The sequence below is a fragment of the Rhinolophus sinicus genome, chromosome 1 (genome assembly GCF_057876585.1).
Source record: "Rhinolophus sinicus isolate RSI-liver-muscle chromosome 1, RSI-T2T, whole genome shotgun sequence".
NCBI lineage: Eukaryota > Metazoa > Chordata > Mammalia > Chiroptera > Rhinolophidae > Rhinolophus > Rhinolophus sinicus.
Window position 1 is genome coordinate 28,470,865 of NC_142501.1, and position 72,089 is coordinate 28,542,953.

Below are 72,089 nucleotides of genomic sequence, written 5' to 3' on the forward strand. Positions count from 1 at the left end.
TAAACCAAACAGTTCTGTTAAGAGACACAAAGTTTCACGAATACCTATCGTATTATATACAGTAGCTACTACATAATTTCCAGAGTAATGATATCCACTTATCCTGGAACCAGCTGCAAATTTCCATTTGTGCCACTGACAGGATGAAGTCAAATACGCAAACATGCAAATATAAGAGAGATTATTTTCCACTAATTTGTACTTTCATCTTCCTGATCCATACATTTAAATGTAACTATTTTAAATTTTGAATAGAAACGGTTAGAGAAAATCTTTGTTATTCAGTCATTATTTGTTACTCATCAATAAGATCCTTTTACCTATCAAGTATTTTTGTTGATAAAATTTTATTTATAGAAATAATTTATTACAGTTATTTCTGGTTCAAAGAGCACAGCCATGTCCTACAACAAATTACTAAAGATAATTAGTATGTGATATTGTGGAAACTAACACAGAAGTTATAAGTGGAGTATACTGGGAATATACATGAGGCTACAAATGCTGCAATGCAGAATCAATTAAACTTGAATTATTTAGAACTTATGAGGAAATAGAGAAACAAATTGATGTAAAGGTGTGTCAAATTACCAAAGTGATAAGAACAAGCTATGGCATTCTTCTAAACAGAGGAACTTCTTTTGTTTTGCAATAACTTATTGGCTATTCCAATTGAAATGCTACTAAGTGCCCTCCAACATATGTTTTCATCTTCTTTTGGGGCGATAGAGTGACTATATTTTCAGCCTCCTTTAATAGCTGTTTGTGGCAATGTGACTGAATCTGAACAATGTGTTGTGAGTGAAAATTATGGGCATCATTTACAGGTCCTTCCCCCCAAAAAATGTCCCTGGGCATATTCTTCATTTATTTTATTCTTTTTATTATTTTTTCTTAAAGTTTTAAAGTACAATTAGAAGGTTTATGATACAAAGTCCCCTCCTACTTTTTCATTAGTTTTTGTTATATTTATGTTTTAAAAAATATTTTTATTAAAATACAGCTAACATAATATTAGTTTGAGGTGTACACCATAGTTAGTCAACATTTACATACCTAAAGAAATGATCACCAGAATAAGTCCAGCAAACATCTGACACTGTACCACACTATCACAATATTAATGACTATATTCCCTATGCTGTATATTACATCCTCATGACTTATTTGTTTTACACCTGAAAATTTGGACCTATAATTAATTCACTTTACCTTTTCCCCCATTTTTTAATTTTTCAAGTAGAGTTAACATTAAATATTATTTTATATTAATTTCATGTGTACAACATAGTGGTTAGACGTTTGTATAATTTAAGAAATGATCCCCCGACTAGTCTACCATATTTCCCCGAAAATAAGACCTTACCAGAAAATAAGCCCTAGCATGATTTTTCAGGATGACATCCCCTGAACATAAGCCCTAATGCGTCTTTTGGAGCAAAAATTAATATACGACCCGGTCTTAGTTTCCACCTGATAGTATCCACCTGACACTATCCATAGTTCTTACCATATTGTTGACTATATTCCCTATGCTTTACTTTACATCCCCATGACTATTTTGTAACTACCAGAGTGTACTTCTTAATCCCTTTTTCAGGCTGCCCCCAACCCCCTCCCATCTGTCACATCAACAAATCTAGCAACCATCTGACACCAGACATAGTTATTACAATATTACTGACTATAATCCTTATGCTATACCCTACGTCCCCATGATTACTGTGCAACAACAAATTTGTACTGCTTTATCCCTTCCCCTTTTTGCACTCACCCTCAACCCCCCTCCCATCTGGTAACTATTAATATATTCTCTGTATCTATGAGTTTGTTTCTGTTTTATTTATTTTGTTCTTTAGATTCCATATGTAAGGAAAAGTACATTGTGTCTGTCTTTCTCTCTTACACTACACTCAGCACAGTATCCTCCAAGTCCATCCATGCCACCAGAGAGGGCAAGAATCTGTTCCCTTTCATGGCCGAACAATATTCCATTGTATATATGTACTATCTCCTTTTTATCCATTCTTCTATTGACAGACACCCAGGCTGCCTCCACATCTTGGCCGTTGTAAACAATGCTGCAGTGAAACATATGGATACACATGTCCCCTCAAAGTAGCATTTGCGTTTCTTCAGATAAATACCCTAAAATGGGATTACTGGGTCCTTCTCTTTTTCCCTTGTTATAGCCTTTGTTTTAAAATCTATTTTGGCTGGTATAACCATGGCTACCCCAAGTTTTTTTGTTTTTTTCATTTCCTTTTTCATGAAATGTCTTTTTCCATCCCTTTACTTTCCATCTGCATTTTTCTTTCAATCTGAAGTGATTCTCTTGTAGGCAGAATATGTAAGTGTTTTGTTGTCTTCTTCATCCAGCCCTCCTGTGTCTTTTCAGTGGAGCATTTAATACATTTATATTTAAGGTAATTGTTGATAGATATGTAGTTATTGCCATTTTATTCAGAATTTCGATTTTCTTTTCCATCTTAAAGAAATCCCTCTAACATTACTCGTAAGCTGGTTTGGTGGAGATGAACTCCTTTAGCTTTTTCTTGTCTGAAAAGCTCTTTTTCTGTCCTTCATTCTAAATGACAGCTTTGCTGGGTAGAATAAGCTTGGCTGTAGGTCCTTGCTTTTCATCACATTGAATATTTTGTGCCAATCCCTTCTGGCCTGCAAAGTTTCTAGTGAGAAGTCAGCTGACAACCTAATAGGAGCTCTCTTGTAAGTTACTAGTTGACTTTCTCTTGCTGCATTTAGAATTTTCTCTGTCTTTAACCTTTGCCATTCTAATTATAATGTGTCTTGGTGTAGGCCTGTTTGGGTTCATCCTGTTTGAGAATCTCCATGCTTCCTGGACTTGTATGTCTGTTTCCTTCACCAGGTTAGGAAAGTTTTCAGTCATTATTTCTTCAAATGGATTCTCAAACCCTTGCTTTCTCTCTTCTCCTTCTGGTACACTATGATGAAGATGTTACACTTGATGTTGTCCCAGAGTCTCTTAAACTATCCTCATTTTTTGGAGTTCTTTTTTCTTTTTGCTATTCCGATTTGGTGTCTTCTGCTACCTTGTCTTCCAAATCGCTGATTCAATCCTCTGCTTGATTTAGTCAGCTGGTGATTCCTTCTAGAGCTTTCTTCATTTCAGTTATTGTATTCTTCACTTCATACTGGTTCTTTTTTATGGTTTCTATGTCCTTTTTTATGTTTGCTATCTCTCTATTGAAATTCTGACTAAGTTCCTTGCGCATCCTGATAACCATTGTTTTGAACTCTGTCTCTGGTAGACGGTTTGCCTCCATTTCGTTTAGTTCTTTTTCTGAAGTTTTCTCCTGTTCTTTCATTTGGGAAGCATTTCTTTGTTTCCTCATTTTGGCTGCCTCTCTGTGTTTGTTACTATGTGTTAGGTAGATCTGCTATGTCTCCCAGTCTTGGCTGGGTGGCCTTATGTCTCCCTCATTGTGGCCAGTGGGGACCTGGCAGTCTCCCTGATCACCTGCTCTGGGTCCTCCACGAGTGTCCCTTATGTGGGTTGTGTGTGTTCTCCTGTTATACTTGAGCCTTGATTACTATTGGCACATCAGTGGGTGGTACTGACCCTCAGGCTGATTATCTGTAGGATTTGGCCACTTCCACAGCTTATAGGCTGCTGTGCGGGGGAGGGGCTTACCCCACTGAGTGAGATTTGCTACAGCTGACTCTGGTGCCTGTTGAGACTGTTCTTTGTGTATGCCATTTATGGGGCTAATTGAGTGGTGCTCTGCTCTGGTCTGATGCCAAACTCAAGTATGTTGGTTCTGGGGCCTCTTGGGGTAGTGGGGCTTTGGTGTAGCCCCAGGTCACCCATTGCCTGTGACTGGCTGAAGAGTACCTGGTAGGAACTACAAAGTGATCCATGGTTGGTCGCTGCCTATTCTGTACCTGGAGGCATATGGGAGAGGCCACACTGTGAACTGAGGACTGCTGCCACCCATACGTTGTCTGGGGTCACTCCACAAATAGTCAGGACACTCCAAGGTCTGCTGCCAGCTTCAGGCTCCCGTCAGCTTCAGTCACTGATAAAACCTCCAGTGATATGCCAGTTAAGCGAGGCAGGGTCTTGGTGAGTCAGCAGAGTGGAGCCTCAGAGCTCATCAGGCCAATCAGATTCAGCTTTGGCCTGTGGGCTTGGGCTCAACATAGGAAAGATGGTGCCTGCCCATTGCAGGAGAGAAGAACCCCACACTGGGAAAATGGGGACTGTCCCTCCAGTCCTTGCCCCAAAGTTACACAACTCAGTCTCTCCCTATATGTCTCCAATGCCCCCAGAGTCTCCATCCCTCCACCAGGGTGAGTGCCTGCATGGGCCCTTTAAGAGGATGTCTGGGTTTCCCACAGCCTTCCATCCTACCCAGACAGTCAGAATCCCCACTGTTTTTCACAGCCAGATGTTGTGAGTACTCCTCTTCCCAGCACCAGTACTCTGGGCTGGGGAGGTGGGTGTGGGGCTGGGGTCCCTTGTTCCTCCATGGGGAACCTCTGTGGCCAAGATATTTTTGCCCACCACACAGAGGTTTGGGGCTGAGCCATTTTGCGTCTCTGTCCCTCGTACCAGTCTTGATTTGGTTTCTTCTTTATATCCTTAGTTACAAAACTTCAGTTCAACTAGACTTCAGATGATTCTCCAGGTTGATTGTTCTATAATTTAGCTTTAATTTTAATGTGTTCATGGATGGAAGCCCACAGTTTATCTACTCTTCCACCTTGGATCTCCTCCCCTACCATAGATCTCCTCCCCAGGCATACTCTTCAGTAAGCCTTTCTTCCCCGCACCTGACCCCTCTGCTGTCTGGAATGAAGATGACTCCAAGGCAATCTTGGAAGCCATATATTCAAGATGGCAAACTTGTGTTCAGCCTGATTCCCTGGATAACTGCACAGAGAAGTCTCCTCAGATACATCAGTACTGTTAAAAAAAAAATACTAAATTTAGATTGTGTATGAGTCATTTTATGTATGGAGTCTATTTGTGACAGCAGTTCATTTATTCAGTCAAAGACAGTAATTGGAACTGAGTATGGTAGATTTGCTTAGAGGATTTGAATGATGAAGAAACAGGACCAGGAAATCTATGCCACCTGCAGATTTTATGTTGGGTTTTGTTTTCATTGGTTTTCCAGAACTAATGTAGTTTATTCATCCATGTATTTAGTCATTAGACTACCATTTTGACCCACTGTTGTATGGGCTGGCTTTTATGTCCTGAGGAGTCAGCAGGAAACAGGATCGACATGATCTGTGCATTACAGTGTTATATTCTACTGGGGTAGCACGTGATTGAAAAGATATAAATTAATCAGATGTGGGATAGATTTATCTTAAGGTTTAGATAATGTTGTTAAATTTTCATAATACTAAGAATTAATATAGATGTGTAAATTCAGTTGTTGAACAAGGTTATACATTTCATTCTTATAACAGAACTTGCTACCAAATTCATGTCAACACACTTTCTATTTCATCATTTTCCACAAGATTATAATAAAACATATCTTGAAGACATTTCTTATAATTACTACATAGACATCATAGATACCATGTTCATATATGCAGAAAGGTCATTGATTTAGGAACCATAATTTTTTACTATTCTTACTTTGAAGATAGGAGATTTGAGTATTCTTATCTGACGTTTAAAAGAAATTTTTAGGTAGCAAGACGAAGAGGACTGGCAATTCAGTGGCCCCGTGGTGGTTAAGGAAACTGAATAATTTGACATGAGTTTTTGATTTTAAAAAAGGTCTTCTTAATTAAAAAAAAATTTTTAAATGATTTTCTTAACTGCATATGGAAACATAATATTAAAAATGTCATTGTCATTTTTCTTTCCTCATTCCTATCATAGAACTTGATTTATTTCTAGCTTTCACCTACTTATATTAAATACAATAATATTTAGTACAACTTATTGTGCATATATATAATTCTAAATATGTCTGTCACTCTTTTTTTGTGTGCATCTTTTCTTAGCAACAATTCTGATTGCGCTCTATTATCCATGAAGAATTCATAATGGAATGTCTATCCAAACATCCATCCTCAGTGTGTGATTTAGAACTGAATATCCTTATCACCCAAAAGATTGGATTTCAAACAATAAAATCTAAGCACACTGTAGTATGTGTGTGATACTAAGTACAGTGGAAAATAGCAATGATTTCTAACATAATTTATCAGTCCCTAAAAAAGCATAAATATAGATCAAAAATTCTTCAATTGCAAGATATATGTGAAATACTCATGGCCTCATAATCCTGAAGAATTTCTTACAATGTTTTGTAAAATTAGATTGCTTACCTGAAAATAATAGTATAGTAACCTTATAGTCTTTCTTGTATTTTTCATAAACATACATACATACATATTTTTGTGATAAGCTTAGGTAAAAGATTTTCTAGGTAAATCTTACCCAATTATATACACATTAGGAAAAATAGTAGGAAGTACAAAATATTACAGACTCTGTCAGTTTGTTTTCTGCTAGAAGATACCTGATGCCCACCTTATTTCCTTTCTTTCAGCTGGCATTTCACCTGCCACAGAAATGACAGGAAGGCTTGTCTTAGTTTCTTGTTTCCCCAAATCAGGATAAATGAATGGCATGAAGGATACAAGATTCCAAGAGCCTCGCAAAGCATGAAAAATGGCTTGTTCTGCAGAGTATTAGAACTCCAAACTGAGACCATTAGAGTCACAAAGTAAATAGCAAAAAGCAAGAAAAAGGAGATCACAGTTTGCATGGCTTTGATGTGGACTTTGGTGCTGGGATCTTGGGATCCTTTGCCACTGAACTGCGTCTTCTTGAGATGTTTCCACAGGGAGAAGATTAACAACACAAAAGATGTCAGAGACATAGTAAAGGGTATGACATTTGTTAGTGTGACTTCAGTCATATTTGAAAGATGCACAATGTCCCTCAATTTGGTCTTCCAAGTGATGTTTCCTTCATATTCATTCCTCTGCATTGTTTCATCTGTGCTCATGACCACAATACGAAAAACCAGGAAGACCAAAGTTCCCAACAGTATCATGAGAATTACTCTTTTAACTTTCCACTTTAGGTGAAGAAAAAGAAGGCTAGAGAAATTGGCTATCTTGAGCAAATAAAATATGCTGAGGCTAGTAGCAAGCCAGATGCTAAAATGGTTGCTTACTGACCAGACAATACAAACAATATTTCTTACTTCTAAACTGTATAAAGCTGGATTAAACACAGTTGCATACCAATTTATCACTATTATCCAGAGCAAACCTATCCTGGAGACCGCCAGAGCAGTGAGAATTTGATGAGCTGAAGAGATCTTTTATTTCTTGACCCAGTCAATGCAGTTCACCAGTGCTATGAAGACATTGGCAAAATTTCTAAGAACAAACCCTGTCATTACTAGGATGGTAAAAATGTTTGGTAGTAAAGCCATCGTGTCTAAAAAGAAAAGAAAAAAGGCCCAATCTAATATCACTGGTTCAGATTCATTTAATATTCCGACCTTAAGTTCTATGTGCAGCTGATTTCTAAATTTGCAGTAAAGTTCTTTTTTCTTTTCAATTCTGTGACCAATGTCAATCAGGGAAGCATCAGGCCATGCTTAATAGATGAATTCAGTGCTGTCTTTATTAAAAAAAAAAATTCCCTTATAGCTCAAATTGACTCTTATTCATATAGTGTATGTACCTGCCATGAGCTTGATTTCAAAACTGATGTTGAAGTGAAAGCTGAATTCTTATTTGCTAGCATGCAAATAAAGACATATTGTTTTGCTATTTTTCCTTGTTTAACCTCTCCATAATTTGTGTTCACCAACATTAATTTTTTGTTAGTAAAATTTTAAAACCCAATACATAGAACATACAGTGAATGTCTAAACTATTACATAGAGCTTGGTCATAACTAGGATGATCATCACTATGGATTATTTTTCTTTTTATACCAGAATTATGTAGAAACTATTAAAATTTTTCCTATCAAAGGTATCTAAAATTTTCTTGGGACCTCCAGGAAGGCCAATACACACTAAAAGCTAATTGTTGATAACTAATACTTATGTATAACTTTATTGTCTACAAGCTTATAAACACACACACACACATCACATCACATATCACACAAATACACATACATCTGATGGATGGAACTATTGTCCTAAACTTTCCAAAATGTAAAATTAGTATCAGGAGTTCATATAGGTTTAAATGCTGCTTTTCTCCCATGCAGACTTTTCTACCAATTATTAACACTATCAAACATATCTTTCATGACAAAGTTTCCCTTTTGAGTCTATTTAATATTTAAATATTAATTAAAATATTCAGTATTTTGTAAATATTCTTTGGGCATGTCAAAAGAACCTGTATTTTCCATTGCAGATTCCAGATTTCCATATATGAATATTTGGTTTTATTTTTAATTCATTTTTTTTTACTATTTAATTTTTTTAGGATTAATAGATGTTAAAATCAGCTTCTACCCTTGGGTTTCAAAGTTTCAATTTTTATAGTATAATTGTTTTTAGAGAAGGATCTTAGAGCCGGACTGCCAGGATAGAAAACCCAGATTCTCTGCTTCATACATCTCTGACTTGGACTCTTTTAAAACTACTCTCTGCCTTACCAGTAAAAACTCAGACAATAATGATACCCTCTTTGGGTGATCTTTGAGAGGAGTAAGCATACTATTTGTGCAGAGGGCTTTTGATTGTGCCTATCTGGTACAGACCAAGAAGGTACCAAGGAATGTTACTCATTTGACCCATGTTTTTGATATTCAAAGTTGACCTGGGAGAACTTGCCCTTATGAGTACAATGCAGAGGTTGAAAAACGAAACATTTCCTCCTACAACTAAGATAAGGGGAATAAATTGCCAAAATTATATTTTAAATTAATCAGAGAGCATGCAAGGAAGGAGGACCAACTGAACTAAGACCTGGAATGAAGAGAGTCTTTTTAGGTAAAGAGATGATCTATGTACTCAGTGCAATTCCTGCCCAATCCCAGCAGGCTCTATTTGCAGTGAGTGAAAACCCAGTCTGAAAATGTAGATGGAAATATAAAGTACCCAAAATTGCCAAAATAAATTTTTTTTTAAAGAACAAAGTTGGATTAGTTCCTGATATCAAAGTTGACTCCTAGATTGCATTAATCAAGGTAGTGCGGTACTTTTGAAAATTTTTATTAAATTTATTCGGGTGACATTTGTTAGTAAAATTATATAGGCTTCAAGTGTACAATTCTATAATCATCCATATATTGTATTGTGTGTTCACCACCTGAAGTCAGATCTCCTTCCATCACCATATCCCCTTTACCCTCTTTTACCTCCCCTCCTCCCCCTACCCTCTGGTAACCACAGAAGTATTGTCTGTGCCTATGAGTTATTTCTTGTTTGTCTTGTTTGTTGCTTTCAATTTTATATCCCACATGAGGGAAATCATATGATACTTGCCTTTTTCTGACTTATTTTGCTTAGCATGATAATAATCTCAAGAACCATCCTGTCGCAAATGGCAGTATTTCATCTTTTCTTATGGCTGAGTAATATTCCATTGTACGTATGTGTCAGCAATCCCTCTTCTGGATATCTACCCCAAAAATTGGAAAACGTTTATGCATAAAGATTTATGTACCCCTATGTTTATTGCAGCATTATTCAAGGTGGCCAAGATGTGAAACCACCAAAGTGTCCTTTGATAAATAACTGGATAATGAAGATGTGGTACATACACACAATGGAATACTACTCTGCCATCAGAAAAGACGAAATACTGCCATTTGCAACAACATAAATGGATCTTAAGATTATCGTGCTAAACAAAATAAGTCAGAAAGGAAAAGTCGAACCATATGATTTCATTCATATGTGGGATAGAAAACTGAAAGCAACAAGACAAAAACTCATAGACACAGACAACAGTTTAGTAGTTGTCAGAGGAAAACGGGTAAAGGGGGTCAAATATATGGTGACGGATACCTGACTTTGGGTGGTGAACACACAATGCAATATAAATAATGTATTATAGAATTGTACACGTAAAACCTATGTAAGTTTATTAACCAATGTCACCCCAGTAAATTTAAAGAAATACAAAAGAAAAAAGCATATAAATCTATTCTTAAAAGTAAAATGTGTATTGTACATTTCAAAAAAATTCCACTTGGCATGGTTTTCTTTTTGGTTTTGTTCTATTTTGTTTTGAACTCTTACTTGTGTTTCATCTCTTAGTAAAAATATATTCCTTTTGCTTTTATTAGTTCAGCTTTATTTTTTGTAGGTACAACTGTGTTTGAAGTTATTTTAACCATCTATGCCTTTAAATTTTATAGCTATTAAACAGAGACAGATAATTACTTTGAGAAGGGAATTGTTTTGAGGCATAATTGGGATAATGCTTATCCTTAAATAAATGCCTTACATATAGTATAAGTTCAAAATGTTGCCAGCTACTATCATTAAAATCATAATTATTACCTAAGGAGCAGTAAGGATATTGTCTGTTTCTTCTAATGCTGCCTATTCATAATTGAGGGAAAATAATCTAACTTCTGCTTGCTATAAGGAGACCTAAAAAAAAACCAGACATCAGTTTCTGTAACCAATCAAGCTTTAATTTGGTTTAGTTCATTTTTTAAAAATTTGATATTTCTGACCATTTTATTAGGACAAGAAGTATGCTATACAAATATTCAATATTGTGTGAAAGAACGATGTGTGCATTTACAAAGCATAATAGAAATCAAAAGCTTAATTAAGTAAATATGGACAATATGTTATTTTTATTTTGCCATATACCCAGGGTAATTCACTAGAAAAACTGTGGCAAAAAGTTTTCTGAGAAGATAAGTTAAACTTATGGAAGAAAATATCTTTAAATACTACCTTTAAAATATTTCCTGATAGAATGGCCCACAGAGTGGCCTTGATTTGAATCTTTAAGCTACATCTTCCATTTTTTATTTTTCTCAGTAATATTACTATATCCATCCATATAACTTCAAAGAAAGTAGTCCTCCCCTTTTAACATTCTTTAGGTCAAAGTAAGGGAATGCTTCTTTATAACTGCAAATGCTGAAGTAAACAAAAATACTTCATTAATTCTCTGCAGGGGAAAACATGAAAAATAAAACAGAATAAAGCATAAGAACACAATTTACACGTTATAGGTTTCAGATCCTACTATGGAAGTTCACCTCTAGTGGAAGGGAGAGAGAGAGGGAACTGATATAGTTGTATTCTAAAAAACAGACAAAAACATCTTGCAGCTGGGAAATTTTGCCTTTTAGTCCTCAGTAAGTTCTCACCCTACCCCCAGGATTACCCTGCTTTTTTAAGTTTTCCTCACTTAGGAGCAAAGTTTTCTGTAAATAACAATAGGTGATAAGCAGAGCTGATGGACAGTTCTTGAAGAACAATACAGTTTGTCTACCTCCTCACGTGGCATTCAGCACATTAAAAATGCTTCCGATTTTATAAAATTTTAAAATCATACATTGTAAATTAACTGTAAATGAACGTCTTTATTTCTAGACATATAGAAAAGGGTCTACTCCAGGGATATATTTTAGAATACAAGTCCAATAGAAGGACATAGAAATAGATTTTCAAAACTTCCCGAACACTCTTAACATACTTATTTTCCTATACCTTCCTTTTGAAGCTTTCTTCATTTTAAAGTGAAAATTATATTTGCATGGCTGTCCGTGTATGTTATATGAAATATGTATGACACATACATAAATAGCCCGTTCCGCACGTACCACGTGTTAAACTCTAAAGGCTAAATACCGTCCTGAGCAGCAGACAGGAAGGGGCGGAGCGCCAGCGGCTGCAGGGCCCGAGCCCCGCCCCGGAGAAAGCGGCCGCAGCCGGAGACGCAGGCGTCGGCTCAGCGGAGGGCTTAGTGCCCCCGCCCTTCCCAGTCCCAGCCGTCGACCGGATGTCTGCGGGGCCTGCGGTGACCCCCGGCACCAGGCAGTGGGCGAGAGGCAACACCGGGTCCATGGCCAACGCGGCGGCGCCCTCTCCCTTGGCCCTCGGAGTTTCGAGCCCGGCCGCGGCCCCCAGCTCGTACGGGGTATTCTGCAAGGGGCTCTCCCGCACCCTGCTCGCCTTCTTCGAGCTGGCCTGGCAGCTGCGCATGAATTTTCCGTACTTCTACGTCGCGGGCTCGGTGATACTGAACATCCGCTTGCAGGTACACATTTAGAACCTCCCGGGCCAGCACAATGGCGCACGAACCCGAGGCCCGGCGGCCAAGTGGAGTTACCGCTACGAACCTCCGCAGTCTCGCGAGAGCGCCTGGGCGCCCTCCGGGGCTGGGCTCCCTGCTCTTAGCCGACCTCCCCCGCCAGTCGCGGAAAGGCTGCCCTAACAGGGGAAGGGAGAGGAGACACGCGATTTTCCGGGAAGAGCGAAGAATTTAATTCAGGCCCACGACAGTATTTAAGAAGCTGTTCATCCTTAAAACAAAAACAGACGAACAGTCTGCATTATGAAAAAAGAAAGTTGCTAAAATTTTCGGGAAAGAACTTTTTAATGTACAACAAGCCCATGGTCCCAATTAAAATAAGAAACCATAAATTTCGGGAATATTGGATTGGATTGTATACAAGACGTTGAATAAGAAGTTGAAGATCTTAAGGATATGATGTGGAAGGCATATGTTTATTTCATTCCACCAGAGAAAACAATGACAATCAGAAATATTCAGTGGAGAAAAAAAAACTGTGCAGAAAAAGCATCCTTCTAATACCAAACAATGTAAAATGCTGCAGGATTTTGAAGAGAGAATTGGAGTGTGAGAAAGCTTCCTCTTTCAGTGTCCCTGTGAGTAGTAGTCGTGCAAGACCTTGGAGCCAAAGAGAAGGAAATCCAGTTATAGCCCAAAGCTTGGCTTTTTAATGAATAATATTTAAATAATAACAATGAATGTAAATACTGCTTATGGTCTATTTCTTTTTAAGAGAACACTTAATTATGGTTACAAAGTGGAATGCAGATGTTATCACCCTTGATAATGTGGAAGTACAGTTTTCAAATGGGGATGATGAAAGGGAAGGGAAGATAAATGAAAAAGTAATGGTGTCCTTATAAAGTTGAAAGATACAGTCTGTTATAAGGAAAAAAGACTGAAGAGTAGCCATAAAGTTGCTAATGTTAAAAAGGGAGGAGAATAAAGGAGAACACAGGAAGAAGTCAACAAGAAATGCCTAGTAGATAAAGTTGACTTTATATCCTAAAAAAAAGAAAGAAAGAAAGAAATGTCTAAATCTGGAGTCAGTTGGAATATCTCAAAAAAGAAAAACAGACTACCCTGGTGTATTTGAATATAGAATCAAGAGATTTTTAGTTTTTCATAGAGTGTGGAGGTGTATTAGTGGCCTGCAGATTTTTTTTTAATTAAAATGAAATTGAGGCAATTATGAACCCCAGGAAAAATAATGAGTTGTTCAAGAACTATGTTGCATACGCAACTGTAGATAATATTAGTCATATAAAGTCGGTCATAATTATGTAAACACAATACAAATAAAATGAATGATTATGTAACATTGGGGATTGGAGAGGAGAGAGGGGTGTGTAATGGAGAGTGATTCACGATCTAGTATAGAAGTGTCAAAAAAATCAGTATTTAACATGTCATTAAGAAAAAAAACTACAATAAGAAATCAGCTAAGAGTTCAAAACGGTTGTCTGGAAAAAACAATCAGGGACGGGTAGAGAAAAGGTGGAGGAGTACTGTTTTCCACTACCAGTCTAACAGTATTATTTTGATTTTTCTTTATTTATTTATTTGATTAAAAATTAATTTAAATACATTTCGTTTTCAAAATTGCTCAGGTAGTTGAAATGTATACCACTGGTTAAGAGCCACCAGAATAAAAGGATTGAGTTTTTAAATCAGGCAGACCTCTGTTAAAATACAAACTGTAATTTTGTGGTCTTAACTAGTTGAGTCTGTTGATCTGCTTAAAGCCTGATTTCCTCAACTATTAAGTGAGGATAAAACACCCACCTTGAAATGTCAGTCTGAAAATTAAAAATAAGCCTGCTTTACAGCTTGATATATACACAATCAACAGTATCTGTTATAACAAAACAGCTCATTAACATATGAATAAAACTCACTCTTGTGGAATGCCTTCTTTCCCAGTGGAGATTTCAGGCCTAAAGGAGATAGGTATGGTACTGACCCTAGTGGTGTGGGAAAAAGCCTCCAAGAAGCTATTAAGTGAGACGTTTGAGCCCAAACAGGTCATTATTTGCCAAGGTAAAGATTTAAACTATTTGCAGTAGACTATAGTTCCATTAATTGTGTCCAACAAACAAGTGTATTCTAGGGATGTAAAATAAGTGTCCCCTCCAGCACCATGTCTGGCTTTTGGTAATTGTTCTTTCTACCCTTCATTCCTCCTCACAGACCAAACTACTGAGCACATCCTCTTCACTCTGCTTACACTTTCTTCTGCCTTTTCTACTCTGCTTTTTTTTTTCTTTTTCTTTTTTGCTTATAGTTGTTCTGCCTGTGTTTTAAAGCTACATTTAGATGTCACTTTTTCCATTAAGTTTTGCCCAGATTCCTCTGATCAGTTTGGAGTTCATTTCTTTTACTCCAGCTAAGGGCTGGGTTAAGATCAACCTGTGCCATTTTCATAGGCTGCTTTATTTTTGCCTAATTATGCATTAATTATCAGACTTTTTTAATATCCAAAAAGACAGGTTTCTATAATGTCTTTCCTTGATAATTATACATTGCTGTTATAGCGTGCAGGAACTAAAACATTTTAATCTAAAATATCAGAAATGTAATTTGATCAATGAAGTAATTCATTAATGCCAAGGTACTTACAAATGGTAGGCACCACTATTCCATAGAGGCAGTAATGTCTCAATGTGTAACATAAAAGAATGACTGCCATTAGCCCTGGAATGGTGAGATAACAGGGATGCTCCATTTGGGTGGCTATATGAACATGTGCCTTCAACGTTTTTCTTCAGATCAGTCCTTTGTTGTCACTGAAAAAACTAAGGCACTTTAGCTGACTTATTATTTATTATTTCCTGAATTAGATTGGAAGCTCTGTGAGGGAAGATGTTGTATCCTATCCAATTTTACAGCCTGTAGTACCAGCAGATATATAGTAGGAACTGAATGGAAAGCTCCATGATTTAGCATTTATTCTTCACAATTGCTCTTAAACCTAGATGTGTATTTTTCTTCCCACATAACACAACTCAGTGAAGTTTCCCAGGGGAGAAAACAATATTTTTGCCCTGACTAACGCACGTATTCTAATTTACAAGTAATTTTATTGTTCTTGGCATCCTTTCAGGTAACACATTAAGTCAACGATTTTGTTTGCTCATTGCTCTATCCCCAGTCTAGCATTGTCTACATACAAGGTAGAAAATACAGATTGTTGAGTGAAAGCCAAATTAGTTGTTTTTACAAGAAATCATTAGTCGATAAAGGAAATAGAGATATATTTGCCTCTGGTATTAAGGTGATCCACTTTCTTGCCCACAAATGAGCTTTTTCAGTCCATCGTGAATATTGATTGGTCCAGAGATCCCTCAAGTGAAAGAAGCAAAGAGGTACTAATCAATAAAGGAAAAAACTTGGTTATGAAGTTTAACTGATAAAATGATGGGAAGGTGGCTCTATTACAGTTTATAAAAGGGAAATATTGATCATAGTAATGTATAACTTAAGGGTTGGGAAACAAGACTTAATTGAGGGTAAGAACAGGTGTGATTACTTGGCTGAAAGCATACTATCACTATTAGCATCATTTTTAAATTTTTACTGAATTTTTAATACCAGGAATATGAGAAGCTATTTATATACATGATCTCCGTAATTCTTGTGTATCCTATAAGGAAGACATTTTCATCATTTTTTAGATAAGGAAATGGGTTTAAAGAAGTTAAATAGCTTTTCCACGGTGATAGTAACTGGCCAAACTACAATTGAATCTCAAATTTATCCCTAAAAATACATTTGATGGATTCAGTTTTTTACAATGTTTAGGTAATTTGAATAATACTGTTTCTTTTCTCAAATTTTCAAACAGAAGTATGGCCCGGATAATAGTTGATAATATCTTTTTTTAAAAATATAGAGGGCTTTATATGTTAGAATATAAATATTCAATATGATTTGATAAATCAAGTATTTTATACTCTCTGCTGCCTAAAGTGATTTGGCATATTTGTGGAATGGAATGAGATAGAGGAAAGGACATTGTCCCTAGGAAGGGAAGGAGTATAGATAAGGTAATTACAAATTTTGAATCTATGTCCATCACTGCTTGAGGAGGCCTAACTAAATTTTGTTACAAAATCTTGCAGACCTATTTTAATGGAGGCTAGTCTTGGTGGAGCATCAGTAGCATTTGATAGCGTCAAGAAGAAAATGGGACTTATACATGGAGACATAAAGGGATTGGGAAGTTTAGGAATATAGGGACAAGAGGAGAAGAAGAGAAAAATTCTAATGCCAGAACTTTGAACTTGGAAAGTAGTCTGAAAAGTACACTCAGAAGTTTCTAGGCAAGTGGATCAAGGAAAGAACCCCTGCAATACCAGAATTCCCAACGATTGAGTTGGATCAAGGCACATCGGTCTACTTGAATTACCACGAGTGTGGGAACTTTCTTGCAACTTTCACAAGAACACTTGATAGCCTATTGCCCAGCAGGAGTACCACCAGCCCAGGTTGTGAATCTTTTTACAGCTGAAGTCAACACCTCCTCACCCTCCAATCCCCACAAATACAAATCTCAACAGTGCTCTTCGCACAATTGAAAGGCCAAAGGACATTCCTGAGTGCCTACAACAAATAAAAAGAAGAAGCAATGGAATTCTTTGTAGTTTAATTGTACATCTGAGGGTACCCCGTTTCTGCCCTAACGGGATCTGCAGCAAACATTAGAAATTCTTGACCATTCTTATGGCTTTCAAGCACCAAGTGTGGATTTATTCACAGTAAGGTTATGGAGTGCATCAGTGAACAATAAAGAGGAGGGGAGATTATTCACAGAGTGAGGTAGATTGGGTATACCTTTTCATATGAACTAAAATGGGGGGGGGGGAATCACACAACCGAAAGGCAAAAATCACTAATGAAATACTATACCTAGAATGTCTTAGCTCTGAAACCATTGCTCGGCACAGTAATAGAGGTTGTGTTCAACAGATAAAGAAAAAGGTGTTTAATTTGCAAGTAGAGATGTTTTCCAAGAGACTATTTTAGGTTTTAATTGATAAAAAGAAAATTTTGAAAGCATGTCCAACTGAAGTGAAACAGGAATATAGTTAATAGAATCCTTAGAATTCAGAGGTCAGATTAGAGCTATGTGAAAGGGAAAAAGTTATTTTTAAAACTAACATTTAAACATGGGGCTAAGGAATAGAAATGCCAATATACAAACTTAAGGTAGTGTCTTTGTCTTCTGAAGCTGTATCTATGTTGGCATCCCCCCAAAATGCTAAAATTGAAAATAGCCCATCTGTCATTTGTTTTTTTAAACAAATAGCACCCCCTCAAAAAAAATTGTCTAGCTTTTTTATGAATTTATCAAATCAACCATCTCATAATTTTTTTTTAATGAAGGTTTATTCTGGGCAATCCAGCACAGGGCATAGATTTCTATAGACAGTATTAACCATTGTCACAGGTGAGCGGATGGTGGAAGTATGGGTTTTGCAGATGTCCACCTTGTTTCTGTACTTAAATAAAGGAAGTCCTGACTCAGGGAACATGAGGTTTAATCAACAGCGTCAGACAAAATACCTGAAGTATCAGAAATTCAACATTGTCACATTCTTTGAAATCTATACTAATCCACGCATGTTTCCACTGGGACCTTTTCTTTCAGTAAAGTTCAAGACAACATAGCTTGAACACTAAAATAGCTTCTTGGCGTTAGTTCTAGGCATAGGGCAGCGCTCAGGCATAAGCCTCTTTTGGCACTAGAAACAGGTCATTTGCAACTCTCCTGCTCTCAGGTGTAGGCACACTAAAAAAAATAAAACTCATTACATTAAAACTAAAACGTTTATTTTAGTGGGAAGTAATTGGCAAAAAAGCAATAATAATCATTTTATGTCTCCATTAATTTGGTTTCAGAATAGAATACACTTCTCTCCAGGTTGCATGGTACTAGGTATGGATGTAGTAGTAGCTTTTCTTGGATCATGGCTGCAGTCTCTAACACAGGCTCTTGTTACGGAAGAGGAAGTGCAGAGCTTAATCCCAAAATGCCATTTTAGTGAGGAGAATACAATACCTCTGTAGCCATTGCCCAGACTATAACCCAGGCTTCATTTTTAAAGGTCATTTTCTGTGCTTCTCTTATCAGGAACAGGCCTCTGCTTCTTAGAGCTCATGTCTCCAAGATGAGTACATGACAAGTGAGGACTGACCCCTACCGAGACATTTACTGCTAAATCCCCCTCCTAAGAAACGGGCTGTGAATACTTGCTTAAATCGTTTTGTTTTGTTTTTAAATCTTGGTCATTAAAGAAAAGTTTAGTAACACTGAAATGTAAACGTAAAAACTAAAAGTAAATATGTTTACTTCTAATATGTACGAAGTAATCTTTAACCTTTTCTTCTGAAAGGGATACATTCTAAGCCAAAGTGTCCTCAATAGCTGAACCTAAATATAGCCCATATGATTAGAATTCCACCTTTCCTAAAGCAAGACAACCCCAGGTACAATCATTAGGAAATTTCTTTTTATTTTTTCTTTCAGTTTTATGAGATGTACTTGACATACAACACTGCATAAATTTAAGGTGTACAGCATAATGACTTACATATATTATGAAATAATTACACCAGTAAGCTTAATAACCACCCGTCACCTCATGTAGATACCCAAAAAATGCCTTTTTCCTTGTGATAAGAACTTTTAGGACCTACTCTCTTTAACAATTTTAAAGTATACCATACAGCAATGCTATTTTTACTGATCATATTGTGCATTACATCCCCAGTACTTACAACTGGAAGTTCAATTACCTTCATCCAATTCCCCATCCCCGTTCAGGAAATTCCTAATATAGTGTCCAACATAATGAATGCAGTTTAAAACTCTAAATCTTTATGTAGGTCTGGAAATACATATAGCATCATCATGGACACATAAGAGCACCCTGTAGCACAGTTCCTGGAATACGCGCACACTTTACAAAGCCCTTATGGTTTTTATATTCTTCCCAGCATCAGGCTTGACCTACCGCTCCATCAAAACTAACTCATAACCCACATATACTCAACATATATTTTCTAGTTTTTGTTATTATTGATAGTTTTGTGATATGTTTACAACTATAACCTCTAAAATTACTATATTACAAACTATCATATTCAAAATTATGATTTCATTATCAAGCAAAATTTTACTACCTGCCGGCCTTAAGATTATATTCATTTTCAGCTACTTTGATTTTATTTCAATTATTTTATTATGAAAGTCAATTCAGTGCTATATATTCCCACAAACATTTCTAAAACTTTTACAAATATGTTATATTCTTTTGTACACTTTCTATTTTTATCCCTGGTAAGTTGGTCGTGTTTGTCTTCTCTGACGGGTCGGTGGTGTTCAAATAATCCCTACATGCACATACACCTCCCACACAAACTCGGTATCTAGGTATGATTTTGATCCCTATGGAGTAGACGTATAAGTATTACTATACAAGTAGGGATAATTACTCAGTTTCTTTTTATAAATTCAGTTGATTTTTCTCTTATTCTGCAAAGATAGTGTCTATTCTACCATGGATTCCTAATGATAGTCTGCGTCTTTGTTTTAAAATTTATGTCTGTTTTTATGAAATTATGTGTTTGTAGCATTTTTATTCCTTGATGTGTTTTTAACTTAATATTGTACAAATATTTTACCTACTCCAGTTTGGAAGGGACTTTTATTTCTAAATAATCATGTTTTTTTCCTCACACGTAAATGGAATAAATGTTTGCTGGGACATACAGCATTAATACATGTTGCATTGTATATTTTATATACATATTGCCTCAAGAATTTTCTTGTTACTAGTAAGTCTTATGTCACTGATGCTTGCTTTTTAAAAAACCTTGAGTAAATTGTTAGTTTGTAGGCCATCCAAGGGAAAGTTTGTGGTGCTCAATACTATCTGGAAGAAACCAGTGAGAAAAACAGAAGTTAAAATGGATCTTCAATGTCTCATCGCTGATTTAGTTCTCTTGGAATATAGGAAATTCTGTAAAAGTCTATGAAGCTAAAGGTTTTGCCCTCTTCAAGTGGCAACTAAGGCGCCACAATAATCCTAAACCAATTTGTCTCAGCTTGCTGTTTCCCCAAATGAGGATAAATGAGTGGGCTGAAGGAAAAACAGTCGATGCTAACATGACAAACAAACTGGCATTATATTTCTCCAGTGTAAGGAAAATCCAACCTGTTAATAGGATGAAAGAAACATGAAGCATGAAGAGGAGAAGGAAAGACATCACCATTTTCATGGCCCTTTTATGGACCTCTGTGCTGAAGTCCCTGGAGCTGGAGTTCAGCTGTACATTCCTGGTATGTCTCATCAAGGAGAGAAATAAGAGGAGCAGTGAAGTCAGGGACAGAAGAAAGGGAATGAAATACATAAAACTGTAAGCAATCAAGGTGTTAAGATACTGAGTTTTACTTACATCTGGAGACCACGTTGAGTTTCTTTCACACATTTTATAGACACTAGTCCAGAAATCACTTAATGTATCTGTAAATTCAACGTTGAAAGCCATTAAGAACAAAGACCCCAGTAGAAGCACAAGTAGCACTCTGCCAACTCTCCACCTCAACCAGGCAAAGCAGGGGTAGGAGAAATTAGCTATTTTAAAGAAGTAGAAAACACTCAGACAGGTGGCAAACCAGGTAGATAGGTGATTGGACAGTGTCCAAAACATAGCAATAAATTTTGATGTCTTATTAATGGCATATAGATGTGGCCATAACACAATTACAAATGAATCATATAGTGTTATCCAAAGAAGAGCGATTCTGGAGACAGCCAGGCAAGTAAGGATGCAGTCAGCTAATGAGAGTTTTTGACTCTTCACCCAGTCAATGCAGTTAACTAGTACAATGAAGACATTCCCCAACATTCCAGTTATGCATCCTCCTACTGCCGCTATCAGAAAAATATTTTCAGTTCCAGATGGCATTTCTGCATAAAGACTCCAGAAAGCTAATAACTGTTTTTCACTGATTTTTTTGCTGTCAAAATACTGTAGAATAATATCCAGTTTGATACTTTTCATTTTTATATTAAAAATGCTCCAGAAAAACTCAGATACCGACTCATTTATCTTCATGAAAGATCTTTCTCTCTTGTTTCAGCCATAGGTATGAAATATGTGCAAGGAGATCCAGTCTCACAGACCTTAATGAGAAACATTAACATTAATTTCAATCGGCTAACTGATTTCCACATTAAACAGTAAATGTGCCCACTCATCATTGGCACTGGCAGCAATTTTCCACTTGTGAGGACATCTGGAAGAATAAATTCAGATATGCAAACATGCAAATATAAGACATTTCTTTGCCCTGATCTGTACTTTCCCTTTCAATTGAAACAATACTATTTGGATTCAAGTTTCTTGATTTTAATAGATTTCTCAAAAAATAATCTCTATAATACAGGCATTATTCGTTAATTCCATTTAATAAAATCCATAATATTTTAGACACTATTATGGACAAAATAAGTGTAATAAAGAGAAGTAACATAAAGAACTAACAGAGTAGTGAAAAAAGCAACATTAAATAAACTGTTACTATTGAATGTGACAAAAGTTTGACCAAAATACAATTGCAACACGGAGGAGGATGCTATAAAATCTATGGTCAATAGTTAATTCTAGTTTCGTAAGAATAGTGACAACTTGCTTGGTCTGGAAGCTTTTTAGGGTTTCTTGAAGAAATAGACAAAAAGGAAAATGTTTTTCCAGAATGATGTAAAAGCATATGCAAGGGTACCGAAATAAGAGTTCTCTCGGAGGTAATTACTCTGAATTTTTGAACTTTGTTTCTAATAAACAACTGCTTATTTGATTCTGAATAAGCTATTATCAGTTGAGAGAAAACAGTAAGCAAAAATAAGGTAGAAAAGAAGCAAAAAATAAGGCGGGGTTTGGAGGAAGTTTCTCCTTTTTATTAATTATACTTTTGGTAAAATTTCTTTGTCTCAGAAAGTTCATTTAAAGCCAAATATATTTCAGCTTGGTTTTTGCTGTAACAAACTGGTAACTCTAAAATGATGATTTTCAGCCTTGACTGCAAGTTGGAATTGCCTAGGGAGCTTTATACTTGTATATACTGTATTAATGTCTGTGAGCCATGCATAGGGATTCTGACTTAATTGGTGGATACATTGTTGACGTGGACTGGGTGCTCCCTGATGTGTGCTGTACTGTGCCTCCTAAACAGAAGCAAAAATCTTTCTCCCCACAAGCTGCAAATCTATAAAGATGCTTCAGGAACAAGACAAGATTTTGCCCACTAATCCTTTTACAATGCATTCCCCATACAGCCAATTTTGACTCTAGTTGACAAATAACCCGTTTCGTGTGGGTCTCAGCCTATCGTAGTGATGCTGTCATGCCTGAGGCACTCACCTGGGCTCCTACTACTTGACGAAGCCCCCACATAACGAGAACATTTCCTCACCAGGGCCAATGTTGTAGCTGGGTCAGCCCTTGCAGTTCTTATTCTGATTGCGAGACCCACCTCAGCAACAACCACGGAACTTCAAAAAGCAAGCTGTGGGGCAGCCAGTTAGCTCAGTTGATTAGAGCATGGTGCTCTTAACAAGGTTGCTGGTTCGATCCCCACATGGGCCACTGTGAGCTGTGCCCTCTGCAACTAGGTTAAAACAACTACTTGACTTGGAGCTGATGGGTCCTGGAAAAACACACTTTAAAGAAAAAGTTTTTTTAAAAAACAAGATTTATTGCTCACAAGTCCTATAGGGTGCACAGGAGACCCAAGACCACATAAGGTTGAGAAAGAGAAAGTACAGACCTGGGGTTCTGCCTTTATTGAGGTTGAGGATGAGGTGCCTAGGTGTTCACAGGTTTTTGTTTTTGTTTTTGTTTTTCGGTGAATTTAAAACATAAGAGGGGGGATTAGGGCTCAGGAAGGGAAAAGTGGGGTCACTCAGCTGGTCAGTTATCTGGGTTACCCAGGACTTTCTGAATGGGGAACTTCATGGGTTGGAGCAGCCTGGCTTTTTATCTCGGTGTTTTACTAGTAATTGTGTCCTACAGCTGACAATGTTTGTTTTTGATGTCTTTGATGGATGTCTTTGAAATATATGCTGGGCAATCAAAAGCTGAATGTTAGGCACTTATACTAGGGCCTTATACCTTAGGCACCAATTACCTTAGGAACCACTTAAGCTCCCTGAGGGAAAGGTCTGTTTTATTGTTGACCACTGATATATTTCTAATTCCTAGAACAGGAAGGGCTTGGCAAATAGTAAGCCCTCAACAGCTATTTGTTAAATGAATGCGTGCTAACTTAGTTGGTAATCCTATTGGGAGCACAGAAAAAGAGAAAATGAATGAAACTTGACTGTGAAACTAGTATAAAAGCAAGAAAAGAAAGTAACTCCTTAAAACTAGAAGAAAGTTTGCAACGTATGTATGAACTCTTGAAAAATTTCTATACTAACACTGAAATAACCAACCCTGCTCCCTAGTCTTTGTGGTTCTAACCAGAAGTCATACAGAATCATAAAAACTTGCAGGTCTAGAACCCAGGATGTGGGGCCTTGCATACATTTCTTCATGAAAGAGAACTGCTTCCAGCCCCGGGAGTTGGCATAGGTAGAAAACTCTAGATTTTGTGGCAGGGAAGCAAGAAGGTCCTAGAGATCACTGAAATGGTAGAGAAGGCTATCTGAGAAGAGGGCTTCTTCGGTAGGCATGCTTTAGCAGTTGACAAAAGCCAGAAAGCAGTAAGTCAGCCAGCAGATACTTAGTCATTTAAGAGTACTTGAGTTCATAATTACACTAAAGAAAAAACTCGATCTAAAGGATGTCATGACAAGTATAAAAATCACAATTGCCATATGCTGTGAATTGAATTCAAAGTCCAAGTTAATAATCACACTTTTTAAAATTTACATAACTACCAATCTGTCTCAGTTCCTGGGTTGAACTGTCTCAACATGCTTCATTCTTAAAATAGTTGTGGTATACATTTGTTATGAAAAAGTGTTATTGTATACATAAATATAAGGGAGATTATTTAAAAATGTTTGGACAGATAACCATTAATTAAATTTATGTATATGCTATAGTGATAATACAAAATAATTAGTCTAAACTTATGATGACTATAATTAAAATCAGAACATTTATGAACATTGATTTTATAATTCGTAGTAGAAAGAATGACATTTCCTCCAAAAAAGAGTGCGAAAATACATTGGCCTAATTTAAATAAAAAAAATCCTGAACTTTGAAGTGATACTGATAAATACATAGTGATAAACGATTGCTTATGTGATGTAAAAAAAGGCAAATCAAGTGAAGAGCTTATGAACTTCTATCATTAATACTACCTTTTTTGGAATGAATTCTTCCTGTTTCCTCTCTGTGTCTGTGCTATCATCAGTGAAATAACATACATGAACTTTCTATATGACTCTTTCTATTGTCTTTGTCCTCCCCAAGCCCACATGTTTAGATTTCCCAATAGTCTCAGGGAAGCCAGCAACAAATGCTCCCCTAGCTCTGATGATCTCTCTGATCCTACCAACAGCAAACTTTTCCATTGATTTGCAAACCAAGAAATAGCCTCCTGATTCTTTTCTGAATCACAACTTGGAACTTTTATATATTGAACTTAGCAACGACTCCTTTGATGGTCACTAAATTAAAGTATTGGCCTTTGTGTTTATTTAGGTAAAAGAGACCTTCACTGTTTCTTTGGCTTTTCCCTAACCCCAGAAGCAATTAGCTGGGACCAGGGCCATAGCTCCAAGGGACAGAGATTTCATCTTTCACCAATGGAGGATATTTATTGGCCCAGCTTAATCACTGCTATCCATGAACATCCCTTTCATGTTTCATTGTAAGTTTTTTGTTTCACTTAGTATACTCCTTTAATATTCAAAATTGAGGGCTAGCTTTCTTTCCCCCCTCAACATACTTAGAGGGCAAACATATCCCACTAGCTCTTCCTCATGACAAACCTAAGATAGAACCAGTCTAACTTAATAACACCAAACCCCACACCGACATGTATTAGAGCTTCATGCTTAAAATGAAAATGGTTGAGCATTTCTTTAGTCTTCTGAGGCAGCATTTATATTGATGTGAAAAAAAGTAAAATTTGAAAAAGCTATAGTCTATGACACCGATTTGGTATACAAGGAGACAAAAATGTTTGCCTATATGTTTCTCAAATTCATCAGATTTTTTCAGATCAATTTGTTCTTGTGAAGATTGGTTTTAAAGTCCTCATAGATTACTAATCTAGACAACATATCCAGTATCTTGAACGGGAAAACTAAGAATGACTGTGACGATGCAAATGCCCATTACAGGATGTCCCTGGTTCAGAGGAGATGAAGTCTAATCAAGATCATGCAAGGAGAAGCCACCTACTGATGGAGAGCAGATAAACCACCTGATTGTGGGGAAAATTGGCATGCCTCTTTCTCAAAGATCGGTATAGGTATGGGTTTCAATCTGATATACGTACTCATTAGGGTTCAAGAAAGCATGCCTTGCTGTGCTTGGTTTATGTCTTACCTGATGCCGTCAGCACTAGTCTAGGGATCAGAGATATGATTATATCAGCAGTTGCAACAGGTCATTTGTTCCTCTCCTATAAATCACCTGGGTGGACAAATTGAAAGAAACAATGATTACACCCAGATTCTTAAAATGAACATTTATTTGGTGAGTGAGAGGGAGTAGTTAACAAGAAATCAGTGATAATCTCTGTCCCTCCCCAACACTTTAGTCCCAGAGTAGGATATAGTCATGTCAGTCATTCCTCTCCAGGTTGTGTGGGACTAACGATGCATGTGTTGGGAGTGGCTCTTGGATTGTGGCTTGGCTGCTGCTGAGTCCCCCACAAAGGCTTTTGTTATGGAGAAAGTAGAGGTGCAGAGGTTGATCTCATCTGCCATTCAAATATGCAGACTGCAATACATCAGTTGCAATAACCCCAACCTAAGTTTTGGTCTTGCTTTTTCTAGCCCATTGCTGTACTTCTTTGTCAAAAATAGGCCCTGTTTCTTATAGTCTCATCTCCTTAAGTTTGCTGCATAAGTATGGACTTACTCCTAGTTAGACATTTATTCATTTATCCCTAAAACACACTTACTAGAAGCAAGGGTTGCTCATAAGTCAGCTCAATTACTTCATCTTGCTTACCAAAGAAAAGTTTAGTGACACTAAAAACTAAATAATGCTTTTGGTTATCATCTTATAAGGAGTACAAGGTTACCTTTAAGTCATTCATATGAAAAAATATCCAACAAACTCAATATCTAAATCTAAACATATTCAACTTGCTTGCATATTGCCTTTTACCAAGGCAAGATAATTATAATGATAATCTTTGGTAAAATACTAAGTAAGTGTCCAAAATAATATATGTACATTTTATTTTGTAAAATGTAAATTACTTAGTAAAATACATACTATATTTCTTATCATTAAAACCATTATTAATATCATTATTGTTATTAATACAACAGAAGTACAGAAGTACTAAATGTGCTTGCAGTTTAGTTTTCTACATGTGGGATGGGAGGACATGGGGGGCAGGGGTGGATGTTAATTCAAACCTCAGTCCCAGCTCCAGGGAACAGCCCTAGAGCAGTGCTCTTGCCCATGGCTCCATCAAGATTAATTTACAACCTCCATATTTATCACCATTTAATTGCAGCTTTTTGTTTCTTTAACACAATCTAAAGAACACAGCAAAAGTAAACCCTAAAAAAAACAATTCTTCATTTTTAAAGAATTCCGTTTTCTATACATGTATAGCCTCTGTACAATATTATAATCCATACCATCATGTTTAAAAGTTTATAGCAAATTTTCTTTCCCTTAACCTTATTTACAATTGGTAGCTACCTTATCTAAATTTAGATTATTACAGTAAAAACACCACTACATATATTATCTGTGTCCAAAATTTACACTAAAGATGATATTCTGTTATAAATTTTGCTTTCAATGTAATTATGATCTTTTTATAGTAACAATATGAGAGTGATTTTGATTTAAGGAATAATTCTTCTATATATTTTTAATTCTATTACATAACATGGTAGAAATATCAATTTCTGCCACTCTAAAAATGCATATTGCCTGTCCTGGAATGTAACAAAATTAATAAATGCCTATATACATCAAAAGGTATATGATTGGGGGTTTCCAATTAATATTGACATTATAAGTATGTTTCCAATTTCTGGTTAAAGATAATTTATTATGTTTTGCACTGCAAATATTATGTTTATTCTCAAACATTTCATTCCCTTGTTATTAACAATGCCTTTAAGAACAACAATGCAATGCTTTTTCATTCAAGAAAATGTTAGGTCTTTAAGCCATGAGGTCATGTTTTTCCCCTCTAAGACTTTAGTTGTTCAATTAACTTTTCTATCAACATTTTATAGATCTTCTGCCTCGTCAGACTTGTAATTCATCCTGATTTCTAAAGAACTACATGCCTCTCCCCCCACATGAGTTTCAATTACATACATCTTTTGCAGATAAAATTAAATCATTCAGATTATCTTTGAAAGAATATTGGTAACCAATGTTTTAAACAAAAACAATTGCTTTTAAAATTATATTGGCCGACCATGTGCAAATTATCAACAAAAGCAACCTGTTAGAGAGCAAAATTCAGTTATGCTCAACAATACTTAAAGGAACCCAGTAAAAAAATAAAACTGTAGAAGTGAAAATCAATCCTCAAAATTTCCTCCTTCAGTTATTAGTATCTTTGAAAAGGCTCTGGAAAGTCTATCTGTAAAGCTGTAACAGATTTTCTCTTTTCAAGGCGCTTTTAAGATGCCACAGTAACTTCAAAGCTTTCTGTCTTAGCTTGCTGTTTCCCAGAATCAAGATAAAAGAGTGTCCTGAGGGAAAGACATATGCTGCTAACGTGACAAACTTTGCAAACTTGTTGTTCCAAAATATAAGAAATATCCAACTTGTCACCTGTGTGGAAAAACAATGAACTAGGAAGAGGAAGAGGAAAGACATCACCATTTTTATGGCCCTTTTATGGGCCTCTGTGCTGGAGTCCCTTGAACTCATGTTGTTGAGCTGCAAATTTCTGATGTGTCTTACCAAGGACAGAAATAAAAGGAGCAATGAGGTCAGAGACAAAACAACAGGTAGTAAATAGGTTAAGCTAAGAAGAGTCAGGGTTTCAACAAAGAGGGTTTTCCTCTCATCTATATATATCGTCATATTATACTCATCTATTATACAGACTTTTAAGAAGAGATCATTAAATGCTTCTAGCAATAGAAAGTCTAGAATCAGACAGAACAAAGAAAATACAAGAATCATGAGAAACACTCTGTTCATTCTCAACTTCAGCCAGAGGAAAAGGGAGTTGGAGAAATGAGCTATCTTAAGGAGGTAAAAAATGCTTAGGCAGGTAGCAAGCCAGGTAGTCAAGTGATTAGTTATTCTCCAAAGCAAAGTAATAGATTTCGCTAGTTTATAACTGAAATGTAAATATAGAGACAGTGCCATTGTAAAGGATTCAAACAACAATACAGACAGCTGACTGATTCTGGAGATAGCCAAGCAGGTGAAGAGGAAGTCAGCTAAAGAGATGTTTTGGTTCTTGACCCATTCAGAGCAGTTTACCAGTCCAATGAACATATTCCCCAACATTCCAATTATGAATTCTGCTGTTGACAGTATCAGAAAGATTATATCCAATTCAGTGAGCATTTCCACAAAAGAAAATCCAAATTTCTGATACTACAGCTCAGTGATAAATTTATCATCAAACTGTTGCAGAATGGCATCCATTTCTGATACTTATCTTCACTGCTTTTGTTCCAATTCCAGTCTTAAGTAGAATCTCTTGCTATTGGATACAGTCTCATATATACTTAAGGAAGTCTTTGTACTTTTATTGTAATTCCGATTTTAATCCAGAAAGATCTGCTAAGGTATGCCGTCTCACATACTTTCATGAAAGTGTTTTTATTTCTTCAAAAGAGCTACTAATTTCCAAACCAAACAGTTTGCATTTCCATTTATCTTTGGCACAGACTGAAATTTCCCACTCGTGGTAATGATTATAAGGTTAAAGGCAAATATGTTAGGATGCAAATATGGACCAGATTCTTTTTCACTGATTTGTACTTGCCTCCTCACCTGAATGAAATACTATAACATTTGGATCCAAATATTTTAGTTGTTTTCAAAGAAAGCTTTAGAGATCATCTAAATAATTTAGTTATTATTCAATAAATATATTTTGTGAGTGTGTGCTATGCATCAGAATTTTTTCCAAATGCAATATAAAAAAGAAAAAAAAGAAAAAAGAAAGTGTTAGGAAATGTATAAAAGTGAAAACACAGAAAGAAACAATGACATAAAATGTAATGTGAACACAGAAAAGGTAACTATAAAAATTACTGTCAGGGTGAGAAAGGGAGGTGATATTTGCCTGGATTTTGAAGGTACTTAGAATTTCATGAGGAAACTGGCAAGTCAGATTTTGGAGTAATCAAATAATATACAAAAACACACCAAAATCTAAACTACTTTTCTGAAATTAAATACTAACTGATAATTCACTATAATTACAATCTAAATGTTCCTCAAGTATGAGTAATATATTCACAATTATACAATTTCCTGGTTTTATTCTTCATCTTTGTACTTGTTGTATTTGTTTTGGCCAGAAACTTAATGCATCAATTTAACCTTAACAGACAGAAAATAGGTAGAAAATCATTTCAGATAAAATAAGGAAATAGTAAACAAAATTATCTGTTCTGTATTCTGGGAAGAATGATTTTAACAAAAGCTGTTAATGCATCAGAAATGAACTCAGAGTTACAGACTCTGTGTCTTGGTGTGTCAGCAAATATTCTATTGTCAGTATTGAGTTCAAATGTTACCAAACAACACAAAATAAATAAATGAAATCATCAAAACCCTTGGCCCTTTTCAATATTTCTGTCACATTTCTCGATTAAATTCTATTAATTTTTAAAAGTGTATATCTCAAGAATGATTATGTGTAATGAACTATTGGTAAATTATTTTGTGTAAACAAAAATATTTTAATTTAGGACAAATATTTAAAACTGTAGAAAGAAAATAAAAAGGGAAGGAAGGAAAGATGGATAAATGGAGGGAAGGAAGAAAAAGAAGGAAGGAAGGAAGGATGGAAAGGGTGAAGGAGGGAATTTTTTAGATAAACCAAGGCTGGATGAAGATAAAGAAATTTGAGAAGAGAATGATAGCTTTGACTAGATTAATGTCTAGAGATGAAAAGAAGTTCATGGCTATGAAAAGCATCAGTAAGGCTTGGTGATCGATGTGGGGGCTACAAAAAGGAAGAGAAGCCAGTCATGACATGAAGACTTCTTTTGCACCTGGATGCATGGTGTACTATAACCTGAGGGCATCACTAGGAGAGCAGGTGTACCAGCCAAGGGGTGGGAGAGAGAAGAACAGTTGGAATATGATGAGTTCTGTTTTGAATACTTTGATATATCTGTAAGTCATCCAAGGGAAAAGATGGATTAGGCACTTGGGTATTTGTTACTGTGCCTCAGAAAAGGAATTTGGACTACTAACAGGGATTTGGGAATCATCAGGACATATTTGATTTCATAAGAGATGACAAGCTCTAAGGGCCCTGAGGAACACCAGTGGATAAAACAACAACAACAAAAAAGACTAAAAAGCAGTCAGATGGAGGAGGGAAACCAAGAGACTAGAATTTCAAAGCAACCAAGAGCAAGAAGTTATACAAGGAAAGAATAACCAATACGTCCTGATATTAATGAAAGGTCATTTACAAGGAGATATCAAAGAGGCCCTTAGTTAACATAGCAAGAACAGTTTAACTGAATTGAAGCCAAACTACCATAGTTTACATAGTCAATGAGATCCCAATAATGAGGCATTAGAAAGCCAATTAATGTAATAAGACATTAACAGAAGAAACACCAGGAAAAAAAAGTTTGATACAGTTGTACCACTAGTCATAACAAATGCTCTTACCAAACTGAGAATGGAATGAAATATTCTTTTTCCTGATTAAAAAAAAAGGTGTCTACAAAAACCTAGAGACACCTATCTTTGATGCATTGAAATTATTCCGCTTGAGTTTGGGAAAAGTCAGTCATGAATATCTTGTTATGTCTGTTTTTCAGACATTTTCACCAATACAGTAAGGCAAGAAAATAACATCAACGATATAAGATTGTAAAGCATGAAACAAAAATGTCATTATTCACAGATTACGATTGAGATTACATAGAAAATCCAAAAGTATTCTTAAACATCTTGTTAAAATATGATCATTTATCAAGGTTTCTGGACCTAAAATAAATGTGTAAAAATCTGTTCCATTTCTTCATACCATCAACAAACAGTTAAAATAAAATATTCTTTTAAAAGCTGAAATTACTATAACCTCAACAAATATGAAGTATCTAAGAATAAATCACACAAAAAGTATGCAAAACCTTTATGGAGAATATTAAAATGTCTGAAATGGCCTTTGCATTTTTTTAGTCATTAATGAGCTTGTAATTAATACATGCTGGATATAATCAAAACTGCTAAGTATTTTAAAATTTTAAACCATTATGAAACACAGGTATGTTATCCAAGGACATTAAATTCTCTGATTGTATTGTTGAGTATACTGAATTTTCCTACTTGGTATCTAGATTGTGGATTTGTCTCAAGTCCAAAGGCAACCACTTCTAATATAATATTAGCCATTCCTATCTCCATGAATACCAGCCTCATTCCTTTCTCCTAGTCCAGTCACTTGATATTTTCTTTCCTTTTGCCATAGCTACAGACTCCAGTTTTCCATGTGAGGCCGTAAGTGACAAGATAACTTCTTATTTGCTAATATGCAAATACAGGCTGATATTCTATCACTCTTTTTGCATTTTCTTTGCCTAACAAATTTGAGTCTGTATCTTTAACTGTGGAAGATAATCAAAGCAAGAATTTGCAAATTTTAAATTTTAGAAGTCAACTTAAATGTGTCTTCATCCAAGTAGGTGAGAAAAATATTGATCAGAATTTGGCCCAGAAAAAGTGTTTGTGGTGCATCCTATAGCCTGCCAGTAAGCAGAGTTATTTGACTATTTACTAATATACCTAATTGCACTACTCTACAGTTCTTATTGTCTGTTTTGTCCACAAGTATCAGGGGAATCTATATCTGAAGCATTACTGGAGTCAAGGTGTAAAACATGGATACTATTCTCTTATCTGTAAATCTAAGAACTGAACCCCAAAGGAAACTTAGTTTGTCAGAACTTGCCACTCTTACGTTAGCATAAAGGATGTTTATACTGATTAGAGTGGTTCTTGTCAAGATTTACAGTTGTAACTGATATGTTATGTACGTCCACTTGTTCAGGTTTTTTTTTTTTTTTTAATATCAGAATGATTTTAGAAATGAGCCAAGAAATTAGTTGAAAAGAACTCAATATCTGGTGGGGAAATTATAAACCGTTTTAGTCATATATTTTATTAACTATAAAAATAATCCTAGCAGCAGTAATAATAATAGGTAGCATTTATAGAACTCTTACTATATGTTTGGGTAAAATGATTTATTTGCTTTGTGTACACATTCATCTAAGAACATAAGCAAGAATATTCACAGCAGTGTTCATACTATGAAAAAAACACTTCAGTTAAGTGAAATGTAGATGAATCTCATAAACACAAACATAGACGTTTACATATTCATTTTAATGAAGAGGCAAAACTAACTATGGTGTTGGAAATCAGGATAGTAATTATCTTTAAGATGGGTGACAACAGTGATTATGAAAGGACATGAAGAAGACTTTAGGTGCTGGTGTAGTTCTATTTCTCGTCTGTAAAACCACTATAACACTACTTTGAAAGTTTATTCTGATGACTAAATGAGATAATGGGTAAAAAGTGCCTAACACTGTGCCTTGCTCATACTGAGTGCTCAATAACCAGTCCCAACCTTGTTTCAAAGAGTCCTTGTTCTAAATGAATTTTCCAAATAAGTGCTGATAATTTTTCTAATCCCTATACCCAGGGTGGAATTTTATGCTCTTGATTTACTTGTAAAGATAATTTTCAAAATCCCAAATAAATAACCTCATGTGACACCTTAAAGAACTAGAAAAAGAAGAACAAATGAAACCCAAGGTCAGCAGAAGAAAGGAAATAACGAAAATCAGAGCAGAACTAAATGAAATAGAGAACAAAAAGACAATAGAAAAAATTAATGTGAGAAAGTGCTGGTTCTTTGAAAAGATTAACAAAGTTGACAAACCCTTGGCTAGATAAAAAGAGAGAAGACACTAACAAAATCAGAAATGAAAAGGGGGAAGTTATCACAGACACCACAGAAATACAACATGGTTAAAATGGCCATATTACCCAAAGCAATATACAGATTTAATGCAATCCCCATCAAAATCCCAATGGCATTTTTTTAAAGAAATAGAACAAAAAAAATCATCAGATTTGTCTGGAACCACAAAAGACCCCGAATAGCCAAAGCAATCTTAAGAAAAAAGAACAATACTGGAGGTATCACACTCCCTGACTTTAGCTTGTACTGCAAGGCTACAATAATCAAAACAGCATGGTATTGGCAGAAAAACAGACACATAGACCAATGGAATAGAACTGAGAACCCAGAAATAACATCACATAAATATGGACAGATAATTTTTGCCAAAGAAGCAAAAAACATACAATGGAGAAAAGACAGCCTCTTCAATAAATGGTGCTGGGAGAATTGGATAGCCAGGTGCAAAAGAATGAAACTGGACTGCTATCTGTCACCATGTACCAAAATTAATTCAAAATGGATCAAAGACTTAAGCATAAGACCTGACACAACAAACTGCATAGAAGAAAACATAGGTACTAAACTTTGGACCTTGGGTTCAAAGAGCATTTTATGAATTTGACTCCAAACGCAAGGGAACTAAAAGGTAAAATAAACGAATGGGACTATATGAAACTTAAAAGCTTCTGCACAGCAAAAGAAACCATTGATAAAATAAAGAGGCAACCAACTGAATGGGAGAAGATTTTTGCAAACAGTGCCTCCGATAAGGGGCTAACATCCAAAATATACAAGGAACTCATGAAACTCAACAACAAAAACACAAACAACCCAATTGAAAAATGGGCAGACGACCTGAAGAGACATTTCTCTAAAGAGGACATACAAATGGCAAACAGACATATGAAAAAATGCTCAACATTACTAATCATCAGAGAAATGCAAATCAAAACCACAATGAGATATCACCTCACCCCAGTCAGAATGGCTATCATCAACAAGACAAATAGTAACAAGTGTTGGAGAGGCTGTGGAGAAAAAGGAACCCTCATACACTGTTGGTGGGAATGCAGACTGGTGCAGCCATTATGGAAGGCAGTGTGGAGATTCCTCAAAAAATTACGAATAGAATTACCATATGACCCAGCAATCCCTCTCCTGGGTATCTACCCAAAATATCTGAAAACATTTATACATAAAGATACATGTGCTTCAATGTTCATTGCAGCTTTGTTTACGGTGGCCAAGACATGGAAACAACCAAAATGTCCTTTGATAAATGAATGGATAAAGAAGTTGAGGTATATATACACAATGGAATACTATTTGGCAGTAAGAAAAGATGATATAGGAACATTTGTGACAACATGGATGGATCCTAAGAGTATAATGCTAAGTGAAATAAGTCAGACAGAAAAAGCAGAGAACCATATGATTTCACTGATATGTGGTATATAAACCAAAAATAACAAAAGAACAAGACAAACACATGAGAAACAAAAACTCATAGACAGAGAACTGACTCTGGGTGGTGAACACACATGGGATTTATAGATGATGTAATACAGAATTGTACACCTGAAATCTATGTAATTTTACTAACAATTGTCACCCCAATAAATTTGAAAAAAGAAGATAATTTTCAAAACTCTATTTATGATGGTTAGGATGGTTAGGATGACAAAAAGTAAAGCAGATATTAACCTGTACAACTGGAAGTTTCTTCTACAGTACCTTGGTTTTCACTGAAAATAGTTGGACTTAAATAATAAGAGGGCTCATTTTTTTTAATTAATTAAAGTTAACTGTGTGCAGGGTGTATGACTCAGCCAGAAAAACAAATGTTTGATTTATTAAATATGACTCCTTGAGCCAAACAGTATTTAGACCTCCTTCCTTATGCCATAGAGAAAGGGGCAAAAGAAAAGTTGATTTGGTTCCTGTGAACAAAAGCAGATGGAGGTGGAAAGAGCCCTGTTCACTGAATGTAACACAGTTGGTGTTAAAACAATTTTTTTAAATTAAAGTTTATTGGGGTGACAATTGTTAGTAAAGTTACATTGGTTTCAAGTGTACAATTCTATAATACATCATCTATATCAGGGGTGTCCAAACTGCGTCCCATGGGCTAACTGCGGCCCGTGATCCATTTTTTATTGGCCCGCAGCAAATTCCAAAAATATATTTAGTTTACTTAAATAAACCAGGTGAGGCAATACGTACTTCACCTCGAGTGAGTGGCCCAGCTGTTTGTGTATTTTACCACATATGGCCCTTGGTGAAAAACGTTGAAAAAAGTTTGGACACCCCTGATCTATATATTACAGTGTGTGTTCACCACCCAGAGTCAGTTCTCCTTCCATCACCATATATTTGATCCCATTTACCCTCATCTACGATCCTGCTTCCCCCTTACCCTCTGGTAACCACAATACTATTGTCTATGTCTATAAGTTTTTGTTTCTTTATTTGTTTGTCTTCTTCCTTTGTTGCTTTCAGTTTTATATCCCACATATCAGTGAAATCATATGGTTCTTAGCTTTTTCTGTCTGACTTATTTCACTTAGCATCATAATCTCAAGATCCATCCATGTTGTCGCAAATGGCACTATTTCATCTTTTCTTCTGGCAGAAGAGTATTCCATTGTGTATATGCACCACATCTTCTTTATCCAATCATCTATCAAAAGACACGTTGGTTGTTTTCGTGTCTTAGCCACCGTAAATAAAGCTTCAATGAACATCGGAGCACGTATCTAGCCCTACTTTTGTGGTTCTCCCAGAGATTAAAAAGTTGTGGATCCAAAACACTTCAGACATGGTCCTCATGGAGCCATTTAAAATTATGTCACCTTTAAACTATGTCTATCTCATAGGTGACCCTCAGATCTTGGAGTCAGGCCAGAGATTGGAGATTGGATGATTGGGCCATTGGTGCCATTTTTATCTTTTCTATTTGCCCAATATATGTTTGTGGTGTTTTTTTTCCAATGTGTATGGTGTTTAGAATGCATATTATGAATGTAGGTTAGAATTATCAAAATAGACTGTAAATACCTGCAGTTAAGTCTATGGGATTTCAACATATATCCTTGCCTGCCCCATGATGTAAGGTATAGATCTGATATGTGGAGTTTGTCATTATTGTTATTGTTTGTTTTCTTTTTTTTCCCAATGATCTAAGTCTGTGGTCATAAAGAAGATAAACCTTCACCTCTAAAGTTAGACTTTGTCTTCATTTTCTAGTCTTGATATTTGACACACATTTTAATTCACAACTAGAGTCATGGACATAAGTTTGTCTCAGAAAATATTCATAATTATGCATCAATTCCTAATTTGCAAGTTAGTAAATGAGATGTTACCATATCACATATCATCACACATGCAAAAATTAATCCTATAACAATAGTTTTTTTTTAATTTTTATTAAAATATAGCTAATGTACAACATTATATTCGTTTCAGGTATACACCATTATTATTCAACATTTATATACCTAAAGAGGTGATCACCATGATAAGTCCAACAATCATCTAACACCATACCTTGCTATCACAATATTATTGACTATATTTCCTATGCTGTACATTACATCAGGTGTATAGCATGGTGGTTAGACATTTACATAATTTAAGAAGTGATCCATCTAACTTGTCTAGTACCCACCTGGCATTATACATAGTTATTGCCATATTATTGATTATATTCTCTATGCTTTATTTTATATCCCATTGACTATTTTGTAATTTACAATTTATATTTCATAATCCCTTCACCTTTCTCACCCTGCCCCCAACACCCCTCCAATCTATCACCCCGATAAATTTAGTACCCATCTGACACCACACATAGTTATCACAATATTATTGACTATATTCCTTTTGCTATACCCTACATCCCCATAACTACTGTGTAACAACAAATTTGTACTTCTTAATCCCTGTCCCTTTTCACCTATCCCCAACTCTCCTCTCATCTGGCAACCATCAAAATGTTCTCTGTATCAATTTCTTTCTGTTTTGTTTGTTTGTTTGTTTTGTTCATTATATTCCACTTATAAGTGAAATAATATGACATTTGTCTTTCTCTTACTACACTCAACATAATACCCTCTAGGTCTATCGATGTTGTCACAGATGGCAAGATTTCATGCTTTCAAATAATGGCTGAGTAATATTCCAATGTATATATGTACCACCTCTCTTTTATAAATTCGTCCTTCAGGGACAGCCAGGTTCCCTTTATAGCTTGGCTGTTGTAAATAATGCTGCAATGAACATATGTACGAGTATGAACACATCCTCTTAAAGCAGTGTTTTCGGTTTCTTCAGCTAAATACCCAGAAATGAGATTACTTGATCTTTCTTTGTCTCTTGTAGCCTTTATTTTAAAGTCTGTTTTGTCTGGTACAGTTGTGTTACCCCAGCTTTTTTTGTTTGTTTGTTTCCATTTTCATGAAATATCTTTTTCCATCCCTTTACTTTCAGTCTTTGTGTCTTTTGATCTGAACTGAGTCTCTTGTAGGCAGCATATGTATGGGTCTTGCTTTCTTATCTATTCAGCCACCCTATGTCTTTTGATTGGAGCATTTAATCTGTTTCTATCTAAAGTAATTGTTGATATATATGTAGCTATTGCCATTTTATTATTCATATTTTTTATTTTTAATCTTAAAGAAGTCCCTGTAAGATTCCTTGCAATACTGGTCTAGTGGTGATAAACTCCTTTAGCTTTCTCTTGTCTGGGAAGCTCTTTATCTGTCCTTTGATTCTAAATGATAGCTTTCCTGGGTAGAGAAATCTTGGTTGTAGGTCTTTGCTTTTTATCACTTTGAATATTTTGTGCCAATCCATTCTGGCCTGCAAAGTTTCTGTTGAGAAATGGGTTGACAGTCTTATGGGAGCTCTCTTGTAGGTGACTAACTGCTTTTCTCTTGCTGCTTTTAAGATTCTCCTTGTCTTCAACTTTTGACATTTTAATTATGATGTGTCTTAGTGTAGGCCTGTTTAGGTTCATCTTGTTTGGGACTCTCTGTACTTCCTGGACTTGTCTGTCTTTTTCCTTTACCAGGTTAGGAAAGTTTTCGGTCATTATTTCTTCAAATACATTTTCAATTCTTTGCTGTCTCTCTTCTCTGGCTGGTATGCCTATGATGTGAATGTTGGTATGCTTGTTATTGTCCCAGAGGCCCCTTAAACTATCCTCATTTTGGGGGGGAATTCTTTTTTCTTTTTTGCTGTTCTGATTGGGTGTTTTCTGCTACCTTATCTTGTAAATCACTGATTCGATCCTCTACTTCATCTAATCTACTGTTGATTCCTTGTAATGTGTTCTCTTCTTATTATTATATTCTTTATTTCTGACTGGTTCTTTTTTTATGTTTTCTATTTCCATTTTTATGCTTCATATCTCTTTGTTGAAGTTCTCCCTGAGATCATTGAGAATCCTTATAATCAGTGCTTTGAACTCTGCATCTGGTAGGTTGCTTGGCTCCATTTTGTTTATTTCTTTTTCTGAAGCTTTGTTTTGTTCTTTTATTTGGGACATATTTCTTTGTCTCCCCATATTGGTTGCCTCCCTGTGTTTTTAGTTTGTTTGTTTGTTTGTTTTATATATATATATATATATATATATATATATATATATATATATATAAAGACTACTATGTCTCCCAGTCTTAGCAGAGTGGCCTTATGTAGTAGGTGTGCTGTGGGGCCCAGTGATGCTGTCTCCCTAGTCACTAGAGTCAGGTGCTCCAGGTGTGTCCCTTGTGTGGTTTGTGTGTGCCCTCCTGTGTGTGCCCTCAGCTGATCCTCAATTGCTGTTTGCATGTTAATGGGAGGTGTTGATCCTTGGACTCAATGGTTGTGAGGACTGGCTTTTACTACAGTGAAGGAGCTATTGTGAAGGGGATTACCTTATGTAGCAGGATTTGATTTAGCTGGGCTCTGGTGCCTGCCCAGTGTGTCCTTTGGGTGTGTCATTCTTGGAAACAGCTGGGTGATGCTCCAGCTCAGTTCAAAGCTAGCCAGTGGACATGCCAGCCCCAGGGATTCCTGAAAGGGGAACCACTGCAGGCCAAGTTCAGCCACAGCTTGTGCCCTGCCTTGGACCACCTGACATGAGCCACCAAACAATCTGCAGACAGCTGCTACCCATACTGTGCTTGGAGGTGCCTAGAGAAGCCAAGCCGTGAACCAAGGCCGACTGCTGCTAGTGCCATGTTTAGGGCTGCTCAGCCAGAGGTACGGGACATGCTGAAGCCAGATGCTTCTTGTTTGGGTTTTGTGGACCTTTGAGAGATCCTGTGAAAGTCTGCAGACTGAGCCAAGACAGGCAGTTTATACAAAAAAGGCACTGGAAGCAGCTTGGGTGTACCCAAAAGTTAAATGGTTCATGATCTCTGAATCACTACAGTGGAACCAACAGTTCTAGCCAGGTTTATGGAGACTCTGATACGGCAACTGTCCTGCTTGTGCATACTGGGAAGTGGGAGGGCTCAACAAAGAAACAATGGCTTCCAAAAGCTTCTCCATCTGGGAGAAAGCTGTCCCTCCAGCCCTCACTCTGACACCAGACAGCTCAGTTCCTCCCCCATTAGTCTGTGTTACTTTTCAAGCTGCTACCCCAACGCAGCAGCTCAGAGCTAGTGAGTCTGTCAGCAAGTAAGTCTGTACTCTGGCCCTCCAAGATGATCTCCTGGGACTCCAGTCTCTCTCTGTCTCATTCTGTCACAATCTCCACTGGTTTGCACAATCAAAAATACTGGGGACTTCTTTCCCCAGCACTAGAACCCTGGGCTGGGGAGACTGATGCAGTGCTGGGACCCCTCACTCCTCCTTAGGAGACCTCTACAGCCAAGCTATCCCTCTCAATTTTTAATGGTCACACATGGATGTGGCACCAGCACATTCCATGTGTCTGCCCTTCCTACCAGTCTCAAGGTGGCTTCTTCTATATGTCCTTAGTTGTAGAGCTTAAGTTCAACAAGAATTCAGGCAATTCTCAATGAACCTTGTTCTGTAGTTTAGTTGTAATTTTGATGTGGTTGTGAGAGGAGGTCAGCACAGCATTTATCTACTCCACTATCTTAACCAGAATGATGACCGTTTTTAAAAGTCACCAAATATCTTCTACAATGATGAAAGGAGTTGAAAAGTTTTGTGAAAAATAAATATCCTATAACACAGTTGGAGTGGGTGGAAGGAGAGTCTGACTTGAAATATTGGTCACAAATAGAAGAAAAGCATTATAATTAAGAAATCATGATTTTTAAAAAACTATATATGTTATTCTACAGCTGTTAACTTGAAATCTGATCATGAATCATAAAACTATCTCTGCAGAGACCAAATGCAATGACAGGACTTGATGACTGATTGAATGACTATAACCATTTATACTCCTACCAACAATGAATGAAAATACTTTTACCCTATATCCTTGCTAATTTTATTTATGTTTTAATTTTTTTATCAATCATTAATGATAATTTGGAACTTTTCAAATATGTATTAGTCATACATATGAGTACTATAAACTGCATATTTATTTTGTCCATTTTAAATATGCTCATTCTTCATATTTATTTGTAAGTCTTTTTAGATATGAAGAATGTGAAAGCTTTGTCTCATCTGATTTAATATTTTTCTAGAAATTTTATGTTTTAATGGGTCTTTGCAGTCATATGCCATATAGAAATATTTCATTTTACCATATTCAAATTTGTCAGTTAGATTTTCTAATACAAAGGAGCCTGACCAATCCAAAGATTATTTTTTTAAATGAACTGTGTTTCTTCTAAGTTTCTAAAATTTATTACTTTTATTTTAGTTTTCATTTCCACTAGAATTGTGTTTTAAAAATTCTATGGTAAATATCTATTGTTTTAATAAATAGTGTTCAAATGACATTTATGTACAATCATTTCCTGATTTGAAATTCCACCTTTATCATATACTAAAGTCTATCCATACATAAGTTTTTCTGGACACCTTATTTTCTTCAGATGACTGATTAATCTTTCTTACTGCACGAGCCTTACATTATTTTAATTACTGCAACTTTATAATATAATGATTTCTGATAAGCCAAGTCTCATTCACTTTACTTTTCCAAAATTGTATATGCTTTTCTCTGTCATTTACCTTTTTTAGACAAGCAGTAGATTTATTTTAAACTTCCAAAAATCTCTTTTAAAATTTGATTGCAATTTCCTTAGATTTCTATATTAAAATTATTAATTTATCTTTCCAATTAATATTATCTTCTCAATTTATTCAAAATTGTTATGTCCTTTTGGACATATATGTCTCTTCACTTAGCTATTGCATATTTCTTATGACATTCATTAGTAGTTATTTTACAGTTTTTGTAAAGTGGTTTCTCTTAGGAATAAATATTTATTTTATTATTCTTTCCATTTATTGTTGTTTTGTATAAGGAGATAACTATTAATTTTTGAATATTCATCTGTGTCTGGCCATATTATATTTTTGGTTATAGAAATTTTTTTCTTCAAATTTCAATGTCTTAAAGGTAGACAATTATAACATTTGCAAGTAATGATATTCTTTCTCTTCTGTAATATTTAAACCTATTTTTTACATTCTATTTATTATTCAGTATTTCTTTAAAAATTCTGACTAATAGATTTGATATTTAAAATATCCCTCACCAATTTCTGAATATAATGATAATATCTAAATTGTTTTCATTTTAAGAATGATTTTAGGAACTGCATATATATATATATACATATATACATACATATATATGTATATATATTTTTTATATATATATATATTACATTCAATAGCCTGTATGTCTAATATAGTAATCTTTATTTCACAAAAGAAAAAGAACTCATTTAAAACATACAGATAATTAGAAAGTAATCTTTAATGCAAATAAAGTATAACATTGACATGGCATTCTTTTTTTTCTCCAGCATTATTGAGATATTATTGACATGTATGAAAGTTTAAGCTGTACAATGTGATGACTTAATAAATGTATATGTAGTAAAATAATTACCACAATAAAGTTAGTTAACACCTTCATCCCCTCACATAATTACCTTTTGTGTGTGTGATGACAACATTTAAGATCTATTCTCTTAACTTATAAGTGTGTAATACAGTATTGTTATAGTCACGATGCTGTAAATTCGATCCCGAGAACTTATTCATCTTTTAGCTGAAAGTTTGTACCCTTTGACCGACATCTGCCAATTTCCCCTACAGCCCAAGTCTCTGGAAACCACCATTCTACTCTTGATACTTTTGAGTTCAGTATTTTTAGATTCTATGTATAAGTGAGAACATACAGTATTTGTCTTTGTCTGTCTGACTTATTTCACTTCGTATAATGCCCTCAAGGTCCATCCATGTTGTAGCAAAAGGCAGGATTTACTTCTTTTTTATGACTGAATAATATTTCATTGTATATATACAACACATTTTCTTTACCCATTCATCTGTCGGTGGACACTTAGGTTGTTTCCATGTGTTGGCTATTGTGACTCATGCTGCAATAAACATGGGGGGCGGGTGGAGATACCTCTTTGAGATATTGATTTCATTTACTTTGGATACACACCCAGAAGTGGGATTGCTGGATCGTATCATAGTTCTGTTCTTAATTTTTTGAGGAACCTCAGTATGTTTCCTATTAGTCTGTTATAAGAGATCTTCAGAATGCTGGCATCTAACATAAACGTTTGCTGAATTATGTCAAATACATTTTTATCACACCCAAAGGTGATCAATATGGTTTTTATGTTTTATGCAATAATGAGAATTACACTAATACATGTCTTACATTAAAGCATCCTAAGTAGGAATAAACGTTAGTTATAACACTATTCTGTTAAGACTTTTGCAACAACACAGTGAAACTTATTATTTGAAGATTTTAAAGATTTTTGCATATTCAAAAGTGAAGTTGTTTATTGTTTTCTTTTAGAGAGGATACCTTTGATTTTATTTGTTTTATATTGCATTAGGAGTAATAAAGAACTACCGAGAGCTCAGCACGCCACCAGTGAGCACTGCCACTCGCTCAGCCTCTACATGTCCCTAAACAAAACCAAAAGGAGACCCTCCAGGTGCTCCCAGGAAGACACCCAGTTAAGTGTCCAGCACCGTGCTTACCACCGCAGTTGGTGACACCAGGACTTACCACACCTTGCCCTGTATCGCTGTTTATATCAGTTCCCATAAAAATCGCAAGACTCCCAGCATTTTTATTCCCTGTGACTCTGTAAACCCATTTGATCCCCATCTCTAGCATTAATTCTCAGGCATTTGAGTCTAATCAACATTCATAAACTCAAAGGTGTTTGAATACCATGGAACTGATAAAAATTAAAGGTGTGAAGAATGATACATTGGCAAGATGGAGAGTGCTATGGAACAGGGTATGTGACCCACTTAGAGGCATTTAGTTTTTAAAAAAATTGCAAAGACACTGTGCTGCAAAAAGTGCCAAATTCAGACTGGAAGCATCCATTTCAGTAAACCTATCCTGAGAAAGAAAAACATTTTACAGATGCTCTTTAACAAACACAACCCCACCATCCCCATTGAGATAAAAATTTACATCATGCCAAAAAATGTCAGTTTCTCTTTATTTTTCTTCTACTCTCAGATTATTCCAGTGAACATAGAAACAGATACAAAATTTCAAAGCTAACACTGATCCACTTACCTTTTATTTACCATTACCTAGCCCCCGAAAAACCACTGAAATCAAAAATCTATTCATTAAATCAGCAAATATTTATTGAATGTCTACCATGTGCTAGATGCTATGCTAGGTCTGAGGACACTATGGCGGGCATGGCAGGTTTGCTTTCTAGAAGCTCACAGTGTAGTGAGAAAGACAGACATTATAATAAAGTGCAGCTATAAATTGAGTAATTTGAAGAATAGGAACTCTGTACCTAACTTCCCTGCAGAGGTGATGCTTGAACTGAGATCTATGAAGAGCTAGGAGTTGAATAGGTAAAGATGAGAAAAACAGGCATTCTAGGTAGAGGGACTGGATCAAAAATTCAACAGCAGGAATAAGATGGATTCTTCTGTTGGCTGAAAGGAGGCTATTGTCATTACAATACAGATTAAGGAAGTAAGTGCTGTGTGAGACGGCAATGAAATTTCTTTTCAGTGGCCAGATTATACAAGCCTATATAAATAAATTTCTAATCTACTAGTAGTTTCCAATAAATGTTTACAAATAGAATTAAACTCATAATTCTCTATAAGCATAAAAAATTTAACAGGATCTGTTCTAATGCTCCCACTCCAAAAAATGATGAACCCTCTCATGGCAATTATTTTCTCTCAGAGTCCATCTTAGCTCTCAGATTTTGTTGAAAACATCTGGAATTCAGTTCTGGACTACTACTAACTATTCTTTACATTATGACCCATTTAATTGATTTGCTTATGAATTTAAATAAAATTCGAAATCACATGAAACCCCAATGTTTGCATAGCTGGTATTAGGTCCAAGATTACAGAATACAAAATTAGGAAGGTTGCCAAAACAAATTGCTTTGACTGAGTCTGCAGAGGGAGCAGCTGGTGTTAAACTCTGAGAACTGCCAGGAACAGAAATTAATATGCAAGACAGATACTGCATGGCATCCTTATATGTGTGTGTGGGAATATATATATATAGATATATTCATATCTATATATATATATATATAGATATATATACATATATGTATATGTATATATAGATATATAGATATAGATATATATGAAGTCAAATTCATAGAAATGGTAGAGAAGTGGTTGCCAAAGGCTGGGGGAAATAGGGAGAGGTTGGTAAAAGGGTACAAACTTTCAGCTATAAAATGAGTAAGGTCTGAGGCTCTAATGTAAAATTTGGTGACTATAGTTGACAACACTGTATTGTTTAATTTAAATTTGCTAACAGAGTAGAATTTAAGTGCTGTCACCAAATAAAATAAAAAGAGAAAAAGAAAAGAAAAGAAAAAAAGGATAACTACATGAAATGATGGTAACTAGGTGGGGTGGATCGTTTCAGAATGTAATATATATGTATATCAAATCACCACAATATACGCCTTAAATGTCTTATAATTTTATATGTCAATTATATCTCAACAAAGTTGAAATTTTAAAAAATATGTATGTAATAGCATCTTATTTCAATTCAGACTAATAGATTGTGGGTCAGGAGTGCCACCTATTGGCAACATTTTTAAAGTGAAGGATTGGCTTTCAGCGAATTGAATTGTTTAATTCCAAAGTTGAATCCATAAAACGAAATGAATGACAAGATAATCTATCTCGTGTTAAGACATCATAATTAGATTTCTGGTTTAAAAATATAGCTTCCAAACAACTCCTAATGTAGTTTTTTCCCAACCTTCAGCAAATTTGTTGATAAAGTCATAAGAAAATCACAAATTACAAATCTATTGGACATCAACAATAGCTTCAACCAACTGCAAAAATCTGGGAGTAAGTTTTATAACTATAAGCATAATTCATTGGTTTAATAATACAATATATTGTATACTCAGATCTCAGCTCATTAAATAAAAGATATTTGGAAAGAGGTAAAATACATTTTTTAAATTCAGACATTTATTAAACAACTGTTTACTGAGTACCTGTTAAGTGTCAGGAACTCTCTGGGTGCGGAAGTCATCGCAGTGAACAAGATGAGATCCCTGCTTTTCTGGGGTTCCTGTCCTATGTTTTGCATACATAAAATAACTAAAGAAATAAAAATAACTTTCAGAGTGAGATAAGGGCTTTGAAGAAGACAAAGCAGAATAACCGGGCACACTGATTATAAGAGCCAGAGAGAACTTTCATTTAGAGTGGTCAGAGAAGGTCTCTTTGGAGAGAGGATGTATTAATTAATAGTTACCGCATAACAAACCACACAATGTCCTAGGGACTTAAAACAGCAAACATGTACTATTTTTCATGATTCTTTGAGTTGGCTGGGCAATTTTCCTCATCCAGGCCAGCTCAGCTGTGGCTAAATGATTTTTGATAGCCCTACCCACAGCCCTGAGGCCTGAGCCAAGATAGATGGAAGAGCTAGGCTTCTCTCCCATGTGATAGCAGAGTTCTCAGCAGCAGGAGAGGAAGATAGGCTCATCATGAAGGGAGATGGGTAGAAAGTCACAGACATTCATAATGAATAACCTGTACTTTCCATCTTTAAGTGATCTTTTCAAATCAAGTAAACCACTAGACACATTGAATATGGATGCACTTATTTAGCCAGTATATTAGTCTCTCATGCTGCTAACACAAGTCACTATAAATTTAGTGTCTTAAAAGCACATAAATGTAATGGAAATACATCCCATGTTCATTCATTAGAGATTTAATATTGTTAAGGTCTCAATATTGCCCAAAGAGATTAACAGAGTCAATGCAATCTTTATCAAAATCCCAACACTGTTTTTTGCAGAAAAAGAAAACTTTATCCTAAAATTCGTAATCTTTAAAAAAAAAAAAAAAAGTAAAAGGTTGGAGGTCTCACACATCTTGATTTTAAAACTTAACTACAAAGCCAAGGTAATCAATGTGGCACTAGCCTAAAATGCAGATATATAGACCAATGCAGCTAAATAGTCCAGAAATAAACTCCATGTATATGGTCAAAAGATTTTTGAGAAGTGTGCAAAACCATTTCATGGGGAAAAGACAATATTTTTGACAAATGGTGCAATGAAATGCTTCAGAAAATATGTGTGTGCGTGTGTGTGTGTGTGTGTGTGTGTGTGTGTGTGTGACAGAGATAGAGAGACAGAGGAGAGAGAGAGAACTAAAATGAGAAAGCAAATGGGGCAAAATGTTAACAATTAGTAAACCTGGGTAAAGGATACGGATACACAGGAGTTATTCCTACTAGTCTTGCAAATTTGGAATTACATCAAAATTAAAAGTTACCCCAAAAGTTGCATTAAAGTGATTGGACTAAATGATTGCTATAATTCTTCCCAACTCAAAAATCTATATGGCTAAGATTGAAACACTCTTCCCAAGGAATTTTGGGCAAGAACGAGTTTTGTGGAGTGTTAGAAGAGGTAACTCAGAAAACAGGGTACGATTGGCTAGGAGGTCAGGGATTTCCTTAGAAGGCTAGCAGGTCCTATTTTCTAGTGTAAGGTAAACTAGCTAAAGCTGAGAGGAAGATTCTGACTGGTGTATGTTAGATTTCCTTGACAGATATTTCCTAAAAGTGTAGGCTGACTTAGGTTTAGATTTGTGGCATAGGCTGGGTCACTGGGGGGGCAGCCTCTGTTTTTTGGGTCCCAATATATGAATTAAATTTGAGTCAGTGCAACTCTAACCAGATAATGTACGTGTAACTCAGACAAAATGCATTCCTTTTGAATGACAGAAATCACTATTCCTGTTTTTTATTCCATGATTCAATGTGTTACAGGTTTTGTAATTTCTGCATTTATTTCTCTCACTATATTATCCTAATTAACAATGAAGTCTATAATGTCTAAATATAGTTCCTGTCTCTGTTTTAATCAGTTATAGAAAAGGAACCATTGGTACAAAGGACTATTTTTGGAAATATGGCTTCAATTTCAGAAACAGTAGTTTTTCAGCTTTCTGTGTTATAGTTTACCTGCCCCTCACTGTAATTTCCTAGGGTGATAATTAAATTATTTCTGAGTTCCCTCTCCACCCCAACCCTACAGACCAAACAGTTTAATACCAATGAAATTACACAATGTATGAATAGAAATGAGATAGTATTTTGTCAAGTTTAGTATGTAGCCCCTTTTTCATCCACAGACCCATAGAAGGGTAAGTTTTGCTTGGTTTTCTTTTTAAATCTCAAGTCAATTGTTTCCATTAACACAATCTTTCTCCTCAACCCCCATGGTAAAATAATAGTAAGAGTAACAACAACAAATAGCATGTGCCAGGCATTGTTGTAAATGTTTTACATGTGTTAATTAATTTAAATTATTAATTTAATGTATTAATATGTAATTGATTTATTAGTATATTAATATCCATATTTTTTAGAAAAGAAAAACCAAGATACAAAAAGATTAAGTAATCTGTCCAAGATCACTGTGATAATAGATTTATAATAAGAAATATATATTTGGTCTTCTGGCACAAATCTACTAAACCCCTTGGAATTTCCTAAGTAGTGAGACTGACAAGGTGTCTTTTGTTATGTTAATGAAGTGACTTTGAGACCCACATCTAAAGTAGAGGGCAGGGCCAGTTGACAGGAGAACCAACCATGTGATGACGGTTGGAATTTTCAGTCCCACCCTTCTGACCTGGGCTGAAGTTTGAATAGATCACTGAAGGCCAATGAGCTAACCAATTGTATCTATATAATGAAGCCTACACACACACACACACACACACACACACACACACACACACACCACACCACACCACATACACACCACACACACTCACAGACAAAATAGGAGGGTTCAGAGAGCTTCCAGTTGATTTCCAAACACTGCCATGTGCTACCATGCCGGGGGCCTCAACTCCACAAGAACAGAAGCTCCTTTGTTCGGAACCTCGCTTTATGTATCTCTTCATCTGGCTGTTGGTTCATATTCTTTTATATCTTTTGTATTAATAATAAACTAATAATCTAGTGAGTAAACTGGTTTCCTGGGTTCTGTGAGCCGCTCTAGTAAATAAATTGAACCCAAGGAGGGGGTCATGGGAACCTGTGATTTGTAGCCAAATCTGTCAGAACTGCAGGTAACAACTGGACTTGCAATCGCCATCTGAAGTGGGGGCAATCTTGTGGGTTTGAGCCTTTAACCTATGGAATCTGATCCTGTCTCTGGGTAGAAAGTGTCAGAACTGAGAACTGAGTTGAATTGTAGGACACCCAACTGGTATTGAAAATTTGCTGGGTGATATGGGGAAAAACCCTGATGCATCAGAATTGGTGATCAGAATAATCAGTCACAAAGCTAGTAATTATGGGCTGTAACCCAGACACTCTGGCTCCAGAATCTGGCGTACCTATGTTATGCCGCTTTTCATGGTCCAGCAGGACCGTTTGCATATTATTTTCTTCTTTATCTTCCACTGGGAACCAAAAGCTTGACTTAGGGCAGATATTTGAAACTGAATGTATTAATCTCTTTCCTCCTAGCTGGGGAATAGGCACAATTTCTGTCCTAAATGCCACCTTCCTATGTATTTTGTGATACATATGATAGACCATCCCAGCACCTTCAAGTGAGTAGGAGCCAGTGAAGAGCATCTTCCTCAGTGGCACCTGATCTTGATCTCTGCTGGCATTTCAATTTATTCACCCTTCCTTTGGGGACTCTGATGTCATTTCCCCATTCAAAAGCATAAAAGGGCAGGGCAGGATGTATGGTACCATGGAAAACACTGGGTAGCACGCAGAATTGAGACCAGCTTCCTCACTAACTGACCCATTTCTCTGAGTCTGTTTCTTCCCTTATGAAAAGTAAAGTGCTTTTAGTACTTAGCTTCCTAATAGGTTTTGTAGACATTCTCTCTTAAAATGGAGCAAATACTTCCTAAGTCACAGAATTAAAGATTAAAAAATTAAAAAAGGATGTAAAGTGATATAAAAATGCTTGTAAACTTATAAACTATATACAAGTATTAGTTACCATTAACAGTGATTACTACCTGGGTTCAGGACCAAGAATTATGTAATAATTATTTCTATCTATTATGAGATCATTAGAGCAGAACTGGATCCAAATTGGTACTCTGAGTTCAAAGATTAAGAACTAATCAGGTAAAGAAAAATTCTATGGGACTGTTTACCTTTCCATTGTCATAAACCAAAAACCATTACAGGAAGACTAGTAATCTCTGTTTGGCCTAATAGGTAAGGTATAAAGAGTGACATGAGATAATCCAGTGGTTTTCACTGTATTCAAATGATGAGAGCAAATTCCTAAGCAAACTCTACAATTTTTATATGTTGAAATTTGAAGAATCTGCTTGGGAGTCATATAAAACTTCCTGGGTTTCTAAGCCAAGAAGCACATAGGACCCTTGTAACACTTTAGTTCCAACAAAGCCCATAACAAGAACAGTACAATTTCAGTGTCTATCTTTGTGAGCATTGGATGGACAGAATGACTTTTACTTGCTATGATGTTTCTTAGGAGGACCACAGCCAAAATTTTAAAATGGAAACATAGCTAGATATGCAGAATACTATTAAATTCTGATGAAAAAAAATCAAAGAATATCTAAATAAATAGAGAGATACTCTATGTTCATGGATTGAAAGACTCAATATTGATAAGATTTCAATTCTTCTCAACTTGATATATAGATTCAAAGCAATGCGAATCAATTTCCCAGAAGGTATTCTATAGATATTAAACACATTCTAAATTTATATAGAGGGCAAAAGATCTAGACTAGCCACAGAGTACTAAAGAAGAACAAAGTTGGAAGATTTATGCTACCTGATTTCAAGACTTACTATAAAGCTACAGTAATCAAGACAGCATGGTATTGACAAAAGAATAAACACATAGATGATTGGAACAGAATAGAAAGCCCAGAAATAGATCCACACAAATATAGTCAATTGATCTTTGACAAAGGAACAAAGGCAACTCAATGAAAAAAGGATACTCTTTCCACAAAATGGTGCTGGGAAAACTGGACATTCAGATGAGAAAAAGAAAGAAAAAAAAAGCCTAAACACAAGCCATTCACAAAAATTAACTCAAAATGAATCATAAACTAAATGTAAAATGCAAATATATAAAACTTGTAAAAGAAAATATGAGAGAAAATCCAGGTGAGTTAGGTGATGAGTTTTTAGATACAATAATAAAAGCATGATCCATGAAAAAACATTGATAAGTTGGACTCATTAAAATTAAAAACTTCTGTTCCATAAAAAAATCCAAAGGCAAGCCATAGACCAAAAGAAACTATTTGCAAAACACATCTGATAAAGAACTTGTACTCAAAATATACAAAGAATTCTTAAAATTCAACAATAAGAAAACAAATAACACAATTAAAAAATGGGTGAAAGATCCACAAAGACACTTTACCATACAATATACACAGATGGCAAATAAGCATATGAAAAGATGCTAACATGACATGTTAATATGGAATTGCAATTTAAAGCAATAATGAGATATCACTGCACACATACTAGAATGACTAAAATAAAAAAAATAAAAAAATCACAACACCAAATGTTACCAAGGATGCAGAGCAATAAGAACTCTCATTCATTGCTGGTGGAAATACAAAATGGTGGAAGCACTTTGGAAGATAGTTTGGCAGTTTCTTACAAAACTTAATGGTTTTACCATACAACTCAGCAATTTCACTCCTAGGTATTTACCCAAGTGATTTAAAAATTTACGTCCATGCAAAAACCTGCATGCAAATATTTATAGCAAGTTTTCATAATTGTCAAAAACTGGAAGCAATCAAGATGTCCTTCCATAGGTGAATGGATTAATAAACAGCTGTACACACATACAATGGAATATTATTCAGTGATAAAATAAATAAGCTATTAAGTCATGAAAAGATATGGATAAATTAAAGTGCATATTGCTAAGTGAACGAAGCTAGTCTGCAAAGGCTACACACTCTATGATTCCAATTATGTGACAGTCCGCAAAAGGCAAAACTATAGAGATGGTAAAAGATCAGTGGTTGCCAGGAAGGAGGGGAGGAAGAGTTGAATAGGTGAAGCATAAGAAATTTTTTAGAATGACGAAACTACTCTGTATGATACTGTAATTGTGGTCATATGACTGTGCATTTGTCAAAACCAATTGAATTTTATAGCACAAAGAATGAAGCTTAATGAATGCGAATTTTTAAAAATCACTTAGGAGTTTAGGAAAAAAAATCCCACAAGGGAATGCAGAATGTGATAAAACAATTTAACTGTATTCAAATGTATGAAACAACTCACTTAAGAGAGTAGGGGAAATGGATGCTGACTTACATAACCAAAAATAAGTGGGGTTTGTAAAAACTAAAGGCAGAAGAAACTAACCATAAGTACAGCACTCTAGTTGATAAAGTTGAGGTACTGGTTAACAATTCTGATGCTTTTATACATGTACACTGGAGTTGAACAAAGGAGTAGATGGATGGCGGATGGTTGGAGCGAGGTTTCTCACTGTTGGAGTGGGAGTTTGAAGATAAGCAAAGGGAGGAGGCTAGAATTGTCCAAAAGATTTTCTTCTGAGGAAGATAGGGAATTTCTGATAGGCTAGTGAACAATGTAAGGAAAAGTGAGAGCAAAAAGATGTAACCGACAGAAAATGTACTCATGGCCTGCAACACTGAGAAACAAAGGGAAGATGGGGTCTTGAGGAGGAACTGGCAAAGGGTTTGGGCCTCACTAGGCCCTCTGAGTTAAAGACCAAAGCCAGCAACAGCAGGTTTGGTTCTGTTTAGTGCCAGGTTTAGAATCCCAGGGCCAGGGATTCTCCTGTCGATGGTGATGTCCTACTGGAACACATGTCCTGCCCAGCAGGGTTTTGTTTTGTTTTATTTTGTTTTGTTTTGTTTTGTTTTGAGGTCTAAGCAATTTCACAGCAAGAGACAATGGCAGCAGGGGAGTAAAAAGGCAGCTCACAAGTAGTTAGAAGACTAATCACGACATAGAGCCCAAGCCAATTCAGCACCAGGGTGTCAGAAATCTATTGAAAATAATATGAAAAGTTTTAGAATTTTATGAATCAGGGTCCTGGCAGGAAATAGATAACTTATTCAAATTGGATAATCAGAGGAAATTTTAATAAAATGGGCAGTATAGAAGGGAGGTTACACTAAGGTAGGGGTTAGAAACAGGATGCCATTATCACCTCTAGGTCTAAAAGAGCAAGGACAGAAGTTAACATAACACCAAGACTGAGAGAGCTGAATGGAGAGGTTCCTTCCACCCAGGAACATGGCCTGTCTGCTGTGACTCACTCTCCTGTGTTTCTCTGATTTCCTGTTGGCCAAACCACAATGAGGTATCACCTCACATCTGCTAGAATAGCTGTTATCAAAAAGACAAGACATAACAAATGCTTGTGAGAATGTGGAGAAAAGAGAATCCTTGTACACTGTTGGTTGGAATGTAAATTGGTGCAGCCACTATGGAAACCAGTATGGATGCCCCTCAAGAAATTAAAATAGAACTACCATGTGACCCAGCAATCCCACTATCTGATGAAATGAAATCACTATCTCAAAAAGATATCTGCACCTCATGTTCAATGTAGCATTGTTCATAATAGCCAAGACATGGAGAGATGTTGGTCAAAGGGTAAAAACTTCCAGTTATAAGAAAAATAAGTTCTGAGAATCTAGTGTATGGCACGACGATTATAGTTAATAATACTGTATTTTATACTTGAAAGTTGCTAAGAGATTAGCTCTTAAGTGTTCTCACAATAACGACAACAAAATAAATGGTAATTACTTGAGGTGAAAGGTGCATAAACTAACTTTATTGTGGTAATCATTTTGCAGCATACATGTATCAAATGTCTCATTGTATACCTTAAATTTACACAGTGTTATCTTAAGTATATCTCAATACAGTTGAAAAATATCAATTCCTTATTTCATTAAAAAAAGTTGTTATGAAATTTTGGAAAGATGGTGGCAACAGAGGTTTATTTTTTTAATCTTTTCAAATTCCAACATAAAAACTGCCTGAGCAACTAGGAAACAAAGCCAAAAACCCATGAACAACATTTACCATAAGTCTAGGTGGAAAGATTCTCTAAAAATCCAAAATGTAAGTGAGTGAGATCAAACCACTAAGAGCCTCAAGAACTACATGGTCCTGACTGAGTACAGGAAGCAGAGGAAAGCTGCCTCTGATCAGCCTAAGAACAAGAGCCAACTAGTAATCACCAGAACAAGCAGAGGACAAAAGTAGAAAAAGCAGCTTAGCCTGAGGGATTTTGCCTGCTCCAGTAACAGCTGAGTGTAAAGATCTTAAGTGAGGTGTAAAGGGGTGGGAGTAGTCTGTGCCATGTGAACACTCAAAACTGAACAGCTTCCTTACAGGCAAAGCCCCACAGTGAGGAAAAACTCCTGAGAAGGTAATCAAAATTGAGCAGAACAGGGACAAAAGAGATGAATGTTCCAGGTAACAATGAAGGACAGAAACACAGCAAAGACATTTCATGAAAGAAGCCCTTGCACTTTTAATACTATAAGAAAACAACAGAAGAGGAAGCTTTGTTATGTTAGAAAAGCTGTCCTGACCCATGCCTCCTTATAAAAGTTTAGGTGTATATGAAAGTGATTTCATATTAAAAAAATTTAAGATTAAAGAATATAAGTCAAATCTCTTACCAAAATTAGGAAAAGGAGACTAAAAAACAGAATATCACTCCTACAAACAATGAAAGCACTTCAAAAAGACATGCCCACAGAAAATATTTCAAAAACAGAAACATAACCTTCAAATAGAAATGAAATAACAAAACTCAGGGAAGAATTAGAATGTTATTTTAAAAATCACTTTATAAATAATGTCTGAACTACAAGGAATGTAAAAATGAATACACATGAAAGAATAGTGCCCTGAAAGAAATTGAAGATAAAAAGAAAAAAATAAATAAATCACAAAGGAATGAAGAAGCAAATAAGGATTTTAGAGAAACTATAAAATATTGAAAATTTTCCAAAGAAGAGGCAACTTACAGGACTAGGAGTTCTCTAAAGAAGAAAATAGCAGCAAGGTAATAGAACAAATTCTAAAAACACGAACTCAAAAAATTTTCCAAAATTTAGAGAAAATTTGAAACCAGAAATTAAAAAAAACACACAATTACCTATCTGACAATACTAACACAGAACAACCAATACAGAGGCATATCCTAATATGATAACTGGACTTAAAAAATATATGCCTCAGGCATCTCTCAAAAATAGCTAGTGACTTATAATAGGAATAAAAGTAGATATCCTAAGAGTTTGCAACAATATCACTGCCAAAAGACAAGGGAGTAACATATTAAAGATACAGAAAGAAAGAAAATGTAATTTTCTATCTGCAAAATTGATATTCCAGTAAAAGGCATAAATAAACTGATGTTAGCTAAGGAAATGTTCTCATGAGTCTCGGGAGAATGAGTCTCAGACACCAAAATGCCTAGAAAGAACCAATGTAAGTATTGGTAGAGCATTAAACATACAGTTACTTGTAGAACTAGGTGAAGGTTAAAAGAGAGAGAGTGATGGTTATATGATCTGACCATGCAGATAAGATATAGGAAAACCATTTAAAAATAGAAGGGGAAATGGGGAAAGCATATGCAAAAAATGATAATAAAATTTAACTGCTGTCAGAAATTGAACTGTTGGCAGTAGTATTAATATCGTTATTCTGAGGCCATTTATGTAATGTGAGACTATTCTATTATTCCTATGTCCCTCTAACTTTTCAATAAGTCAAGAATTTATATATTCTCAGACATATAAAAAAATCACTCACATGCAAGTCTCTGAAACTAATATGGTAATAGCTAATGCTGTATAATATTTATTTGATTAAAGAACAAGGAGGTGATGATAGGAGAAACCCATGACAAACCTGTAGAACTTTTGACGTCCTGAAATTTCTACCTCATTGCTTATTTTAAAAGGATGCATTTTGCTCTGTAGTTCTCAATAGGCCCCAAAGACACAATTATTACATTGTTTATTTTAAGGACATTAAGAGTCTCAAAGTCCAAGGTACATAAGACATGCCATCAGGCATTTACTTATCTTGGCATTGGATATTTACCAGTTCTGCAGCCTTTCAATCACAGGTCTGAACCCAGGGCCTAATGCCATCTTTTCCCAACGAGGAAATGCCATGCCTTGGAAATATCCTGTATCTCTTGGTTGACTGTAACCATCATTGGCAGAATACATTTCTGCTGGTCTGCTTCAACATTTCAACATTATCTCAACTGGCCCGTCCAAGCTTGAAGAATAAAGGATAGTTCTGTTTTCACTTCTACAGTAATAGTGGCTACCATGTGTCCTGTTTTATCTAAGAGATTCCATATTTTAGGGAATTTAGAATCTGAGCTAGAGTATTAAAAAAATGTATTGTCCATGGCCTTCTCCTTATTGATGCTTTCTTATAACTCATAAGAAAATGCATCTTTTCACTAAACTCTGTCAAGGCTTCAATTCCCTTCCTGAATCTTCTGAAAACACTCACTCTCTTCTTAGGAGTATTAAAAGATTTGGTGAGGAGTCCTTTCAGGTTGTCTTCTACCATCCACTGATGGTCACTAAAGTAGCAATGACCTTTGAGTTTCCACACTCATTTCTGTACACCAATTATGTATTAGTTCCAAACCATTTTCCAAAAGACTTATGATCATTGTCTGCAAAACAATTGCCTTCATCTCTAGACCTATAATTTTAGTTGCTTGGGCACTAGGCTATCTCTTAGGAGTTAGGACAGAAAATACACAGTCAGCGTTTTAACCTAGCGGTGAGTGTACTAGGGTCTTTTGCCCAGCACCAATGGGAAGACCCAGGTTCTCAAAAATGCAATTGACCTCTATTAATCATCCTGACATTTTCTACAGGGCCAACTTCCACTGCTGGTAGCCACTCAGCTCCGAGCTTGGAATACTCTGAACAACTCTCACCTTCTTAGCTGTCTTGTCTTGTATGTTCTTTCAAAATGCTTTTCCCTCCACCTTGTTCCTCTGTTAATCTATAGCCTATGCTTTCTACCTTTAGGAAATCTTCATACATTTCTAATCTACAGTCAATACTCTGTTATTTTTTAGAAATTCATTCTTTTAATAGTACTTTCTGTCATTTCAGAGAATTTGGGTCAAATGGCAATGTAAACACATGTGTTGTACTTCATCTCTTGATCAAATCTCATACACGGTTATGTGAAATGACTAAAGAACAGCAAGCTTGCTTTAAATTTTTCATTATTAAAAAAAAAACTCTAAGAGGAATTTATAAGCATATATATTCTTTTTTTGTTATATGTCTGTAACTTAAATACTTCTGCCTATACAGAATATTTTATTGTCAGAATAATGATAGCTTTATGAAAGTAAGTGGGAAAATTTTCTGTCTCTTTATGCTATAAAATAGTTTAAGTAGCATAATAATGGTCTATCCCTTGAAGATTTAGAAGAACTAACACAAAATCATGTGGAGCTGTCCATGTTTAAATAATTTTTTAAAAATTATTTTTCAATTACCATTGACATAGCATATTATATTAGTTTTAGGTGTACAAAACAACATAATGATTAGACATTTTTATACCTCACAAAGTGATAACCCCAATAAATCTATTACCCATCTGACACTATACATAGTTATCACAATATTATTGACTATATTCCTTACGCTATACCCTACATCCCCGTGACTACTGTGTAACAATCAATTTGTACTTCTTAATCCCTTCCCGTTGTCACCTACCCACAAGCCCCTCTGATCTGGCAACCATCAAAATGTTTTGTGTATCTGTGAGTCTGTTTCTGTTTTGTTTGTTCATTTATTTTGTTCTTTAGAGTCCACATTTGCTAAGCAAAATAAGTCAGAAGGGGAACTGTCTTTTTTAACGGGTAAAATTTTAACAACTTTTTCAATTTCATGGATATTGAGCCATTCATGTGAATCAAGTATTCTTAACTAAATTGTGTTAGTTTATTTTTTTATTAAGTATGTTTTACTCAGATTTTAAAATGAGTTGGCATAGAGTACTATATATATTTTAATTCACTTTATTTTGTCAATCATGGTTTCTTTCTTAATTAGGTTAGCTTATTGTTTTATTTATTTGTTAATTGCAAATAAGTTGGATTTATTTTAAATTTTGTTTTTATTTTTATTCTTATTTTTGCTTTATATTTTTGCCTGTTTTTATTGGATTTATTTCATGATTCTTTTCTAATTCCTTCAATTTAATATTTATTTCACTTATTTTCTTAATATCTTGTTTAGTAATAAGTGGATTTAATTTCATGAATTTTTATGAGTAAAATGTTGGTAGAATCCATAGATTTAAATATATAAATTCCTGAGTAGTCTGTGATTCCACATTTGATATTTTTTAGCCTAAGATTTTCATAGAAATGTTTGCTCTTTTATTTTAAAGTTATTAGAAGCATTTGCCAAAATTAATTATTAAATTCTAAGTTGTATCTCATGGTGGACAAGAAAGCAGTTTACTAATTTTCTTTTTTTAAATTTTTTGAGTTTTTTTTTTTATAGTAGTCTGATTGTATAATTGCTCTCTAATTTTAAAGTATATGAAAATCATCTGGCTATTTGTTTAAAATGAAGTTTCCAGAGATCTAATCCTACAGATACTGATTTAGTAAATCTCTAGTGGAACCTGGAAATTTGCATTTTTAATAAATATCCCAAGTGATTCTGCTGTAGGTGATCTACAAACAACAGTCTAAGGGATATTATAATAAACAGTCAATAGTGGTCATTATTCCGTAAGTACAGGAAAAAATGGTGAACTTTCTTCAGGGAATATTTGTGGACAGTAACAGAGTAGGGCAGTCTTTTTTGTTATTTACATTATCTATAGTCTTTCAGGTCTATGTGTATGAAAAAACAATAACTATATATAAAGCTATTGTATATATGTATAAATGTATATAAAGCTGCCCATTTCTTCTAACAATTTTTGCTTAAACACAGTATTTCTTTGATTCTGAGATATATTTTTTCCTTATTACCTTTTTGAAATCAGTTTGTATCATGAAAGTAATGACCTCTCACAATCTTTTTTGACCAGATGGGTCATCATTGCTTATGTGTGTACAAAAGTCAGGAATGCCAGTTTCAATATCAGTAGAGTGATTGTCATTGGCTTGAATGAAAGTACAAAGGACAGTTGTAAAGGACTCTTTTAAACCCTGAGAATCAAATAGGTGTGGGAAGTAGCAAATCCCATATATTTGTCAGTATCCCTGAAACAGGAGTCAAAGATAGGCTTACTCTACACAACTGTAGCACCAGTTTAAGACACCAATGACAACAGCTTTTTAAAAATATATAATCTTTTTTTTAATGTTGCATTACAAACACAGTTAAGAAAGATCATACTCCCAGGAAATGCATTCACTGACACAAACAGAATTTCTCGTTTGGGCTGAGGATGTATACTCCACCTATCAATGTGGTTCAGTCTAGACCACCTTTCATCAATGCACGTAATTCCCTAGTTTTACCAACAATATGAAGACACGTGCATCATTTAAAGAAGTTACTAAACACAAAACAAACCCACCTCCATGCCACTTCCAAAAACAGTCGAGAAAAGGGGCCAAAACTGTAAATAAAACTGTAATCTCAGGAGCACTAAATTTAGAAAAGCAGGTTGCTATAATGGAAGGAAAACAATTATATAAATTTAAAACATTGTTTTAAAGTAGATAGTATAAATAGCGGAGTGAACACAGATAAAGACTGAATTTGTGAAGTAATTCAATAGTGAGAATGTTAAAGTATTTTCCCAGAATACATTGGAAAAGAGCAAAGAGAAAATAGGTATAAAAGAAAATTTTAGAGAGATCGATTCAAAAGTTTTAACTTTAGAGAATCAGTTCAAAAGTTTTAATAACGGTTTAATAAGGGTTCCAAAATAAGAAAAATATAAGAATAAATAATCAATTAAATAAGACAAGAATATTTTTCTAAAGTTAAAATGACATCAGACTCACTAAGTCCTGAAAGAAAGTAATGTTAAAAACAAAAAGACCCTTGAGAAAATTTCAAATTAAAACGGAGTCAAAATTCTAAAAGCCTCCAAAATGTAAAATAGGAAACCAAAAAATAGCAATTGCCAACAAATAAATGAGCACCATATTGACCTTAGACTTCTCATCTGAAATTTTAGAAGCTAAAAGGTAGTACAGAAATTTTTAACTTTATTCTTTAAAAGGATAACTTCTTAAATTAAGAATTCTAACATTTAATTGTCAAGGAAAATAAGGAATTTCAGACTTGCAATGATTTTTTGAAAGAATTTGTCCACTAAAACAAACACAAAGGGACCAAAATAATAGTAGTAAGAAAGTAAAGCAGTAGAAATAATCATTGTCTCAATAATTACTAATAAAATAGCTATAAAACTTAAAGAGATCAGAAATAATGTTCAAGACTGTGAAGATAATTTTTTTAACATATAAATAAAATTCTAGCTGATTTTAATCCAACATATGTGGGAAATGAAATGCTGAGGAAAGAGGGGAGAAAATATCCTTCATGGGGGATTTGTGTTATGTCTAAAGGGGAGTTCAGTAGTTATTGATTAGTTATCAATATTAATAGAAAAATATAAAAATCTTAACCCAAATAAGCTGTCTCTAAATAAAAAAAAATTAAAGTTCAATTCCTATCTCATGCCATAAGGAAATAAATTCCAGATGGTTGTAAATAAATTATTAAATATTCATCTCAACAAAAATGGAATAATGATAGAAGTAACTTATAGGAAAGCAGGCAAGAAATCTATTACCCTAAATAGTAAAGTTTATTAAATGACACAATCAATAGGTATTTAAAATACATTTGGTTAGAGTGTTACAAAGGCAATTACCCTTCACTCTATATGCTCAGATATATTTTATATGTTATGTTAGTACAAACAAAATATTCTGAATCAATGGGCTTATAAGCCTTCATCAACAGGACTCTCCTATGCTAAAGTTTTAAACCCTTCGTGGATTGCCTCTCACTAGACACAGAAATTTTAGTTTAAAATTCTGTACTTATTCGTAGTAGAAATCCCTTTTAAAAATCAATTGTTATAGGATAGTTCATGATAAAGGATGTCAGTGAACACATTTCTATTATTTCAGATGAAAAAAATGGAAAAAAAAAAAAAAACCCTAACAAATATGTAGAATATGTAGAATAAGGGATAGAAGCTGGATTGCTTGGGAGGCTTAACAAGGATTAAACAGTTTATGTTGCTCCAACCTATGAGTTGTTCTCTACTTTCCTTAAACCTTGACCTTCATCCTTGGCAGGAAGTTCATAACTCCTTTTCTAGTGCTCATGTTGTTTCATCGAGGATACTGTTTCTGATATTTATTCTGTCACGGTACATTAATAACTACTAATTCCCGCTATTGGAAAAAAGTTAAAGTTCCTGGGTTAAATGACACTTTTACAATGGGCAGAACAAAATCAATATAAGGAAGGAAGGAAGGAAGGGAGAAACGTGCACAATGAGGTTGCTGATCTCAAGTGGAAAATAAATTTTGGATTTCATCTAGCTCTTTGGTCTATCTTTCTATCATGTTGAATGATGAGAACCTATCCAGGTGAATCTCTATGAGCCCCTTCATGATGGTCTCTGGAAATGATTGACCAACCTCATGTGCTGGGAGGAGGGGATCTGAGGAAAATTCCCTCAGGGTCAGATTTAACCACAATTCCAATATTCTAGTCACTCTACTTCTGTTATTGAATGCTAAGTATAACTTTATTTTCTTACATACTGGCTCACACTATTAACTCATACTGAGCTAGCAGTTAACTGAAGCAAATAAATTTTTTTTAAACTGTTACATGAGGAATTAATTCTTAAATCACATGTAGAACTTTACACATGGTTGATTATAGGTTGGAAATGAGATTTCTGATCCTGATTTTGCTACCAAATTTAATAGAATTTTCAGCTTTATGTCCTCAATTTGATAAATATAGTCTCTATTTATTCTCAAAGTAGACATGTACTTAATTTGATTTTCTCAGTCCTAATAAGGTTTTTGTAAATTGTATTTGTTCTTTCAAGCTTTAAATAGAAGGCTTACATTATCTCTACTGAAAATAACATAAAGCAAAAAGGACCTACATAAAGGCAGGTTGGGGAAAAAATGGTATGCAATATCTACTTTCCTTTCTAACCCCCAAATCATCTTCAGATACTGTTGGTCTGTGACAGAAAAGGGGCTCCAAAAGGGGCAGAATATGACGATTGTGGCACCCAATTCTCCAGCTTCAAATTTATGAAATTTGACAGACTAATTGTTTCACAAAATGTGTGCTGCTTTCTTATTGAAAAAAGTTCAATACTTTTTGTTTCTGGCAGAAATATCTCAAAGTTTGTGTTTTGCAAACCACTCTTTTATCCAACAGGATCGTTTTGGTTTCAGAGACAGGACTTTTTAGGACTTTTAGGACAATCTAAGCAAAGTTTATTCTTATCAAAGACAATTGTGTTTCTTTGCTAATTATATCATCAGAAAGTCAATTCAGTGGACACATCAATTTTTCCAATTCACCTCTAGACCAGAGGGACCCAACGCCATTCACTTTCTCAGAACAAGTTTATCCACTCTGTCAATATTCATCTCACCTGGGAAACCCACCCTTGGTAAACCACACTAGTGCATGATACAGGTTGGGAAGATTCTGTTTTCAGATGCATTCAGAAAGCTTAGCACTCCTCAAGAAAGAAAGAGACACATGGTTGTTGAAAGAGCTAAGATATAAAAATTACATCTTACTACAAGTGCAATGGGAAAACTTTGAGGGATTTTGAGCAAGAAGGTGATATGATCTGATGTATATTTTTCAAAGATCACTCTGGCTGTCTTGAGGAGTACTGATATGGGATGTGGTAGAGGGCAAGAATGTTACCAAGACCGTAGAGGAGGCTGTTAAAGTCCTCCAGGAGAGAGATCACCGTTGCCTGAACCCCAGTCTTGTGGTAGAGGTTATTGAAGTAGTCATATTTTGGGGTATATTCTGAAAGTAGAGCCAACTGGATTTGCTAAGGAGCTGTGGGGTGGGGGGAATAAAAAGTCAAGAATGACTCCTATATTTTTGAACAAATGGCTAAAACTGTCATTAACAGAAAAGATTGAAGGAGAGCAGGTCTTAGGGTCTGGAAATCAGAAATTCTACTTGGGTCATGCTAAGTTAAACATACATATTATAAAGCAAGTGGATTGCTTGAGAGCTTCAGTTCATCGTATGGTGCCTGAACTCCTGCTGCAGTCTTGCTCATGGTCTCAACCCTACCTATCTTAAGTAGCAGTTTTCTCTTTCATTCCCTCTGTTTTTGTTGTGTCTGGTGAGTTTAAGGCTGGTGTTCTCTCTTTCTTTCCTTTCTTTCCTTTCTTTCCTTTCTTTTCTTTCTTTCCTTTCTTTCTCCCTTTCTTTCTTTTCTTTCTTTCTTTCTTTCTTTCTTTCTTTCTTTCTTTCTTTCTTTCTTTCTTTCTTTCTTTCTTTCTTTCTTTCTTTCTTTCTTTCTTTCTTTCTTTCTTTCTTTCTTTCTTTCTTAGTTTCAGGTGTACAAAACAATGTAATAGTTAGACATTTACACCCCTCACTAAGTGATAATCCTCCTCTCCCAGTCTATTACCTCTCTGACATCGTGTATAGCTGTTACAATTCCATTGACTCTATTCCCTATGCTGTACTCCATATCCTGTGACTATACATATGTATTAAATTATGGTTGACATTCATTATTATTCAGCTTAAGCTTCAGGTGTACACTGCAGTGGTCAGGCATCTATACTGTCCATGAAGTGGTCTCCCTCCCTAATAAGACAAGTGCCTATCTGATACCCTACAAACTCTTTACAACATTATTCACTATATTCCCCAAACGTTTTTTGTATCCCCTTGGCAATCTTGTGGTTACCAATTGTGCTTTCTAATCCCCTCACCTTCTCCCTCATCCCCACCCCCTCCCATCTAGCAAGCCTCAGTTTTTTCTCTATATCTCTGAGACTGTTTCTGATTAGTTTGCTCATTTATTCTATTCTTTAGAGTCCACATATAAGTGAGATCATATGGTATTTGTCTTTCTCTGTCTGACTTATTTCTCTTACCATAATGTTCTCTAGGTCCATCCATATTGTTGCAAATGGTAAGATTTCATTCGTCTTTATGGCCAAGTAATACTCCATTGTACAAATGTACCACAGTTTCTTAATCCGGTAGTCTACCGATGGACATTTCGGTTGTTTCCATGTCTCAGCTATTATGAATAGTGCTGCAATAAACATGGGGTGCATATATTTTTTCGAATTAGCATTTTGGATTTCTCCTGATAGATACCTAAGAGTGGAATTGCTGGGTCATAAGGTAGTTCCATTTTCAGTTTTTTGAGGTACCTCCATACTGATTTCCGTAGTGGCTGCACCAATCTGCAATCCCATCTACAGTGCCCGAGAGATCCCTTTCCTCCACATCCTTGCCAGCACTTATTTATTGTTGACTTATTGATGATAGTCATTTTGACTGGGATGAGGTGGTATCTCATCGTGGGTTTTATTTGCATTTCTCTAATATTACTGAGGTTGAGCATTTTTTCATATGTCTGTTGGCCATCTGTATGTCCTCTTTAGAGAAATGTCTCTTCATGTCCTCTGCCCATTTTTTTAATTGGGTTGTTTTTTTGGTGTTGAGTTGAATGAGTTTTTTATAAATTTTGGATATTAATGCCTTATCAGATGTATCATTGACAAATATCTTCTCCCATTCAGTAGGATGCCTTTTTGTTTTATTAATGGTTTCCTTCACTGTGAAAAAAACTTTTTAGTTTGATGTAATACCGGAAGGTTTTTTTTTCTCTTACTTCCCTTGCCTGAGGGGATATAGCCATAAAAATATTACTAAGGGTAATGTCTGCAAATTTGCTTCCTATATTTTTTTCTAAGAGTTGTGTGGTTTCAGATCTTACATTTAAGTCTTTAAGCCATTTTGAATGTATTCTTGTATATGGCATAAGGAGGTGGTCCAGCTTCATTTTTTTGCATGTGTCTGTCCAGATTTCCCAGCACCATTTATTGAATAGACTGTCTTTACCCCAATGTAAAGTTTTGCTTCTATTGTCGTAGATTAAATGACTATATAGTATGGATTTATTTCTGGGCTCTCTATTCTGTTCTATTGAGCGATGTGTCTGTTTTCATGCCATGCTGTTTTGATTACTATAGCCTTGTAGTATGATTTGATGTCAGGCATCGTGATAGCTCCAACTTTGTTCTTATTTCTCAAGATTGCCATGGCTATTTGGGGTCTTTTATGGTTCCATACAAGTTTTAGGATTATATGTTCTATTTCTATGAAAAATGTCCTTGGTAGTTTGATAAGAATTGTGTTGAATCTGTATATTGCCTTAGGCAGTATGGACATTTTAACTATATTAATTCTTCCTATCCACGAGCATGGTATGTGTTTCCCTTTATTTGTATCTTCTTCCAATTCTCTCTTCAGTGTCTTATAATTTTCTGAGTACAAGTCTTTTGCTTCTTTGGTTAAATTTATTCCTAAGTATTTTATAATTTTTGAAGCAATTGTAAATGGGACTGTTTTCTTAATTTCTCCTTCTGATAGTTTATTATTGGTGTATAAAAATGCAACTGATTTTTGAATATTAATTTTGTGTCCTGCTACTTTACTAAATTCATTTATCAGTTCTAATAGTTTTTTGGTGGAGTCTTTGGGGTTCTTTATATATAGTATCATGTCATCTGCACATAATGACAATTTTACTTTCTCCTTTCCAATTTGGATACCTTTTTTTCCTTGTTTGATTGCTATGGCTAGAACTTCCAGAACTATGTTGAACAAAAGTGGAGAAAATGGGCAACCTGGTGTTGTCCCTGATCTTAAGGAGAATGGTTTTAGGTTTTCCCCATTGAATATGATGTTGTTAGCTGTGGGTTTATTATATACGGCCTTTAGTATGTTGAGATACGATCCCTCTATTCCCACTTTGCTAAGAGTTTTTATCACAAATGGCTGCTGGAATATACTGACGATCTTCACTTTTTGCTGTAGGATCCCTGCCAACACGGATGCATGCACACACACATGAACAACAATAGAAGAACAGAGAAACAGTCTCCACAAACACACGGAAAATCAAATGATAACAGAACAATTCTAATATCTATACCAATGGCATAGACACTTTTCCTTTGAAAACTTTACCTAAGTCATGTGTTATACCTTTTAGAAATGAGATACTAACAACATCCTACCATCCACCCCCCCATCCTATTGGGATCAGTCCCCAACAGAAATGAGGCTACAGTAGACTTGATATGAGCAAACCATAACCTAGTCTATCTGGGAATTGAGTCCATCCAATATGGAACTCAAAGATGTCATTGTTCTACTCATCTTTATAAAGAAAGCTACCAGGTTTCTCCCAGCACAGAGTTGGGAGCAACTCCAGAGCTTCCTGTAACATGCTGCTCATCTTGGTTTTAGTGGCTTTGCTGACCCGGAGCTCAGCTCAGAGCACAAGTGATGGTAAAAAAAAAAAAAAAAAAAAAAAAAAAAAAAAAAAAAAAAAAAAAAAACAAAGAAAGAAAATAAAAAAAAGAATAAGTGGGGCAGGAGAGGTGATGTGACTGCTTGGGGCTTGGGAGATCACAGCGCAGTGAGGAGAGGAAGTGGGTAAGGCAGAGAGGGAAAGCAGAGGAAAGATGAGGCTCCAGAGATCTTAAGACAAGTATAGGCCTGCCGTGTCCATGTTTCATACCAAAGCCTTATACTTTAAAGTAAAATTGGTAAAATATTCTTTCTTCTCTTCTAGGTTCATTGGCTGGTCTAATCATTAAATTGACATAAGACAGATTAAAAGGAGAAAAAATATTTAATTACATACTTATGGGAGCCTCACAAAGACATGAGAGTAAAAGGCAATCAGGCAATTGAGGCTTATATGTCATCCTGAGCTAAGAAGGGGGTTGGTGTCTGGAGCTTCAAAGGGAAGGAAGACAATTTTTCTCACAGGAAGACGAGAAGAGCAAATGTTTGGTAAACAAATGTTTGCCAGGCAGATAATTCTGATATAAAAAGTTATCTTAGGGATAAGTCTGCTTTTTCCTAGTAAGCCCTGCATTCAGGTGTCCAGCTCCAGGTGAAGAATCTTTGGTAGTAACTATTTTTATAATGAGAAGGTGTTTTTGCCTTTTCATTATAGTTGTATCCTACGGTCACTGACATCAACATTACTCTGTATCTAAAATCGCCTGTTTCTTTCCTTGCAACCTTTTTTTTTTTTACCTTGAAGTTAATAATTATCTTTTTCTTCACTTGTTTGATTCTTCTGTAAACATCTAAGTCTTCCTGCAACCTCCAACAGATCTATAAAATTCTTCTCAATACAATTTTCCTCACCCTCTCAGATAATTTGCTTTTGTCCTGAAATTTTTCTTTTCTCCTTAAGTTGGATGATGTACATCCCGAGTTAATGCCTTCCTCTTTCTTGGTTTTCTTCTTTGTTTGATAAAGTACATCTTACCATATCTTCTTGACATGAGTGCAAGAGAGGCAAAATATTTTGAGATCTTCCATGCCTGAGAATGACTTGTCTAGTCTCATGCACAATTGATAATATGACTGGATATAGGATTCTAGGTTGAAAATTATTTTTGCTCGGAATTTTTATGACACTGTTCCACTGTTTCTGGGGTGACAGGAACTTTCATCTCCACCTAGCAGTTTGGGCCTCTCACCCTTCCACCCCTACACCATGAGGTCAGTGGAGACCCGATGAGGAGCCTGGACTTCTCACACATCCATCAGTAAAGATGCCCTCTCCTCTCCACACTGGGGTGGAACTAGTAGAGACTACATAGGAAGCAGTAATGAGGCATTTCTGCTCTTCCCAGATAGGGTGGTATCAGAGGCTAGTGGCGAGCCAGAATTCTATTCCTTGTCTAGCAATAATGAGGAACTCCGCACCTGCTTGGGTGTCAACAGAGGTTGAGGTGAAAATCTGCGTTTCTACCCCCACCTGGCAAGTAATGCAGTGGCCCCAACTTTCTCCTTCTGGAGTAGTGTCAGAAGGAGCCAGCTAACACAGAAGATTTAAATAAAGTTCAGTGTCTAATAATACCAAAAATATCCTGGTTCAATGAAAAATCACTTGTCATACTAAGAATTAGGAAAATCTCAACTTGAATGGAAAAGATAATGAGTAGATGCCAAAATGAAAATGACAAAAATATTAAAATTATCTGACAAAGATTTTAAAGCAGTCATCATAAAAATGCTTCAATGAGCAATTATAAACATGCTTAAAACAAAAAAAAGAAAAAAAAATCTCAGCAAAGCAAGACAAAGTCTCAGCCAAGAAATTGAAATGTATGAAAGAACCGAAAAAGAAATGTTAGAATTAAAAATTACAATAATCAAAATTTTTTAAATTAATAAATGGGCTCAAAAGCAGAAGAAAAAAATTGATAAACTTGAAGACAGAACAATAGACATTATCCAATTTGAACAACAGACAAAATAGAAAAAGAAAAAAAACCTAACAGAGCCTCAGGGTCCAGTGGGATTATAAAGGTATATTATACATGTCATCTGAGTCCCAGAAGGAGATGAGAAATAGGGCAGACCTGAGAAAGAACTCAAAGAAATACTGACTGAAAATTTCCCCCATTTAGCAAAAAACACAAGCCTAAAGGTTTTGAAATGTAAGCAAACCAAGATAAACCCAAAGAAATCCACACCAACACACATTACAATTAAATATCTAATAAAGACAAAGAAAAGATCTGGAAGGAAGAGAAAACAACTTATCTACAGGAGGAAAACAATGCAAACAGCAGAAAACATTATCCAACCCGAAAGCCAGAGGAAGTGGCATACTATTTCTAAGAGCTGAAAGAAAAGAACTGTAAATCCTGGTTTTTATATATGGTGAATTTATCTCACCTACTGAGTTCCAGAACCAGTGAATGTGTTAGTGTTAAATTACATGGCATAGGGGAATTAACCCTTTTGTCACGATCGTCAGCAAATATCCAAATGAATATATCTGAAATGCTTATATATAAAAATAATGTTGTTTTTATACAAAGCAGCTCAAATTACCATTATTAAATGCATAAAATAGTCAAAACATAAACTTTGTTTTTTTGTGGATTTCTGACACATTTTGAAAAAAAAAGTTGAAATCAAGACAATGAACCAGTTAAGGTTGCTAATTAATTGACGCTTGATATAGAGATTATCCTGGATTATCCAGGTGGGGCCCAATGTGCTCTTAGGGTCCTTAAATGTGGAAGAAAAAAGTAGTAGATTTAGCTTCAGTGACTCTGTGATGTAATGTTAGGATCAACTAGCCATGGCTGCCTTTAAAATGAAAGAGAGCCAAGAAGAGTGGGCAGGAAAATGGATTCTCCCATAAAGCCTCCAGAAAGGAAGTCAGTGCTGCTGACACATGGTTTTTAACCCAATGAGATGCCTTTCACACTTCTGAGCTACAAAGCTGTAAAATAATAGGTTTGTGTTGTCTTAAACCACTAAGTTTGTGGTAATTTGTTATAGCAGGAGTAGGAAAGCTCATATACTTTCGATTGGTTCATTTCATGCTTTCCTAAGGCCATCAAGAATTGAAGTCTGGTTATAAAGTATCTATCAGAGACAAATAACATGATTATCGGTACTAACACAAGGCAATGAAGTAGTCTATTAACTCATGAAATAAAAACCCCTCTCAAAATTCATTTCAAATGAACATTTATTAATCCCGTATTAAATGGGACATAGTTAAGAAATGTGCCTCCTCTGTGGACAATTTTCTCTACTTTTTTTTCCTCAGCTGGGTACACCCTATGTCTAGTTGCCTTTTCCAATTATTCAAACTCCTATAATGGAATGGTAAGCTTGTTCAGAAGCTCAGAATCTTCTCACAAAGTTATAGTTGGCACAGTAGAGATCACAGCCAATGGAGAATCTGCTTCATTTTCTAAAAAAAAAAAAAAAGAAGAAGAAAAAGAAAAATAGTCATGACCAAGAGAAACAAAAAAACTTGGCACTCAAAAGACCAGGCCCATCTTTCCCATGTCCCACTATGAACTTGCACATGTGACTGAAATTCTTTAAAGTCTAATTCCTTATTGTCCCTTCCTCTCCTTGTACCTTAAGATAGATGTTTACACACTATCCAGGTATCCATTTTACTGCATGAAGAAACCACTTTAGCGGATTCCAAAAGAGCCAAGAGTGAGACCAAATATTAAAACTGGCACCTCCCGATTCAGAGCCCCAAGGCTTTACAGTTTTTAACTGAATTATATGTTCTATGCATCAGAAAACAGAGCCTTTTCTCCAGGCTCTCCCTTAAAAAGATTCCACGAGCTGAACTTGAATTCACATCCTAGAGACACAGAAAGAAAGAAATCTTGGGAAAATCGAGGGAGAGAACTTTTTTATCCTATGCCTGTTTGATTACTACAAATCTAGACAATTAGACTTGGAAGATAAATCTCAGAGAGTAAAGAACTGTCTTTAACCTTCATACTAGATTTTATAGCTGATCTTAGAATCTAGGAAGGCTGTTAAGTTTGGAATCCTTTCCCAGTGGATTAAAACCAGCATTGAAAATGGTGTCAGATCCCTAATAGTATATCAGGGGCAAGAGTGAAGAAACTTGTAAACAAGTGAACTTGTTGCTTTTCATGGAAAGGCTGGGTATGTCTGCAATTAAGTAAAGAAATGTTTTTTATCCACTTCCAGTGAGTATCAGTGACAGTGTGTCTAGCATTCAGCTAACAACCTTACAAAGCCCTAGTAAACATAGGCCTCTATGAGTCTGTGGCACCAAAACTGTCCTTGTAACCACCAAGGCACTTCTTCCATGTCTGAAATCCTGCCAGTGGAAAATGGAATGGAAACACTCCAGGAGAAGGATTTGGTTAAAGGGCTAGACTCCAGTCACACTTGGAAGTCCCTAAGAGTAATACATGAACTGGTCATGTCTTCATGTGCAAGAGCCATTTCCTGTCTTCTCACCCAAAAGTGGATTCAGCTAAGCGAACCTGGCACCGGCTGAGAATGCTGTAAACATGGGCAGAGTATTCCCAGAGTCCTACTTAAGTCTGTCCTGGAAAACCTTGAAGAAAATCCCTTGCAGACCAAGAATAGGTGAAAAAGTCAAAGATCTTTGGTCTTACCTGATGCTCCAGTCATAAGCTCTTCCAGATAATCACCAGTGATATTTGCTAGGAATAAGGAATTAATTTTTGTAATTTAGAAAGTTAAAACCTCCATGAATTTTCTCTTCCTATTAAACACAAAAGTTTCAATATATGCATATATCAAATCATTGTATTGTATACCTTAAGCTTATACAATCTTATATGTCAATTATGCCACAATAAAACTGGAAAAATAAATAAATAAGTGCATTACAGAAAAACAAAACAAAAAACTTCTCAGTTTACTGGTAATTGCCACAGTCAGAAAGCACCTCTTGATAAGCAAGCTATGGGGTCCAGTATATCAGCAAAAAGGACAAGATGGATCTAGGCCATGAGGCTGTATCGTGCTCTTAGAGTCAAACATGAGTTTTCCTAATGCCCCATGGGACAAGGTAAGGATGGAGTGTGGGAGAGGGAGACGGCATTAACTCACATTGTCTTACTAATCAACAACTACAGGTTGGGTAGTCAGAGCA

General features: G+C 35.4%; 5 protein-coding genes across 5 annotated transcripts in view; 1 reads left to right on the forward strand and 4 right to left on the reverse strand.

The window, feature by feature from the left end:
* Positions 1-5,857: 5,857 nt before the first annotated feature.
* LOC109454250 (putative taste receptor type 2 member 33) lies at positions 5,858-7,474 on the reverse strand. Its single transcript, XM_019744703.3, is given in 1 exon segment — positions 5,858-7,474. A coding segment is annotated over 1 exon segment (915 nt). The 5' UTR covers positions 7,461-7,474; the 3' UTR covers positions 5,858-6,545.
* Positions 7,475-11,843: 4,369 nt separating this feature from the next.
* SMIM10L1 (small integral membrane protein 10 like 1) lies at positions 11,844-12,737 on the forward strand. Its single transcript, XM_088798019.1, has one exon. It carries the CDS (start codon positions 11,971-11,973, stop codon positions 12,238-12,240), a length of 270 nt encoding a protein of 89 aa, XP_088654145.1. The 5' UTR covers positions 11,844-11,970; the 3' UTR covers positions 12,241-12,737.
* A 7,561-nt stretch (positions 12,738-20,298) lies between these two features.
* On the reverse strand, positions 20,299-21,497 carry LOC109454283 (taste receptor type 2 member 42-like). Its single transcript, XM_074325990.2, has one exon. It carries the CDS (start codon positions 21,385-21,387, stop codon positions 20,299-20,301), a length of 1,089 nt encoding a protein of 362 aa, XP_074182091.2. The 5' UTR covers positions 21,388-21,497.
* A 6,492-nt stretch (positions 21,498-27,989) lies between these two features.
* Positions 27,990-30,184, reverse strand: LOC109454262 (taste receptor type 2 member 42). Its single transcript, XM_019744711.3, has one exon. It carries the CDS (start codon positions 29,023-29,025, stop codon positions 28,078-28,080), a length of 948 nt encoding a protein of 315 aa, XP_019600270.2. The 5' UTR covers positions 29,026-30,184; the 3' UTR covers positions 27,990-28,077.
* Positions 30,185-70,133: 39,949 nt separating this feature from the next.
* LOC148759040 (uncharacterized) overlaps positions 70,134-72,089 on the reverse strand; it is a 5,014-nt gene continuing 3,058 nt past the window's right edge. Inside the window, exons 4-5 of the mRNA XM_088798023.1 lie at positions 71,587-71,634; positions 70,134-70,379 (exon numbers count right to left, since the gene is read on the reverse strand). Coding sequence (XP_088654149.1) covers positions 70,321-70,379; positions 71,587-71,634 — 107 coding nt within the window. The 3' untranslated portion in view covers positions 70,134-70,320. The remainder of the gene's footprint in view (positions 70,380-71,586; positions 71,635-72,089) is intronic.

Bases quoted from the DNA above. Each gene is read 5' to 3' on its own strand.
- SMIM10L1 (XM_088798019.1), top strand. From the start codon at position 11,971: ATGTCTGCGGGGCCTGCGGTGACCCCCGGCACCAGGCAGTGGGCGAGA.
- LOC109454283 (XM_074325990.2), bottom strand. From the start codon at position 21,387: ATGAAGATAAATGAGTCGGTATCTGAGTTTTTCTGGAGCATTTTTAAT.
- LOC109454262 (XM_019744711.3), bottom strand. From the start codon at position 29,025: ATGCTCACTGAATTGGATATAATCTTTCTGATACTGTCAACAGCAGAA.